This window comes from Dipodomys spectabilis, unplaced genomic scaffold (assembly GCF_019054845.1).
Source record: "Dipodomys spectabilis isolate Male_0828 unplaced genomic scaffold, ASM1905484v1 ptg000197l, whole genome shotgun sequence".
Classification (NCBI taxonomy): domain Eukaryota; kingdom Metazoa; phylum Chordata; class Mammalia; order Rodentia; family Heteromyidae; genus Dipodomys; species Dipodomys spectabilis.
In genome coordinates this window covers 6495449-6567537 of record NW_024870874.1, presented here as the reverse complement: position 1 = coordinate 6567537, position 72089 = coordinate 6495449, and the positions used below count along the sequence as shown (strand labels likewise).

At 33.9% G+C, this 72089-nt stretch overlaps 1 protein-coding gene and 1 pseudogene across 5 annotated transcripts; one reads left to right on the top strand and one right to left on the bottom strand.

Annotated features, from left to right (window-relative positions):
* Positions 1-1825: 1825 nt before the first annotated feature.
* LOC122121847 lies at positions 1826-2352 on the bottom strand (annotated as a pseudogene).
* Positions 2353-17946: 15594 nt separating this feature from the next.
* Tfec (transcription factor EC) lies at positions 17947-68176 on the top strand. Of its 5 annotated transcripts, none has more exons than XM_042696079.1 (8): positions 17947-18079; positions 41553-41804; positions 44836-44922; positions 56222-56336; positions 59506-59562; positions 61936-62011; positions 66394-66541; positions 67401-68176. In XM_042696079.1, exons 2-8 carry the CDS (start codon positions 41625-41627, stop codon positions 67779-67781), a joined length of 1044 nt encoding a protein of 347 aa, XP_042552013.1. In that variant the 5' UTR covers positions 17947-18079; positions 41553-41624; the 3' UTR covers positions 67782-68176. The 5 variants fall into 5 exon arrangements, with proteins under 5 accessions (XP_042552013.1, XP_042552012.1, XP_042552017.1 ...); XM_042696078.1 differs by having other exon boundaries at positions 59503-59562; XM_042696083.1 differs by lacking the exon at positions 41553-41804 and having other exon boundaries at positions 17948-18079; positions 59503-59562; positions 67401-68175.
* The last annotated feature ends 3913 nt before the right edge of the window (positions 68177-72089 follow it).

Sequence of the window (72089 nt, the reverse complement as noted above, 5' to 3'; positions counted from 1 at the left end):
ATGTACCTTTTCCAGAATCTCTAAATGCTTGTTTTTAAATTGAACTTAATATAATACTTAATCAATCTGTTTCCAGGCTTGGTAACATCATTGTATTTATTTATCTAGTGGTAGTGAAATCAGGGCCAGGTTTATAGGGAAAAGAAATAATTATCCTGTCACACCACATGGACTTTTTTTCTCTCTTCACTGATCTCAAACATACAGACAAGAAATGACTTCAATCTTATTTGAACCCTTATCTCATTTTGCAACACCTTGTGAAATTCTACCAATTAAAAACTATTTGATATACTATCTTTCCAAAAGCATAAGATTCCCCAATGGTGGATATGTGTATGGATTTATTTTATAAAGTATCTTGGGTTCATTGGAGAGTGAGAGTATGGCTTTTAAGAGGAAAAAATTTGAGAGAAAAGCTTAGCTCAAGATTTTCAGGAAACTTGGGTGTAGGTAATATACAGCATTTCAGATTAGAAATGAATTTGACAGTACCTCCCTTTTCCTGCTCCATCAGAGAATTTAATGAATCTATGAACAATTTGCAAGCTGAATGCTCTATGTTAATGGCTTGACACATTATCAGGTCAAAGAAGCAGAAGTGGGAGAAGGACTTTAGTCATGGATAAAGTCCATTTTGACTAAGGTAGGTTAAGTAGGAGTACGTTTGGAACTAATAGTCTTCATCGGTACATAGTATATTTGGATCAGTAGTTGCTCAACTAATAAATAAATACATGCTTAGAAAGGGTGAAGTGTCAATAGTTGAAGTAAATTGAGACAAGGCAATTTTCTGTGTGACAGAAAATTGGCCAAAGTATGTGGTACAGACAACTCAGAGTAGAAACCAATCATGCTGAAGTGGTTCTGGTTATCGATATACACAATACATGATTAAGTAACTACAGTTTTTCCTGCATTTCTCTTCTTAACTTCATTTGTTATTTCATCTTTATTTTCATAACTGAGAGCCAAGAATTGATTACATACCATTGGAGTTGCCCCTGTGTTTTGCTGGAAGCAGAAGCACTGCAGGTCCTCTCAAACTAATGCTTGAAATCACTGCTGCATTTCTTCCTTATGCATAGAAATTACCTCTGGAAAGTAGGTTTTGCCTGATCACCTGAAATGAGCACATCTGAGAATCCTGAAAAAACAGGCTGGGAAAGATAGAGAGACTTTTCCCAGATCTGCCCTATGTTTTGTGGTCTCATGCTTCTGGTGTATAAAGGCCATTCCAAGGATCAATCTAACTCTCCCCTTCATGAGATGGACCTATCATATGTAAAATCTATGTTAGTAAACAGATTTGGATTTAAATATTCATTAAAATATATGTCATTCTTTTCCCAAAAACTTATTGGAAAAGCTTGTATCGTTTGAGTTATCTCTTTAAATACCATTTCTTAGATAAGCGAAAACAAATGGGTTCCCAGTATTTCATTTGGCCAAGACAAGTTATGGCCATTACATAAACTATACTTTGACTTAATGGGCCATATATTCTCACTGTACAAACTTTGCCTAGGGAATAAGCGAAGTCTTTTATAAATTGCATTATCTTCTGCGGACCACCAGGGTATGATTAGGTTTAGTTTTTTTTTTTTTTTTAACTAAAAGAGCTAACAGTTTTATTTTCACATTTCACAATACAAATGAAATCTGTTCTTTCGGTCCCACTTCTCTCCTCCAAACCTATTCTCTTGATAAAAGGAAGCAAGTCTTCCTTGTCATGCTGTTGGAAAACATCCAGTGTCACCAATGATCTCCTGGTGAAGTTGAGCAAATAATTTACAACTGATAAGGCTCCCTCCACCCTTTACTCTTATCTGTCTGGTCTAGTCATTCCTGGCCTAGTGGCACCATCATGGGACAAGCAGGAGGCCCCGTCATTGGAGGCCCAGGCATCATTGGCATGTGACCTCCCACGGATGGCCTCATTCCAGGAGCAGGTCCCACGGGCATCATCCCAGGAGGAGGTGGGCCCATCATTGGCATCATGGGAGGGTCTCCCATGTGGGGAGCATCATTCCAGGGCGAGGAGGACCCGGGAGACTGGGAGGAGGTGGGAGGATCATTGCCCCGGCAGGAGGAGGAGCAGAGAATGGAGTGGGAGGTATCTTTCCTTGTTGAAATGCAGCCCTTGTCTTGTCAATCAGGCTCTGAGCCTGCTCTTCCATCCATTTCTCATAGTAGTCTTTTACGTTCTCTTTGTGTTTCCTACCACTGCAGTGTGTCTTTCTCACAGACGGAGAGTCATGGGTGAGGTATGTGTCGCAGTAGTCACAATAAAACTTGGGCATGTTGCTGTGTGAGTCATTGCCTCCGTGCTGCGCCGCCGGGACACAACGTAAAAACCCACGATTAGGTTTAGTAAAGTGGCCATCTGCACAGTGGATCTAAACCTATGCTCTATATTCTGGTTCAGAAAAAAAAAAAATTGTAAGTGCACTTTTAAAAAAATCACAGAAAACAATTACAATTTGGTTAAATTGCTTCATCTGAACTAGTTTATACATCCCTAGTGAAGTTCAAAGCTCTAAAGCATTTTCCATGTTTCCCAGACTCATTACAACACAGAGAAAGAAAATTCTTATTCCCAAATGTGCTTTGACATTTAAAAATTAGAAGATATATTGCTCTTCAGGTTTATCTCATGCTCCGATCGCTGACATTTTTGAAAACATGATCTCCTGTTTCATCTCCACTAAGAATTATTACAAACTATAATAAAAATATCTTATTTTCTAGCATATTAAATGTTGATTAATCTCTTAAGGGTGAACTTACATTAACCTAGATCAAAAGAAGCATGTAAATTATATTAATTTCTAGTGAGAAATGCAACTCCCAAGGGCACTACACATTTGTGTCCTCTGATAAATGCATTTGATCTTTATAGGTCAACTTGGTGATGGCCTGGAATAAGAGTTGAGAAGGGAGATGGCTAAGTGACTGAAATGTCTAATGGAAGCAGGTAATGACATTTGGGTGAATTTGTGTCCTCAATTGGGAAAGAATGACACTGCGGCTGTGAAGCTGTAAGCAGAGCATATTTGTTCTTGGGCAGGTGTTGAATGGACAGTGTCTCTATTTGCTGGTTTCCTTTCTAACACAGGCTTTACCAGTTTGATGCATTCTTCTTGTTAGATAAGTTTCAGTAGGTGGAAGTCTAACCTTACTAGGGAGGGAAGTGAAGAAAGACTTGTAGGAAAAACAGTAGCCACTACCCTCTCCAGGCCGCCTCCCTCATTCTCCCTACTTCAGGGACAATTCTGCTCACAGCTGATAGATCCTGCTTTTGAAATTCTTTTGGGATTACCAACTTTTTATTGAGTTGAATTATCATTCCACATGCTGATAAATTATCCTTCTTGCCATTTACCCTCATAATTCATTATCCCACTATTTTCAGTATTATTATATTAGTTGCTTAGATCAGTATCATGTGTTACATGATACAGCACCCAGGCCCAGAGTTCAAGCCCCATGACCGAAAAAAAAAATTTTTTATTGTTTTCCAAGATGTCTTTCTTTTTTTTTTTTGTCAGTTGTGCAGCTTGAACGATTGATCTCGACCTGGGTGTTGTCCCTTGGCTCTTCAGCTCAAGGCTAGCGCTCTACCACTTGAGTCACAGCGCCACTTCCAGTTTTCTGGTGGTTAATTGGAGATAAGAGTCTCATGGACGTTCCTGCCTGTGCTGGCTTTGAACCGTGATCCTCAGATTTCAGCCTCCTAGTAGCTAGGACTACAGGCATGAGCCACTGACACCCAGCTCCTAAGCTTTTTAATATGGCAGACTACACTCACTGTTAGTTAAATGGTGCACTGACTTTGTGTTTGTAAAATGGACTCTAATTCATTTATCATGATATTTTTTCATTTGATGTAGATCCAGTCATATTTGCATAATATTTGTTTAATGTTCAAGCATTTACATTCATAATAGGGTTCTTTTGTTTGTTTTTTTAGTTTTCATGTTTTTAACATCTGGCTTTGTTTCAGGATAATACTAGTCTTACAGAGTGATTGGGAAAGTATTTAATAGTTTTTTTTTTTGTTTTCTGAAAGAATGTATCGCCTTTATTTTTAAAAGATACCATTGTTCAATATAGAAATCAAGGCCCATGTTTTTATTTTTCAGTATCATAATGTTGTTTTATTACCCTTAGTGAAGGAAATTGGGTGGTGCTATTATCTTTATTTCTCTGAGTGTAGTTTCTATTTCTTTCTTCCCTTCCTTCCTTCCTTTCCTCCTTTCTTTCTTTTTTTTTTTTTTTTTTGACGGTCATGGGGCTTGAAGTCTGGGTCTGGGCACTGTCCCTTAGCACTTCAGCTCAAGACTAGCACTCTACCTGTAGTTTCTATTTTTTCTTTGGCTATTTTTACTCTTTATCTCTGGCTTTGAACAATTCAGTGATAAAGTGTGTTTTTTTTTTTTTTTCAGTCCTGGGGCTTGAACTCTGGGCCTGGGTGCTGTCCCTTAGCTTTTTAGCTCAAGGTGAATGCTCGATCACAGGGCCATTTCTGGTTTTCTGGTGGTTAATTGGAACTAAGAGTCTCAAGGATTTTCCTGCCTGGGCTGGCTTTGAACCATGATCCTTGGATCTCAGCCTCCTGGTGCCCAGCCTGGTTAAAGATTTTTAAATCTATGGATTTATATATTTTTATTGTTGTTTGGTTTTTTTTTGTTTTTTAAACTGTATTTTTTTGTCTTTTCTTTTTTGGTACTGGGGATCGAACCCAGGACGTTGCACTTGCTAGGCAAGCGCTTTGCAACTGAGCTACATCCCAGCCCTGGATTTATATATTTTTATATCTGAAACATTTCTAGCCATCATTTCTTCCAAATTTAATTTTTGTTTGCTTTTTCGAACACAGGTACTATAATTACATACGTTTTAGGGTACTAGACTGGTTCTGTGGTTAACTGCCCTATTAATTTTTGTTGTTGTTATTCTTGCTTTACTTTATGTTTTCTTTGGATTATTTCTTTTATGTATCAGGCTCTTAAGAATTTTTGTGTTATTTTGTTTGTGTTTATCAGTCTTGTTAACCCAACAGCCTCCTCTCTCATAGCTTAGCATGCTCTTTCCCTTAGACAACACTAGGCCTGGTTAGTAAGGCAGTAAATGATTCAGCCCTACCCCCTTTACCTGAGAGAGCTTTCCTTTGGGACAGCTATAACCATATAAGGCAGCAAGATCCACTAAACCTCACGAGTCATATGGGTCATTTGAGAAGGTTCTCCTGTGGGGCAGCTATAACCTTATTAGGCAGCTAGATTCCCCAAATCTGGGAGGTTATAAAGGCCACCTGAGACACTTCTCACTTCTCTCTTGTGAGAGAAGTGCTGGTTTCTTTGTTCGCAATAAACTTTTTCTTTGTTCTTTGTACCTGGATGTCTGAGTAGTTTTCTGGCAAAGTTTAATTTACTCTAACAGTTCTCCTTAAGATTAAAGTATTGAATCTGCTGTTGTACTCATCCAGACTATTTTACATCACTTCCTTTTATTTTGAGATGTGCAATTTGAATCTTTTCTGTATTTTTTACTGTTCATAATATTTACTTCAAATATATACAATATGGTTATAATTGTCCATGACCTATTTATAATGTCTCTGCTAATTTGATATTTCTCCTTATTGTGGGTATATTTTCCTTTTTCTTTCTTTGGCTGTCAGACATTGTATATTTTACCTTATTAAATGTTGGGATATTTATGAGTACTATAAGTTGTTTTTGTTACTGGGGAAGAGTTTGGTATTTTAAGCTCATGTTTCTAAGATTCTTTTAAATAGAAGTAGCACTACATCTAGTGTTAAATGTTCTCATAAGCAAGACAAAGTTTTTTTTTCCTGTATCGACTACCCCACAGATCACTAGATTTCTATGGCTTATAGGAAATAGTGTTGCTTTTGGTTCTGTGTGAGTGGTAGACACTGACATTTGAGGTAGTTCATTTTCTTCAGTTCTTTCCTCATATGAATGAATGCTGGTCTGTAGTCTGTAAGCTGATTACTTTGAAAGAGATATCTACAGCTCCAGGGTTATCTCTCCTTCTCCCCCTCCCCTGTCTTTCTCTCTGTCTCTCTCTTTGTCTCTGTCGCTCTCTCTTCCCCCCTCCCCCACAGCTCTTACTTGGTGGGCACACTATCTTGAGAATTCTGGTTTACTTTGTATGCAAATATAATCAGACTTGTTTTCCTCATCTCAGGGAAACTTCCAGTCTCTCTTGGGTTTTCCTTTCTTTGTACCACACCCTGAAAAACTGAAGACTCTAAGCTAGGGCAACCTTTGCCCTCACCTTTGTTTCTTGAGTGTTTTCTTTTTCTTAGGAATCACTTCCTTTGTTGACTAGTAGACTGATATTAGTCAACAAAGAGAAAGCTGGTATTTCAAATATTTTGCCTGTTTTTTTGTTGTTGTTTGAGTTAGGAGGATAAACTTGACCCTTGTTCTTTTTAAGCTACAACAACAACCAAATTTTGTCTGTCTAGCCAATTTTGTTTTATAACTTTAGTAAGTTTGTAAAAATTCATTAGCAATTATAAAAGTGATCTTTAAGAGCACTAAAAGTAAGCACCAAATAGGAGTGGCTGAAGATCTCTTTTATTATACTGATCATAGAAGCAATAACAAAAATATTTATGTTTTCAACTCTTGCATTGGTTAGCTTGAGACTTATGCTTTCTATATTTGGTTTTCTTATATAAAAATAACAACCATTATGATAGTAATATACATTTTCTGTCTTTTCCCATAAAACTGTGACAATCATTGCAACAAATACTTTGAAATATCAACATTATATGCAACTACATGATCTCTTTTTAAAAGTGTTAAAGTTTAATTTTGTAAAATATTTATTACAATTGTTTTAGAAGCATGCAGTGTAGCTATTGTCTATATACTTTCATGTTCCACATGAAACACCAAAGGAGCCTTAATAGATTATGAAATAACCCTATAACTAATATTAAAAATGTTTGTATGTTTAATTAATCTAGAATTTTCCAGATGTCTGTCTTCTTAATATGTATATCTTCCATCTTTTATGGTTTTGTCTACATAATTGAATACATACTAAATTAAAGATGAAATAGCATCAAATAGCATTAGAAAGAGAAAAAAAGCCATATTTAAATGACAGGCATTTTGATGGCATTGATTCCAAATTGTAGGGCCTATTGCTTTTAAAAGCATAACTTCAAACATAATGCTAAATTTGTTTTAAGTGTAACTACGGAATTACTGAGAAAAATCTTTTTCCATTTATATCAAAGATGAAAGATGATTTGTGATAATGCACAGGCTATTTTCCTGTCATCGTAATTGCACTCATTCACTAAACTGAATTAACAGCAGAGAGATGATCAGGCAGCCTACCATTGATATTTTATTATGCTTGTAACTAGTGACAAAAATTTTGGATGGCCATATATGCTGTTTAAACACTTTTTCTTTCATAAAATGCCATATGCATTTATATTTTCATGTGATTATATTATTGTAAGGTCACGGAATACATTTATTCTAATTTATCAAGTTTGGTACAAAATTTTGACTTCTTAAGACTTGTACATCACTTTACTTGCTTAAATTAATGCTAGTGGTAAAGACTTTCAAATTTAGTTTAAGAATTCAGTCTGTAAGGAAGACAACTCTCATTTGAGATGCTGGCTCTATTAGTAGGGTTGTAGATAAAATACAAGATGTTCAGCTACATTTGAAATTCAGATGAACAACAAATAAGTTTTGGTATATGTATACTCTGTTATGCTATGTACTGTTTAAAAGATTGTTATTTTTTCTTTTTTTCTTTTTTTTTCTCCGTTGGTCGTGGGGCTTGAACGCTGGGCCTAGGCCCTATTGCTTAGGTCTTCAGCTCAAGGCTAGCACTCTACCACTTGAGACCCAGCACCACTTCCAGCTTTTTCTGCTTATGTGGTGCTGAGGAATCAAACCCAGGGCCTCATGCATGCAAGGCAAGCACTCTACCACTGAGCCATCTTCCCTGCCCCTAAAAGATTCTTAAGCTAAAAAATATTCATTTTTTAAAAAATCTGAAATCTAACGTATCATGACATCCTGTCATTAAGTCTGGAAAACCTACTGTCATCAATTACTAGTGTCAGCCACCTTCGTTCACTGACCATTTGAGCATTAGTTTTAAATTATTTTCTCCCAACTATTGGTGATTTCAGTGCCTCTACAGAAAATATTTTCAGTGCCTTGTTCTGTTACTATCCTTTATGTCATCTTCTTTAGTGATCTTGGATTCTATTACTATACAAAAAAACTAAAAGCTACACTTTTTCTATTATTTTAATCTAGATATTAGCATTTCAAATATGTACACCTCCTTCATTGTTTTTGATTTCAAGTATTGTCTTACATTTCCAGTTTTTCTAATTTTCTCCTTAAAAAATATTAACTCTTGCAATTTTCCATTCCAGTAGACCTGCAATTCCTTGATTCAACTATCATTTCATCGCCTTCATCCTCATAGTTTTAAATCTTTCTCACTCAGTGGCTACCACAGTTTATCACAGTAGTAGAGAATTGTTGTTACATGAGGTCAAACTACTAGGATCTCAAGAACTTTCCTTGTCTTCCCTGTTTAATGATTGCAATCTTGAGTAAAATACCCAGTAATTCAGTTTCAGTTTAATGTCATCATGACAATTTATTTGTAATGAACAAATAAGTTATGGAAAGTGCTTAAAATAGCTTTTTATGATATATTCAATGAACTATACCTTTTAATATTGTCAATATTGTTACTCTTGCCATCAATATTATTACCATCAATAATGTTCATATGTCCTTCGTATTTTCCTATCACTTCTCAAATATGTTTAAATCCAACTGACCTCTGTACTAACACAGACAAAGAGGAGTTTCAGTTTTAGTTAATAATTATGAAACTCTGGCTGGCTCCTAATGCTACACAAGAATCCAATCTTATACCAAGATTAACTCCCTTTCACATCCTCTTGCTCAAACACCTTTCTAACTCTGACCTATTGTTAGATTCTACTTGACTGAAGAAATAAAGCAGTTGGAAGAGAACTTCCAGTCTTAGTCAGAGGGAGCCTGAAATCTCAGCTTCCTTCCTTTTACCATGGATCTACCCTCCATGCTTGGATCTTGACCATTTCCCTGTTCTGCATTATGACAATTATACAATGGACACACTTCACTGGTAACAAAGGTGCCATGTACGTCAAGGTTAACATGCTCAAAAAACCATACTCCCATTTTCTCCAGCAGAATTTCCACGTCAGGCAGTGGCAGCTTTATCCATGCAAGGTCCTAGGGACAAAGCTCTTAGCTGCAGCTTTCAATTGCACACCTTTTGCATGAAATCCTGAGGATCCCATAAAAAAGTTAATTTTTTCACCTTCAGCAAATAAAAGTACTAAGCAAAAATTTGGGGGAGAAGCAAATCAATAAACCATGAAAATTGCTCATCATAGTGTGTTTGGTGTAAATATTATACGTTAGTAGCTGTTTTTTCCTTTTTACGGTCATTTGGCATCTCTTTTCTTCTTTTCTATGAAATGATGACAAACTATGCTAATGTAGAAACACATAAAAATATAAAATGGATTCCAATATTATCAGAAGTATATTAACACATAAGCATAGTATTTGTTCCAGTTCTGTGGAAGAGCTATTCTTGTCTGTTTCATATGAGGTTTCATTTGAAAGTTACTTAAAGAATTTTTATCACTGCAAGTGGCAAAAGGTAGCACTAAATATTCAAATTATGTCAGCCTTCCAGAAATTGAATTTTTGCCTTCAGTGTGACAGGTGATTCACTTAAGTAAATCTCAAGTTTTCTCAGCCAAAATATGAAGATCATAATACCTGTTCTATAGTACCCTTATTTACTCATAGGATTCTTAAGTTAGTTAATCTCAGCAGTATTTAGTGCATTAACTGACATATAGTAAACACTTGTAACTGTTCACCATTTTTGTCTTTATTATAATAAAGTGGACTTCTCCAAAAAGATCTTAAGGTGTAAATTCAAAGGCTTATATTGTAGGTCACCTTCCTTACACTTGTTATTGTGATTTCATTTGGGAATAATTTTTTATAATTTGAAAAATAAAAAGCACAGCATGATTTTAGCCCATTTTTTAAAATTATTTATGCTTTTCTAAAATGAAAGGGTGATATTAGCTGCAATTAACATGTTGGAAATATAACAAATATTGCGTGCTTGCCACTTTCATTTATTCAATAACTAGTTATTAAACAGTAACCATATACTATAAACTGAGTTTTGTATACAACGATAAAAAAGCAGTAATTCCTGCTTTCCTGGAATTTACTATGAAACAAGTAAGAAATAAATTTCATATATAATATAGCCAGCCATTTTTGTTCTTTATGATATCCATATTGGATTGATGTTCAGACCATTTTTGTAGCACTGTAGCATGCCAACTTCTAGAAGGCAAATAACGCACTGGTAAATAGATTTATATTTTCATATAAATTCCTTTCCTTTTTGCTCCTGTTATATACAGCTGAAAGTATATTTTAATCACTGTTCTTTGGGAATAGTAAGTTGTTTATATTTAACTTGATTTGCTAAATGAAAAAGAATGTTTGGAATTTTGATTTTTTTTGCTTAGTGAGATTTGCAAAATGAGAGTCTTACTTAAATCTCTGCAATATGCTCAGATTTAATGATTCATGTATTAGTACACTATTATCTTGCACAAATTTTCATGTTTGTTATTTATAAGAGCTTTACAATTTATAAGCTTCTCCCAATTTATTATAACTTTCACTTAAAGTAGACTTGATTTTTTTTTTCAGAAACTTTGGTACACTGTTTGTGAGAATGTGAAGCATCTATTATTAATGAAATATAGGTATTTTTTCTGAATTGTCTTGAGAGAATAGTGTTCTCTTACTCAGAAAAGAAGTCCTTTAGAATGGAATATTTTTACAGAAAAATCATTATATCCACATATGTTCATAAGATACACTATTAAACTTAGCAGTCTTGTCACATGTAAGCTTCAGATATTGTTGCTTTAATGCATTCCCTCACTACTTTGATAAAAGCCTTAAGATGTTGCCACTAGTTCTTTGATGATTTCCTCTGATGTTACAGTACCTCTCTTTTTTCTACCCCAAAAATCTGTTTTGCATAAACATGAGAAGTCAAGGCAGTTTGAATTAATGAGTAAAGAGATTTAGCAACAAAAGTACATATATTTGTGATCAATTCTTTCTAACTTTGAACTCATCTCCCTCTCAATGTATAGAAACCTTATTTTAGACATCTAGAAAATAGAGACTATTAGCGAATATGTCATCCAGCTTCATAATTTTGAGTTTTATTAATTAGAGGACTTACTGAATTAACAAGGGTCATTTGTAGGAAAGGTGTCTTATTGACCTAGTCTTATGAATGAATCCAGTATTTTGTTGGCTGAGTGCTTTATTAATTTTGTTTGTTTCCAGTTTCCAGATATTTTTGTAGTGATTGTTTATTAAACAACCATTGTGAATTATTTATTGTGTTCCAATTAAATTTAATAATTTTGTAGGGGTCACCTATCAGCAAATCAGTCACAACTCAAATTTGTCCATTTTATCTGTAAAATTCTGCTTTTCATGAAGCACTTGCTATTCAGGGTTCAATAATACTAGTCAAAGGGCTCTTCACTTATTCCTGTGATGAATTGCTGCTTGTCTTACATTCGTTCTCTGTGTATTGATGTCTGGTCAAAGCCCTCTATATTGTGACTCCATGTGCCTACATAATGCATTTCCTTATTTCCTCTTCATTTAAAATATAGTCCTTAAAATGCACCCCCCCCACACACACACATGTAGTTCAGAATGTGTTTCCATAGATCTATTCTGGCAAAGAATGTTATTCTACCAATTCTCAGTGGTTTCTGTGGTATCGTATTGTGCTAAATGTCATTTTCACTTTGCTATCCATACCCTGTGCATTGATTATATAGACTTCATAACTACGTCTGATATTTTCACCAGTCTTTTTCTTTAAAATAGGGTTACTAGGCATCACTTCCACCATTGTTCCTCTCCTGTCACACCTGTTGTGTTTCTCTAACATCAGATCTGTTGCTTTGTGTCTGAGTGCCGCTGAAGGTGAACAGTTGTAGGTCTGCACATTGTGTATGGAAGAGATGAGACTCTTCTTTGTTTTAGGAACTGGCTTATGCTACAATAGCATTGTCCTGGAGGCATTAAAGCGAGTCACCAAGAGCTGAATTGTTCGCATTACATGTATGCGCTTGTGTTTGTGTTTGCTCTCTTTGTTTCAGATCTGTCATCCAAAACAGAGCATAACATGAATATAAAACCATAAAATCTTGGGGCTTTTCAAAGCTCTGCCTTCTTTTTGTTGAAACCAGACAATGAAGTACGGTTTTCTACGTGATTATCAAGGTCTAGACACAGAAGAAAAGAATCATTTCTGAGCACACAGCATTCCTTGTCATAGATATTCAGATAAATTGCCAGTCACTTCTATTAATTAGTTCCTATTTAAAATGAATTTTTTTCATGATGTTGAATGTTCATTTTTTCTCAAATTATTCTCAGAATAATTTCTAAAGTTTATTAACAGATTTCTTATTTAGATTTTCAAATTATTAACACATGCAAGTGAAAGCTGACACTGAATATATATGCACCAAAGCATTTGAAATTCAAGTTGAAGAGTTATTAAAGGTTTTGCTTATGTTCTGTGATGCTTGGCTTTCTCACACATTTTTATGAGGATAAAAGTAAATATTTTAATTCATTTATTGTTTCTTTCTAATCCTTTCTTTTTCCCATTGGTTGTCATAACCAAAATGAAAGAAAACATTATCACACGTAGCGTGCATAGGTGGTATTCAACAGATAGGGCATTCAAAGACTCAATACGCAGTATAATTAGTATGTGTATTAGTGGCAACACAGGTACACTCATTTGTTTACATTTTAAGAATTCTTTTAGTTAGCAAATTTTTGTCTCAGTATTAGGGAAGGATCTAGATACTGGAGATACGTAAACTAAAGATCCTGGGAAATTAAAATTAACATTCTCTTGGTGGAAAACTTCACCTAATAAAAAAGAGCTCCATTTTAAATTTCCCAAGCCATAGAAGTATGTCTAATTTATTTTGCACTTCAACACTGTCAAAATCAAAGTGAATATTTCCATGATAATTCTTTCCATTCTGACACAAGGTTGGCAATATTTGCAAGTGTAGAGGCTATGTATAGAGTGAGGAAATTCAAGGCTAAACCACATCCAATGAGTTCTAAATGGTAGTGTAGGGAAGGATAAAAAAATTGGGTTTGGGAAAATTAATCTGACTTTATATTTGCCCTGGCCAGGTACTCTGTCAGATCCAGACTCTCTCCTGATTTATTTTGGGATCTTTAGAGTGCAAAGATTATATTTTATGTGATTAAAAATAGAAAATACTACTATATCATCTATTATCTATTACCTCTCTATCTTAACTTTTTGAATTAGGAAATAAGAATAATTTTTGTTGGCTTCTTCCAAATGTTCTAGCAATAAGAGAATAAAAACCTATTGCTGTCACTGCAATTGTTTTCTTGGAATTTATTGATAAGCTCAATTAATGTGTTGTGAGCATTTTATTTTCTTTGTTTCATTCTTGCACAATGACCACTTACTGAGACAAAAGTTTCTCTCTCTTTCTTTATTTTTTGGCCAATCCTGGGGCTTGAACTCAAGGCCTGGGCGTTTTTTGCTCAACGCTAGCACTCTATCACTCGAGCCACAGTGCCACTTCTGGCTTTTTCTGTTTATGTGGTCCTGAGGAATTGAAACCAGGACATCATGCATGCTAGGCAAATACTCTACCCTTCAGCCACATTCCCAGTCCTGAGACAAAAGTTTCTAGATCCCATTCCCACCATTCCCACCATGTGTATGAGTTATCCTTAAGAAAGTATTTTTTTTTAATTTAGTTTTATTCTAGTCTTTGTTCTGGTCATATCTAGATTTTTAAAAATGTAACTGCAAATCATCTTTCTTTAACTTGAGAAAAAAGAGAATCTTTCCTGGTTCTTAAGCTTATTGTAATATGTTTACGCAAAATTATAAAGTGAAAATGAGAATTGTAAGGGCATTTTAACCTCTAAAAGAAATTGGGAAATGCAAAATGAGAAAAATATTTCTTCTACTGCTCACATATTATTACCGTTTCCAGATTTTTTTCCTTCATAAATAATAACAATGTTATAATTATCATAGTTTATTTGAGAAAATATTGCTTTTCTTGTAGCAAAAATTAAATTTGTAGTGACTCACTTTATTCTTTTTTTTTTTTTTTTTTTTTTGTGGGTCCGGTCGTGGGGCCTGAACTCTGGGCCTGGGCGCTGTCCCTCAGCTGTTCAGCTCGAGGCTAGCGCTCTACCACTTGAGCCACAGTGCCATTTCCGGCTTTTTCTGCTTGTGTGGTGCTGAGGACTCGAACCCAGGACCTCGTGCATGCAAGGCAAGCGCTCCACCACTAAGCCACCTTCCCAACCCTATTTTTGTTTTATTCTGAAGAAAACACTATCTTGTTTTTGGACAGGATTTTGAAAGGATTCTTGAAATCTTAAAACAAACATCAGGCCGGCCGCCAGTGGCTTATGCCTGTAATCCTAGCTACTCAGGAGGCTGAGATCTGAGGATCGCGGTTCAAAGCCAACCCGGGCATGAAAGTCCGTGAGACTCTTATCTCCAATAAACACCACTAGAAAACCAGAAGTGGTGCTGTGGCTCAAGCGGTAGAGAGCTCGCCTTTAGCTGAAAAGCACAGGGACAATGCCCAAGCCCAGAGGTCAAGCCCCACGACCAACAACAACAAAAAGAACAAACATCAGATAAATACACACATACATATGTACATATATATATATATATATATATATATATATATATTAGATATTAGTTTTACTGGTAATTCATATCATCAAATTTTTATCATTTTAACCTTTTTCTATCTGCTTCCTCCATTCTTCCTATAACTTTTTCTAATCGTATTTTTTGGTAGTTTTTTTAAAATCTTTATTTACAGTAAAATAGTAAAGAATAAAGATAGTTGCTTATTTGATGACCAAACTTATATGTTGTATGACAGTGCTTCCCTGAACAAAGTTGATATTTTAAAGAATGTTAACAACCTAACAACAGTCCAATAACAACCTAACAGCAGCCTAATAACAAATAGTCTTAATAACAAATAATTCAACTTTGTCTTAGCATGTGCTAGCATTTCATGTTAGTGTCCTTTGAAGTAGGCATAATTATTGACTGCCTTGGCCAATAAACAATGAGTAGAAGTGATGAATATTTATTTCATCAGAAGCTAGAAGAACTTTTTTGTTTTTGGTTTCTGAATCCAAAGGTACAGAAAACTTGTTTTTGAGATGGAACCTCTCTCATCCTGGGTCCTTGAGTAATTATATGGAACAGAGTTTATTCACTATCCCATACTGGACATGTAAAGTATGAAACAAAGCTTTAATTTTTTGACACTATTTGTTATGACAGCATATACCATCCTACCCTTTCTGACAGAGCACAGCTGTACAATTGCAGCAGACTCTACAAGATTTGTCATTTTTTCTAATCTCTAGGGAGCTGTAGTGTCAATCACGAGAGATGCTATCTCAGTTAGAACAGCCGAATGTTACAAAGAAAGAAGTTTGCTTTTATTTATTATATAGATAATACGTTGCCATGTCTGAATATAACATGTTCAGCTAAGGTGGAAAATCCATGACATATTTTTGATTTCTGGAATTTTATGTGTAATCATTCTCTCCCAATTTTAACAGTTTTCTTTCTTCACTTAAGTGTTCTATTACTTTCCAAATATAAATGCCTTTGGGAGGGAGAATATTTTAAGTCTTATCAATCATTTATACCTTAGCGAATGAAGTATGTAATGAATTAATTACAATGTTTTCTAAAAATAGTGTCTGATAGTGGCAAAAAAATGTGAAGATGATAAAGGACCATACACCTGCCTAGAAGAGGGAAAAGAACATGGAAACTGCATATTAAAGTTAATTTACCTACTTCAAAATCTTTAGATGGACTTGTTCTCTGTTTAAGATTTTAGAATATGTCAAAGTATTTCTACAAGATAGAGAAATTTTGAAGTCCTTTGTGTGAACAATAATTAAGTTATATTAATAGTTTAAAGGTTTCTAGAGACGTTGTACTTCGAAGTGGAAGTGGAGTTATTGTGGGACACAAAAGTTAAGGAAGTAATTTGGCTACTTTGAATGATTTTATTTGCTTTTCAAGGAACAACAAAATGCTGAAAATGGAGCTGTGACTCAAGTGGTAGAGTGCTAGCTTTGAGCACAAAAGCTTGTCAGTGCCCATGCACTGACTCCAAGATCTGGCATAAGGAAAAAGAATCTTTACCATTTTATTTGTCTCATAATTAACTGAAATATTTCTTTAAGGAGTCCATAAACATTAACCAGTTGATAACAAAAGATTGAACCTAAGCTAGGAAAACTTGTGTGTAAGATCGCCCTTATTTTTGTCACAGGGAAGCAAATAACCACTATTACAAGGTAGTGTCTAGAGATAACCACTATTAACTTGTAGATGCCTGGTCATTTAGATGTATGTGACCTTAAGCATACGCCTAACTTTAGAAACACCAAAGGTATGTCATATAGTAATATAGCTTTAATTACCTTCTGAGCCTTACAAATATATATAATAAATTATTCCAGACATTCAATGCAATTTTTAACATAAATTAAAATCTTTAATGTTTATTTCCTAACAATGTTTCTAATGTGATTTAATACTGCTTACTACTTTCTAACACTTCAGAAGATTTAAATGTATTTAAGCAGAAATTATGAAGTAACACAAAAAACTTTTCTGTTGATAATATCAGAAGTTTATAAAAATATATCTGAAGTTCTTAAAGCTAGATGTGAAAAGCTAAACTATTTTCATATGATCTCCACTTTTAACAAACAATATACATTTGATTATGTAATCGCAAAAATCAAAAGCAAGAAAAATGTGACTGTAGCCTTTACACGGAACTTCAGTACTTTTATTTGAATATATTTGTTTGTATCTTTTAATAATATAGGCAAAAATAAGCAAATAGTGTGACTATTACAAAATGAGCAAAGAGTTACAAAGCAAAAATTGCCAGATGAGAATAAAGTTCTATCTCTTGATTTTAATTTCTTAAAGATAACTAGTACATAAACTGAAACTTTATCAGTTTCATTAATACAGATAGTGGGTAACTAATGCTCCTATCTATCAAGAATAAAATTCAAACTAGTATATAAACAACACTACTTAAAAATAAGAAATCTCTAAAGCTCAGTTGTATATCTTCAATATACATGGAAAGATAAAAAATTCTTGGCAGGACTAAACTTATTCTAGACTCATTTTGAGAGCAAAAGGAGATACAAGAAAACTTTCGTTATGGGAAATTCAAATAGCCTTTGAACAAAAACTCAAAATTGATATTCTAAACTAAAGTGTAGTTGTTGAGAACTGAAATGTGCAGGTCAGTTTGTTGAAGAACTGTTACTTGTGAAGTACATCATGTTGCAACAAATGTGGTATCTTAGTCCATTTTGATAACCACCATAGAGTACTTGTGTTTATTCTGGGGAAAAATGTTAATTATGGGGCAATAAATGGGCTCAACAGGAGTTTTTACTGTGGTCACACCACTGTGGAGGAGTAGTGTTGTGAGCTGTTTCTCAAATTAGTAGCATATTTCAGATAAAGAAAGGAAGTAGCCTTAACTTGAAACTGCTGTGTCATTTCTTCTTCCTTAACTGAAATTCCAACCAGGGTTCAGGAAATGCCCTCATGAGCTTACTTCTCTTTTTCCTCAACTAAGTGGATTCCAACCAGCCCAAACTATTCATTACTCATGATCAGATCATTTACTTTGGTTGTCTCTTTGGGCATGGAGCTTATGATATGGGAACAGGGACTGTAATCTGGTGCTGTCTGTCGAGGTGATTACACTGAAAGAATCCAATCATTGCTGGTAGGTAACTAATCTAGCAGGTTAATTTTCTGTACTTTAAACAAACTAGGAAGGCAAGTTTAATCAATATCTGTTGTACTTTGGTATACATAGCTTGCTTATAATTATGATTTTGTCTTGTGGGATAACTAGGTATCAGTATGTTAGAGTAGTCAAGCTGTGATTTGCTATAATTTGGATGAAATAAAGCTGAAACTCTATTAATGTCTTATTCTATCCAAGATGTAGAAATCACTGTTTTAGTTCATGATAACCCAAGGAATTTCTTTTTCAGGTTTAATATTCTCAGATATTTACTAAATTGGAACATGATTCAACATTTTATTGCCTCCCATGTTATTTTATGAGTAAATGTTAATGCCTATTTACATTCTAGGAATGTCTATTTTATTAGCTTTTAAAGGCAAGAAAATATAAATTCTGTTCAGAGTAGAAATAACACCAGGCAGGATATTAGCCCATGTTCTTTTCCAGAGTTAAAACATTCTTCATTTTAAGATGTTGTCCTAATAACAACATTTTAAGTAACAATTTTTAGCTTTAATAAGTCTTATCTTTATTTAATTGTAAGAATTCAGAATTAAAATAAGGGCTTAACAATTATTTGAATTTGTACATACATGTGTTAGATACATATATGTAAATATATAATTACCTATATGAATTCTTATTCCATATTGCCAATGTTATCTCAGAATGCTTCATTGAAAGTAGACATTTGAAGAACAAAAATAAACGAGGTAATATTTAATTCAGTTTGGGTAGCTGTAACTTATTTACTGAAACTTGATTTCAGGTTCATACTTTAAAGTAGAATTGATGATTTTTCCTGTTCAGACACTGTGTCAACAAAGCTAATTGAAGCTGGAGTTCATTATCAACATTATCCAGACAATTCTGCTTCAGTGTGTTTTAGGTGAATCTAAGTGCTATTATATAACTCCAATTAGCTTTTAAATCAATATTAATATAAACTTTTACTTTTTGTTGTTGTTGCTGTGATCTACTGTAGGCCACTTTGAAGTTTTGAAGCTTGTGGGTTCTAAAACAAAGACAAACAAACAAAAAAACTCACCTACAAAAAAAATGAAATACAAGTCATGTAAAAGTCTCTCTCTTTTTTTTTTTTTTTTTTGGATGGTCTTGGGGCTTGAACTCTGGGCCTGGGCATTGTCTCTCAGCTCTTCAGCTCAAGGCTAGTGTTCTACAACTTGAGCCACAGCGCTACTTCTTTTATTGGTTTTGATGATTATCTTTTTAGTTAACATTTTTCCAAGCAGTAAAATTGTGCAGTATATCAATTCAATTCACTTAAGTTAAACTCAGAGTTGATGTCAAATGTAAAACATGCTTCTTAAAAGTCAACTTTAATGAATGAAACATAAAAGTTTAAGTTCTAGGTAGCCAAGATAAATATGAGATTTTTACATATATCACATTTTCTAGTGTTAATAAGCTTTCTAGAAAGCTTTTGTTATAATTCACAGAGTAGAAGAATAATTTTTAAAACAATAGTTTGGTGAGTCAAAAATGAGAAATAAAAAAAAGTAGAAACTGAAAGTAACCAAATATTTTACTGGAGGGTTTCAAAGAGAATCATGATGAACACTGAAAAAAATATAACAATTATTGTATATCTGTCAAAAGGTACCTGCCATTCACTATTAAATATTTTTCTAATAAGTGCATTCAAACATATAAAAATATTCTTAGTGTTCTTAATTTTTAAAACATTTGCTTTTACTTTTTTTTGTTAAATAAGTTTTTTTTTTATTGTGAAATGCTGTACAGAGGAGGGTTACAGTTACATCACTGAGGTAATGAGTACATTTCTTTTTTCAAAATTATTTATTTATTATTATTTTTTTGTGGGGGGGTCTGGTCGTGGGGCCTGAACTCTGGGCCTGGGCGCTGTCCCTTAGCTCTTCAGCTCAAAGCTAGCGCTCTACCACTTGAGCCACAGCGCCACTTCCGGCTTTTTCTTTTTGCTTATGTGGTGCTGAGGAATCGAACCCAGTGCCTCAGGCATGCAAGGCAAGTGCTCTACCACTGAGCCACCTTCCCAGCCCTTTTTATCTATCTATCTATCTATCTATCTATCTATCTATCTATCTATCTATCTATCTATCTATCTATCTATCTATCTATCTATCTATCTATCTATTTATTGCCAGTCCTAGTGCTGGAACTTAGGTTCTGGGCACTGTCCCTGAGCTTCATTTGCTCAAGGCTAGCACTCTACCACTTTAGCCACAGTGCCACTTCCATCATTTTCTGTTTATTTGGTACTGAGGAATCGAACCCAGGACTTCATGCATGCTAGGCAAGCACTCTACTACTAGGCTACATTCCCAGCCCCACTGGCTTGCTTTTTAAATAGGGCGCACATTTATACTCAGACCTGCCTAGATTTTGATCTTCCTATTAATACTTCCTACATAGCTGGGATGACTGGTACCATACCACTACAGCTAGTGGTTGGGATGAGGTCTTGTGAACTTTTTGCTAAACTGTAATCCTTCTGATGGCCAGCTCCACAGTTGCTAGGATTACAGATGTATGACACCATACTGGATAAAACTTTCTTTTTATTGCAAACAACCATTTTTTATTAGCCTCTAAAATATTTCTTACAAAAATGTAGTGATATAATGTTTGGAAAGGCCTACCTTTAAACAAGATAGTAGGAACAAGATAGTAGGTGAGTCTTTCTCTTGAGTTAACCAGTAACGAGATCTTTCCAAGTCAAAAGATCATGTCAGGGGCTGGAAGGTGGCTCAGTGGTAGAGCGCTTGCCTTGTATGCCTGAGGTCCTGGGTTCGATTCCTCAGCACCATATAAGCAAAAAGAAAAAAAGCCGGAAGTGACGCTGTGGCTCAAATGGTAGAACGCTAGCCTTGAGCTGAAGAGCTGAAGGACAGCGCCCAGGCCCAGAGTTCAGGTCCCATGATCGGACCCCCCCCCCCAAAAAAAAAAAAAAATCATGTCATTTTGACTTAGTTATTATCTTGGCAAGTTTGGTTAAGTTAAAGATGTATGTGGTAAGTTCTGAGGATGCTAAGAGGCTTATGTTATGGTATTTGCAGCATTTTGATCCTTAATTCTAGAGATAAGTACCATATGAAAAGTACGTATAGGTTCTCTGTGATTGGATTCTAGGGGTATGGGGAGGATTTAAAGAGATCATGGTTGCAGTATATCTTGAAAAACACTAGCTATTCTCCTGGTGGATGGCATTGGACTGAAGGACAGAAATACGCAAAACAAGGTATATCTATAAAGTTTCAATTATAATTTGGAGTCATTGTGTGTGTGAGGGAATAGCATGAGGTAAGAGAAAGGATGGGGCCAGATCATGAAGAGTTATGCTTTTAAGACTTAGATGATTTTAACAAAGGGAGTAGCAAGACCTGATTGCTCTATAGAGGGATCTCTCTGGCTTTAGCCATTTGGAACAAAGAATGGATTGTAAAATTGTCATTAGCTTTAAGCCTTTTTATTTCTAGATTTCTTCTGTACTTGCATTAAGAGAGCAAAGACAAAATGTGCAGTGTCTGAATAAGACCTTGAAAAGAAGGTATGATAGAACTTTGTTCCTGAAAGATCAAAGGCTATCTACAAGGATGTTTTCCACTGTAGAAATAACCACTGAAATGGAACATTTCAATGATATGAAACTGGAGCTTATTTTGCATTTTCCATATGACTTTAAGTTAGTGCTTGTGTGTATATGTGTGCTTTAAGTTGAGTCCACACCTAGAGTGGAGAGTGAGAGTCTGGAGCAGGGTCTGAAGATAAAAGATGAGGAATCTGGAGGTGTATACAGCTCAGTCCTGTGTCTGAAGAATAGCTCTGAATTTATTCCTAGTCACCCAAACTTGCATTCACAGAGGAGTTTTGCAGTTGAAAATCTAACTCACAGAAAGGGACTCCTGCCCTTGCTATGAGGCCTCAATCCCTCATTTCTGTCAGATTTTCTAAGCTCCAAAGGAGCTAATGAGCTATTGTCTCCTATCAGACATCCGCCTCCCCCCACTCCCCATCTCCAGTTAATGTTATCACTTACCAAACCAGTCTTAGAGAACTCTGCCTCAGGATAGCTTTGAGAGCAAAATTAAATACAGAAGGAAACATTACTTTGCATTATTTGGGAAAGTAATGCTTAATTTATGTTTTCTTTATAAGACATTTCACTCTTCCATGTTTTCCCAAATGAATTGTTGGTTCATTTGCATTGGTTTGCATCTGAAACACCAGTTGCAAAATCACTTGGAATTTGTTCTCCCAATGAGAAGTATGACAAAGCTTCTGCAATTACTTTAGGAGTATACATGTAATGATGAAAATTAAACACAATAAGGACAGTATACATGAAAAGATGAACATTAAACACAGTAAGAACAAAAATAGCAAGCAAAATGTGCTAAGAGACAGACATAATTTATAAAATAAATAGATGAGCTAACCATTAGTGTCTGAGAAGCTTTAGTGGATATCAAATATATGTGTTGTGAAGTTTTCTCCCTCTCTCCCTTACCTTTCCCTCCTCGCCTCTCCCTTACTGCTTTTCCCCTCCTCTTTCCTCAAACATTAGGAGCAAACACCTAGCCTAAGCTCTCCTGGTAAATCACCTCATTTTCTTCTGTCAATACCCTGGAGGCAAGTGCTGACTTCCCTGTTGTTCAGAAGAGAAAAGGGAAGATTTTTAAAGATAGGTAACTTTCTCAAAATGTCCCTAATTGAAGTGATAGAGCAGGGACTGGGATCAAGGTCCATATGGTACCTAGACTGAAATAACTTATATAATCTTTCCTTGTATACTTAAAATTAAACTTTATATTTGTTGTTCTCTTTCATTCATTTTGAGCAAGGTCCCATCTTTGAGAGAGAAAAGAAGCAGTTGAAGGGGAAAAGGTAGAGAGACATTCGAGATCATGATTCTGCTAAAAAAAAAAAAATGTTTCCTCGGGTTACACAGGAAAGCTTTTGACTGTACTTTATTTGCAAAAGGAGCAGATGCAGAGGTAACAAGGGACCAGAAGAGATGGCTCTATTTCATAAAAGAAAGGGGTGAAGTGAAAAGACTCATTAATGTCAGAACTGTAGATGGATAACCAGTGACAAATATCAAGTAGATTTGTTTCGGTTTGGGCTGAGAAAGGTCATTGATTATTTTTGGTTAAACTGGTTCACAGAGGCCAGGTCCCCACTAAAAAAAGGAATTAATTGCTTCCATTTCCCACTAATTGCCTCAACATTTCCCTGTGCTTTGTCATTGGAGATTTGGTCAGAGGCGAAAAGTCAAAAGTCAGAGTTTGATGGAATCTACATAAAAAGGGAATCTGAGGAGACCAAATTATGGCATTTGGTGTAATAATGATAATGATATTTAGCATTTTTCCCTGGGAGTGCTGTAGATTTTTAGAGCCCTTTTCAATCTTTAATCAGACCATAGGGCACATTTAAAAGAGTTCACTGTTTTTATTTCCATCTAGAGGATAAGGCATCACAGAGAGATGAACTGACCCAGGGCAAGTCTCCTGAGATGTTAATCCTGTATGTGAGATTACACCCTCCAATGTTGAGTGTTAACTGGAAGCTTCAGCTCTTCCCAGTGGAACCACTCATACTTGTTCCTTCAGAGTCTTTAGGATTTTTTACATGTTACTGTCTAAGATTACTATCAGATTCCACTGAAAAAATTATCACCCTAAAATGAAATAATTTGCTTTCAAAAAGTTCTTAATTCATTTGGCTCCTGATTGATGCTTGAATTGCCTTTATAAAACAAGACACTGTGCTGTGTTTGCATTATATTAAGCAGTCTTGGTAATCCTGTATCATTCCAAGGTCTTTGGAATATGTGAGATATATATATATATATATATATATATATATATATATGTATGTATGTGAGACAATTACTGTATAATTGTTTTGGAACCCTAAGTGACAATTTTAAAGGAGAATTAAAGGATTTAGGATATGATAGACCAGTGGTGAATCATTGACTCCTATGATTACCTCATAATATTTTCCTTCAGAGACCCAAGAGATGAGTATTTATTTTTTTCTCAAGAAGTTCTAATTTAGCAATGTCAATGCTTAGCTAGCATAAGCAGAAATGCAAGTTACCGTTAACTATTTTCCATTATGAGTTCTTAGAAACCTGATGTATTAGAATGAATGTAACTTTTTTTAAAGCAAGATGGATATGTTTCAAAACTGAGTGTAGAACAATCAGTAATTTGATCCCAGACAGTTTATGTAATTTGACTGTAATTTAATTTCTCTGACTATAAACTTGATCTTCCTCCTTAGATTTTCATGTTTATTAAAGTTTGATATTTCGCAAAACACTTTATTTGAACATTTTTCTCATTTGAGAAAATGAGAAAATTCATTTGAGCCGGACTCTCTTCACCTGGTCCATGTAAGCATTCCTTTCTACTCCCTCATAAGGTGATTGCCCATATTCGGTCATTTACTAATTAGAACAACCTTGGGAACTCTGAAGGGTTCTTGCATCCATTGTACAGTTAGTGGGGTTCGCATCCTGGTAGGGAAGTAGCTGGCCAACAGGCGCAGGGATTGTCAGTGTGGAGCTGATGTTAAAGTCTAACGGATTGATTTTCAAAATTCACAATCTTAACTGCACATCAACATTGACATTTGTGCAACTTAACAAGTTAAGTTACTTTGACCGGTACCCCCAATTGTGTGAAGGAGATTTTTGAAGCCTATCTTCTTTCTGCCAACATGGCGACGTATACTAAAAATAACAAACCACTATTATTGGTGGCATCCATGTCATCAGACCTCGATTCTTTCTCATTTTTTTTTTTTTTTAAATCTAATTTCAGAATGAGTGAAGAGCCCATTTTCTCCTGCAGGCTCAGCTAGGTAGGCAGTGTTCATAAGCAGTTTGGAATGAGGTTGACTGCCCCCATCTCCCACCATTCTTAGACAGGACCACAGCCTTTTCCCCCCAGTGATAAAGCTAAGGATTAACTCTGAGAGGAGCCTTAGTTGTCAAACTAGTTACTCATAACTTTTGGACTTGTTTTTCTTAAGCAATGTAACGTCATAAAACTCCTATTAAATATATAAACAGGACACCCCTGCTGAAATAGAATGTCTGAGGCTGTATACATGGGGAACTTGGATTGACTGTTTTGATTAATTTGACTGCTCGAGTCAGTCAAAAAGTAATCACCAGTGAAGCTAACCATTCTGACAGATTTTTGGCCCACTAACTGCTTATTTGACTGCCTTGCCTGTCAGGTTGAAGTGGTCAGATTGATTGGAGACAGTGTAATAGAAAAATTTAACTTGGGAGAACGTGGGTGTCTGTAAACCAGAATCTACTTTAAATAACTTTATTTGAAATCTGTACTTATTTTCTTGGGACTGGGGAGAAGTTTGAAAATGACACATTGCAGTATTTGACTTTTCTAGAGTGAGATGTCTTGCTGCTTGTTAGAGTTGGTGATATATTTATAGGCTACAACGTAATCTTATTTTCCCTATGCATGTGTAGATTTCAATAACATTGAAACTTTACCCTAACTTAGAAAGCATTCTAATAAGACCTCATATTCTCATACTTTTCTGAAGGTTTGATGATAGACACATGACAGCAAATGACTTCTCAAATGATGGGTTACCAATTCAGTTGTTAGCCACTTTTGGTAAGCAGAATGACCTTGTCATTCATATTAGTCCTTCTGAAAAAGGAACAAATTATGTGAGAAAACAGAAACAAAATACCAAATAAAATCTTTGGTACTACATATGAGAATTTGGCTGACATGAACTCAGCTGTTTGTGAAACAACTTTATATTTAACAATCATACTGCTCCTTTAGAAATGTTGTTTTGTAATAAGCTCCAAGATTTGGGCAAGACCAAAATAATATCACACAGAAAGATGAAAAGCATGATTTAGGAGAGATGGAAAGAATGATTTATGCTTATGTAACAGTCTTGGATTTTATAGGGAGAATATAACCATATTATTATTTGCTGTAAACATAGCTTTATATAGTCTGGTGTATGTTTGTTGAATACCCTAATGTATTTACATTGAACATTTGAAATATTCTGTTATTGTTGGAAAGATTTAGTCATCTGATGGTCCTTAATTTTCTCAAAATACTAACTTCCCCTGCAAAATATTTTGTAAGTATTCAGGACTTATATTTTATCACACATATCTTTAAAAATAAATGCAATGGAAAGATTTGATGGAAATAAGTGGTAGTATGTCAATAATGACTCTAAAATAATGACATATTTCTTTAAATAGCTCTGAGTTAAAGTCATTTTATGTCCCATTTTATTTTTTTAAAATTATTATTAGTAGAAGGGAAAAAGTTTATTTTAGTGCTTTTCAACTTTATGCTTTCTAGTTATGAGTGTTCTTAGCAACAGAGCTTTTGACCTGAGTGAAATCATTATATCAAATACTTTGAAGAATGCTATAAGAAAACCATCAGAGTATTTATTTAAGTTGAATATGTTCTTTATATTATGGTATCATTAATCATAATATTTGAACGATCATCTTGATCTTTCAATTTTTTTTTTCCATTTAAGACTATGAAAATGTATTGTACAAATTTACCTCTTAGGCAGTGTCTTATTCAGATGCCTGAGCAGTAGGTAGTCTCATTAAAAATGCTATCTTGAAAGATAAAACTTTGTTTTAATGATTGCTAATGACTGAGTGCAAAGATTCAGGGAAGAAACCAGTGTGAATTGGAATTCATGCTTTGTTCCAGAGCTCCTTACACTAGTCTCTCACTGTAATGTCTAAAGTGTTGTGCAGAGCATAGAAGATAGGGCTTCACAAATCGCTGGCTTGATGTGAAGACTTTGAGAGACAAGGTAGATGGAACTTCCAAGCAAGGTGCCTGATTCAAAGCAAGCTTTCCTAACAATTGATGCTATTATCATTAAGTTGTTCATTTAATTTTTAACTTTGAACAGAACATCAGGATAATGGTGAAGTTAGGTTGGTTTGATTTTTAACTCCATGTACTAACATACGTTCTCAAAGCCTGAAGTGGTTAATCAAAAAAATGAAATAAATAAGGGAACAAAATAATAAGATCAAGAAAAGGACCATAAAAGGGATTACAAAGGTCAGTGGATATAAAAGTGCTCTGTAAGTAGCAAAATACTATAGAAGTGTATTGTTCATTTTATTTGTTTCTTTGAATTCACCGCCATCTGTCTGCTTTTCCTAGAACCTTCTGGCTATATATTTGTATTTTTTTGTTTCAAACAAATTTAGTTTCAGTGCTAAAAAAACTCTCACATAATTTGTATCACTGACAGGGAAAATTATTAAATTTTGGAAAGATTCAGAAACTGAACTATTTGTGTAATATGTCACAGATTTTCTGTTCAGCCTGAAGGAAAGTTGTCAGGCTTAAACTTAAGAAAATGGCTATTATTTTGTTCTTGTAAATTCTCTTTAACTAGTAAGAAGATTAATACTAGGCTGGTTGTTGGTGACTCATGCCTGTAATTGTAGCTACTTAGGAGGCTGAGATCTGAGGATCTTGGTCCAAAGCCAAAGGGGAAAGGAAAAGTCCATGAGATTCTTATTTCCAATTAACAACCAGAAAACTGTAAAAATCACTGTGGTTCAAAGTTGTAGAGTTCTAGCCTTGAGTAGAACTTGACCAAAAAAAAAAAAAAAAAAAAAAAGGAAAGATTAACACTGACATTGAAACTTTTGGTGATGATTTTCCATTAAGAAAAGGAAGCATGCTGGTTGAGCTAGCTTTACTAATAAATCTTTTATGTTAGCTTTATTTTCCCTGACCAAAGCAAGTGATCAATGCTAACAAGCATGAGCACTTATTGCAATGTTGAGTGGTTTCCTTAAATGAGTAAGCAATTAAAAGGAGACATGAAACTGACATAGAAGTTCATGAAGGAAGATGAGGAACATCATGTTACTTAGGAGCTTTCAGACAATATCCTAGATTGCTAGATTGTACACAGCTTATCCTAGGTTGTACACAGCTTGTAAGTTTTCAGCTATCTCTTGTTCTATATATTTGCTTTGTTCTGATAGAGTCTTCTCATCCTTTGGCTCCTCCACTTTCTCTCACTTTTTGGTCTGGTTGTTTCTACCTTCCATGGCCAGCCTTTAGTCCTCATCCTGAAGATTCAGTTCTCACAGTCATGTGACTTGTCTATAGCTCCTCTATTATATCTGATCATCCATTTTACACACACACACACACACACACACACACACACACACACACACAACAGGTGCTTTATGTGTGTGTGTGTATGTAGTGGAGAAAATACAACTATGGGATTTACATTTTGTTAGCATATAAATCAAATTTATATCTCTGGATATGGTTTTCCTGGCATAGAAAGTAAATAGAAGAGAAGGTATCTGGTGTTGAATCTGGCACCTGCAATTCATTTCTCAAATCATTGCATTCTAGTTTCTCCTTCAGACAGAGATTTGGCACAGAAATGCAAATTCAGGGCTCATTAGCATGTAACTGGCATTTCAAATCATAGGAACAGATGAGCTTTTCATTCCGACCTGTGGAGAAGAGAGGGACAGAGAAGATGCTTTATCTTGCCCTGAGGTATTCTCACTCCCAATTCACAAAGTCCCTCTAGTTCCTGCAGGATGACTTCCATTCTCCATACTTCTTGAAAAGTATTCTCCGGAGAATTTCCAGTGACCCATTTATTTTCCAGTCTCTGGCAGTGTCTTCTGCTCTTTCTCTTCTTTCATCTCTGAGGAAGTTGACTTTGATAAGCACTTTTTTTTTCTTGAAACTCTGTCCTACATTGGTATTGTGATGCTGCACTGTCCTCCTTTTCCTGGTATGTTTTTTTTTTTTTTTTTGAGATTCTTTCAGTTTCTTCCATCCTTAGATGCTGATTGTTCTCAGAATTCTTCACTCAACCTACTCTTCTTCCAATTTCAATTCATCATTCTGAAAAACTGTCTCTAAGATCCAGGTTCAGTGCACTGTCTACACTGGCCACCAAGTCCATGATTCTACCTTCACACATTTAGGTGTAGTAGGTCTCCTTCTGGGATGTTTCAGAGGCAGTTTCCTTGACACTGTAAATCAGTAATGAATCCATCATTTTTCTTTGAAAACTTTTGCTTCTAGTTTTATTCCTTGTTTTGTGAATCTACCTTCTCTACCACTTCCTATTTCATGCCATAGCACTGTCTATGAAACTTCCTTCCTCTTTATTGTATAACTCAGTTACAGGTACTAATATTTTTTCTATTAATTCCTTTCTATTATTGGTAACATTTGCCTATTTATTTGTCTAAATGCTGTTGCTTTAGCTAGGGCTCTTTGTATCTCTCCCAGAATATGATTCAAATCCCTATTTATCCTTCTTGTCTCTAATATAATCTTCCAATAACTCAGTCTCCATGTCATTGCCTGGGGATATTTCTGAATGTTAATTGATCATATTGATATCCTACTAAAGGCCTTATTAGGGATTTAAGAACAAAACATAGGGTAATAAATTTATCTGCTTATGAGCTGTCTTCTGCTTAATTTTACATTTTTATTTCTTTGCACTACAATTCCTTGAGATCAAACTGAAAAGGAGAAAGGAAATACTGCCCTTTGTAACTTCTATTGGAACATTTTAGTAACACTGAAAGATTAAGTTAAAGAATTTGGGGAAGTGATCTTTGCTAGCATTTTCCTCAAGTAATTTCAGCTGTGATTGAGAAATCCCTTATTACCAGCATTTCTAGGCAGGCTGTTTCTTAGAAGTCATCAGCAAAATTCACAATGCTACAAGAAGTAGAAACCCAAACAGAATTAAAGCCTGTATTAGCTTCCTTTCTATTGCTGTTGTAACAAATTTACCAAAAACTTTGTTTTAAATCCCCAAGGAGTAAAATTTCTCACTGTATGACTCTATAGTTCTAATATATTAAAGTGTGTTGCTCTGAGCTAGAATCAAAATGTTGCCCATGCTTAGTCCTTATCTGGAAGCTCCAAGAGAGTCATCTGCTTCCTGTCTTTTCCAGCTCAAAGTTCCGTATCACATCGACATCTGCTTTCATTAGTAAATCTTCTGTCTCTGTCTGTTCTGTTTCCCTCTTACAAGGACTCTTGAGATTACATTGGATCTACCCAGATAATCCAGAATAATAGCTCCATCTTAAGATCCTTAATTAAACACACCAACACATTCCTTTGTGCAATGTAAAGCTAGACAGAGGTTCTAAGACATCTTTGATGACAAAGACATTAATTTACCTATACAAAGTCACGATATAAACAATTGGAAAAAATTTTAAGAAGGTTAAAACGATATGTTTTCAAATAGAGTTTTTGTGTTTTCCTTTTAGTTTTCATTGAAAAACATGTTTTCTCCCATTTTTTAAAAAGTCATTTGTGTCCTCAAACAAATATGGAAAAGAGCTAGTAAAATAATTATAGTAAAATAATTTTGTATATTTCAAAACTATGATAATTACTTTTAAAAATTTTCAGAGAATATATTTATCCACTATAAGTTATTTTGGCAACTTCTCATATCCATTTGTTTATGGCTAATATTTATTCCCAAGTGAATGAAATTTAAGGAGACTGAAGTATAATGATCATAGTATTTACTTAGAATAAACCAGGCTGAAACTAAAATTATTTTCATGCTTCCTCGTTTCCCTCCCTTCCACTTGCCCTTGGTGTCTTGTAAAACGGAGTAATATCAGCAAAGCATTAAAAAAAAAAAAAAAAAACAGAAAAAAAAAGCTAAGATTTTTTTCCTGGAGGGAGTGATGGGTCCCAAACACTGTGCTTTTATGATACAGTTTTAGAAACTAACGTGGATTAAAAACAACTTAAAGAATGCGAAGAGTTACTATGTTGTAGTGGCAGATTTTAATTTCAGCATGGTTGCCTCTGTGTGAAAAGAAAACAAATCTTGCAGCATGTGGTGGCTATAAGACAGATAATGCGAAACAGGAAATAAACAAAAGCCTAATCATGAATGAAACAAGTTCCATTAATATGGAGAAAGCAGCTCCAACAGCTTTTCTGTAAGAGAGAAGAAGCATAGGTAACTCATATTTCCATGTATCTATAGGTCATGCTTTTTATCTTATAAAACAAGCAACAAAACTTGCAGTTGATAAAATTCCTACTCACAACCAGAAGATGAGAAATTAAGTATATATGTTGCTTGTATGTTTATGAGCAGGCCTAATAACCTGCATGTATGTCAGTTTCTTATCTTTGAAGAAAGCATAAGGGAAGTGTATAGGCAAGCCGCTTGAACACTTTTATTCAGCTTCTGAATACGACTACTATTATTTTGCATTCTGGAGCTTTCATCTATCCCATAATGTCCTGAATTAATGTTTCAAAAAATTTTATAGCCATAAAAAATTTAAAGCAGAAGTACATTTCTTTGATTCTAAAGAATTGTTCTTCAGTTACCAGGGGAAGATAAAACTATGACAACTATGTCACAGAGGTCTTTCTCTTTTGAAATTCCTAAGGAATTTGATGAATGTAGATACTGTAATGACAGGTATACTTAAAATATGGAAAGGCAAAATCAATTATGTTTAGAAGTTAAGTAAAACAAAGACAGGATCAGTTTTATGCTTTTCTCAGAAATACCAGTGAGGTCTACAAGAATTGAGTGATAGAAATGTGCTTTTGAAACGAAGCCATTTTCTGCAGTTTGTCAATCAAAATGAATAATCTTGAAGTCTCACTTTCAATTAGATTATTTTAATATTTAACTACCTAAAATGCCCCAATCATATTCTGTAGAAAATGGTTAGACTAGAATACTGCAGTTCTAATGATGACATGTTATTATGATAGAAATGACTTCATTAATTGATGATCATATATCAACCCATAAAGGAAGTAGATAAAAGATAATAAAAGTTTTCAAGTCAAAGAAGGTATACTGTTTGGGAATTTTTCAAGGATAAATCTTTGAAATCTTTTTTTATTACTATAAATATATGTAACTTTCTTTGTTAAATATCCTTTATAAGATCTGACCAGGCTGTAACCATACTGATATTATCCCAAATCCAAACATTAGGAAAATGATAACTATTTGTAATAGAAAAATATCAAAAACTGAAAACATAATAGGGTTTGAATATTTATCACAGTTCCTATTTTTGTGGCTTTATGTCTGTTTTGGAACATGCAGACTTAAAGAAAATTACACTGGTAACTTCCTAAGATATTTGAAATCTGATGTTTTACTGAAGTCAGTCTTGTTTCTCTTTTCTTCTTCATATAATTCATACAGTATCAAGATGGTATACTGAGACAATATGCAAGAATTCTGTATTAACTTTCAAGTTAAACAGTATGGTTTAAACCATTACCTAAGCACATTAGTTGATTTAAGAAGCAAAATATCTTTTAGCTTTATAAATCTTAAAAAAAACTGTTGGTGTTAAAGATCCAATGCAATCAGATAAATCATTTGAATTGACCATTTTTAACACCTTACTAAGTCTAGCTTAAGTAACTAACTTGTGTATTTCCAAGTTAATTTAATTCTAAATACAGCTGTTGTTAATAACATTAAAATAAAATGTTGTTATACCTGAATGATATATTAAAAAAATGAAGAACATGTTTTTTCTTTGTGCAATGTATTTGTCCAATGGGGAAGGATAATTTTTCATTTCATTATATATCCAAGAGATTTGAAGTTTGCTTTGTGATATCATATATTTCATAAAATAGTAATTAACTCCCATTGTACTGAAGTCTATCAGAAGTATTTATTCATTTACTCTCTTTTAAGAGGTAGGGCCTTACTATGTTGCACAGGATGGCCTGGATCTCCTGGGCTTGGATGATTCTGCTCCAACTTTTCTAGTGCTGAGACTACAGGTCTGGGATGCAAATCTTTACTTGTGCTGAAGTATTAAAAAGTAATTGTGTAGATTCATTGAAGTTTTTATTACCTTGTGAGGTTTTTATGGTATCATGAGGTTAAGTAAGATAACACATATGAAGCATAGTTCTCATCCCACATTTCGCTCAGTCAAAAAGTAATGACAAAAAATGCTATCCAGAAGCCTCGGGTTAAGTGTTTTTCATAACTCTCAGTGTTTCAGGTTCATATAATCTGTATGTTTTGATATCCCCGGGGATTTCAAGACAGCACTCTACAGTCCAAAACATTAATACAGCTACAGCAAAGTCTATGGGCATTTATTCTAAAAATAAATGGTATTAGTTGCCTCACTTCATTTCATACATGATGTTTGTTAGTAAGTGGGATCACACTGACTTGTTTATTTTATTATTTTATTTTATTTTTTACAACTTTTTGGGTTTTGAAATAGTAGATAACGTGTTAAAGACTGGTAACACGAGAGCTGTAATATAGGTGAACTAAGATAATCAGTTTGTAATTATGCCAAAGCCTTGAATGCAGAATTTTGGAAACAGAGAAAACATATTTATTTCCTAGGGGGCCTTACCTTAGGGTGTAAGGCATGAAAAATTCAAATAAACATTCAAATAAAATGTGCAAAGAAAAATGTGCAAAGAAGTGTACTAAATGTATTATAATAGATTTTTCCATTATGTAATTAGAAGATGGGTGTCTAGCATGTTCAGTTCTAAGCCGTTTCATCTTCTGATCATGTTCTCATCATCCTTGTATGTTCATCTCATCAGTCATCACCTTTTTGAATGTAATGGAAACTATATCCTTTACATAGCCAAGCTCAGAAATTATAGTTAGGTTCACAACTTCTATATTTACCTATTTCACATCCCCTCCTAGATGCTTTCAAAGTATCAATTCACAAGTTTGTGATTCTCTGTCCTATCACAACCTTATCATCACAATGAAACTACTGTCGTTCCTTAATCCATTTCTAAGCATCTCTTCAACTCTTTTGTCTACATGATCATGTCACCCTAATCACATGGCTTTTTTTGAACAACTCTCTTGATGAAGATTAATTTACCTCTCAAAAATTCATTTGACTGAACTTCTATTGGTCCTCCCTGTGATAAAGCAAATAAGAAACATTTAAATACTGAGAATGTTGCTGATGTTGTTTCTACTGGCCTCTGGAGTCTCAAATCTCTCTCCTCTGTTCTATTATCTCCTTTCAGTGTATTTTTCTTACTTTGCTTCCTCCCATGCCACGATTTCTGCACATGATGCCACATCTCTCTGACCATCTTTCTCCTACTCTTCTTTTCATTACTTTATATTTATTAGCAGATCTAGTTCTCTCATCTTCCTCAGGGAACTCTTCCTTCATTTCTGCCTAAATGCTTTCCTATTCCAACATGTTATGTTTATGTTCCTTTCTTATCACTATAAAGACTTGAAGGTACATATATATATATATATATATATATATATATATATATACATATATATAAATCATTTGTATGATTGCTTGATCAAAACTTATATTTTCTACCTGCCATAAACTACATGACCATACTTGACTTGGTACCCATTGTAACCCATTACATGCCTATCATACATAGTCAAAGTCGCATTTGTTGAAAAGGACAAATCAGCAAAATTGATAGCAGAAAGTCACATTTATTAGAATGTTCTGTTCATATTTTATCTAGGTCATTCTGCTTGACTTTATGAAACATTTTACTTTCATAAGACTTGTCACATTGTATTATAATTATATGTTTAAATATTGATTATCCCCTAATAGGCTGTGAACTCTGAAGAATGTGTTATGTGTGTTGTGTTATCATTATATCCCCAAAGCCTACTATAGTAGCATAAAACCTGATGTTGTGTAGCCATACAAGTTATCTACATACTTGACAGGGAAAGTTGCTGAGTGATAGAGCATTTGTCTAGAAAATATGTAGGAAACCCTGGATTCTATTCCCCACACTCAAAAAATATATAGAGAATTACATAGTCTTTCAAATATATACCACATATATTTCAAAGAAGCATGACTTAAATGTTCTGAATGTTTTTTCAGTTATTGATGTGGCCAGTTGACTATAATGTAAATGAATACAAGATGTGATTCTTTCTGTTACTATCTAAAAAATTCGAATACACAGACTTTAAAATGAAGTTGGACTAAAAACACATTGGTTGCTAATATTTGTTCTCTTTCTTTTCCATGATGCACAGTGGTATCAAGAAACTAATATAAACAAAATGAATAAGCACATATGATTGGAGCTAAAAGAGTTGTAAGAGAGACACTATATTTTATAGACTAAAAGCAACTCCTCATCAAATGCAATGATTTTTACCAGTAGAGCAGAACTGAATTAGGAAAACTATGCTTAATAATATCCATGTCTTTCTAAAGTATTTTAAGTGTGGACCTCTCTTTAAAGACACACCACTGGAATTATCCAAACTCAAATGATTGGGACTGAAGAAATATGTTACAATCACATTTTATATCATTATCTCTTAAATAGCTTTAGATTATATAATACTCAACTGAAATACGCTGACAGTTATTCAGAAATCTAAGTAAAACTTTTGATGAACTGAGTCCTACTTTAGTTCAGCAGTTATATCTCAATCAGACAAGCTCGACTGTATAATTTTAGGTTTAGTCAAGATGAGATTTATGGGTATATCATATCCACCGACTTCTGTGAGGAAAGTAAGATTTGAAGAAATGAGTTATTAATCTTTACTGCATAATATTACAAATGTCATGTGGCTTTTATGAGTTGGTACGTAGGAGGGAGTAGATTCATAACCCCCCCAAAATAGATTTCCTTTTATATACCTCTGGTATCAAGAACATAATTAATGGTTACCTATTACTCACTTGTGAAGCTCAATTCTTTTCTTCATTTATTAATTTCAAGTTTAGTATAAAATTAACAAAATTAAATAAGGGCTGTCACACTGGAGTGAACAGAATTGGCTATTATGCTTTCTGATATGTGTGAAGACACACATGCATGTGTGTGCTTATGTGGTTTATTTACTATCATCAAGTAATATATTTGTTGTATTTATTAAATATGTGGCTGAAGGTATTGTGTTCATTTTCCTACTGATGTCTAAGGAGGTCTTTTCCTACTGATGATCGAGACAATTACTTGTGTAATGTTTGCTATGATTTTTAGCATTGAGTGTCTAAAGACCAGTTCCAAGCAGTTGATTCATCTCCTCCCAGCTTCTTTGCCCTCAGTTTAGATAAGTGGTCTCTGGGTGGATAGTGACACATGGGTTACAACCTTGCTTTCTGGAGAGGAATAACTTTCCCTTGGGACTGACTTTATCGAAAAGAAAGCTCTCATTAAACGTTTGCTGAGTGAATGTTGAAAGAATTAGCTGAAAGCTGTTATATCAGGATTTTTCTATTAAAAAAGATAACATTTTTTAAAAAGCTCTAATAAATATATTTACATGTGAATTATATTTTAAAACACATATGTATAGAACTATTTGAAGTATGATACAAGTAGACAGAGTCATTGAACTGGTTGGTGGAGTCCTTCAATGTTTTTTTTTTTTTAACAGCTACTCCTTTTTCTCTTAATCCCTTATAACATGTATTTTCCTTGCTATCCACATAATATGCTATAAAACTCATTTAAGGTCTGCATCATATAGAACATTGAAGAGTAAATTGAAGGAACGAATGTATTTATCTTGGAGAATAATTTGAATACTACTGTATAAAAATACACATCTTTTCATGTGAGGACAGAGGGAACACTTCCAGCCTGTATTTCTTGTCTGCTCTGCATTGATCTATAGCTCTTTGCTAACCAAGGGATTTTGTGTCCAAATACAAATACTGTATGTAACTAGGTAGTATTTATTTGATTTTTAATTACTTTCTAACTAAATGTTTTGTGAATCGTATTATCACCCTCAAAGAGTAATCTAGACTCTAGAATTTAAAACCCATACACCCTAAGAATCATTTTTAGTGCCACTTCAACTGCTATTATCAGAAATCATTTATGACTTCCTCCCATGCACAGGCTCTCAAGAATTCCTGTGTTGATTACTCTCAAAACAGAAATAGAAAAATGGAAAAGAAATTGAAATCTCAGATGCATGTATTTGTAGTCCAGGGGATATTCTCTAAAGTTGCCTTTAAATTGGAGATGCCTTTTTACTTCTGCCTGATAAAATTTCCCTGTAACTTGTTGGACTTAAAGGAATCCCTGTGATTCTAGTTATTCTTAGGTACTTTGGTTTGCTCAGTAAGCATATTACCTCTGGTTCTCCTAATGGATCTAAGCATCTTTTTTTCCCCCCAAAGATATTGGTAAATGTGTTTAAGAAATCTGCCTGCAGTGGTACTGTAATTGAACATCCAGAATATGGAAACAGAATTCAGCTTCAAATTGTCCTGCCTCTACTGGGTAGAGACAGGACTGCTAGGGATGATCAGCTTTAAGTTCTGTGGCTTATGAAAGCTTAAGTGAGGATTTGCTTTCAACAAGTACAGCTTCTCTTCTGCCCCTTGTCACGAGTTTAAAAAAGCTCATACCTTGTATAATGTAACTATAGGGTTCCACTTTTTACTGAAGGTAATGTAACTCCTTCATGCAACAGATAGAAAGGAGTCAGGAAAGATTTTGCAAAACTAGCTTCCAAAATGGCTCTATGGTTTTCCATTACTACCAACTATGAATAAAAATCTCCATTGCTATGAATACTTGTTAATGTTTCAGATTTTGGCATTCTGACAATAGTATCCTCTTGCTTTAATGTTCGTTTTCATGATGACATATGATTTGGAGCATCTTTTTGTGTGCTTATTTGTCAACTGGATATATTTCCTGATCTGATATCTGTAAGGTCTTTGTCTAATTTTTCAGTGATGTTATTTTCTTTGTATTGTTGAACGTCACTTTCTTTTTAATAGGTTGGATATTTCATTACTCTGTATGTCTTTTGCAAATATTTTTGTCTGATGTGACTTCTTATTGTCTTCATAGTACCAGGCAGGAAAATTTAATTTTAAAGAAATCCAGCTTATCACATTTTTTTTGTATCTAGGAAATTGGCAGCATGAATGAACTCATCTAGATATTCTCCTATGTTAATTTCTAGGAGGTTTTATATTTTTCATATAAGTCTGTGATGCATTTTGAGTTAATTTTTGTGAAGGTTGTAAAGTATGTAACTGGGCTCATTTTTGACAACTTCTATCAAATCACTGTTAAGTAACATTATTTTGATTTATAATGCAAATGCCTTTTAATAACAAAATAATCCCAAATTCTTCCTCTTGTTCCTGTATCAAATTGCTTACATTTACTTATTCATAGGCATACACAAGCTTATATATATGTGTGTGTGTGTGTGTACATATATGTATGTGTATACACATAAGCTTATGTATACATATTATATATAGATAAGCATAAATTTATGTATGCCTATATAAACAATAATAATTACTATCATATTGTTATGGTTCTAAAACAAAATGTTATGCTGTATCAATTAAAACAGAAAAATTTAAAAAGTTATTTTACTTTCTCTTATTCATTCTTTAATGCTTTTCTTTATGTAGGTCTGAGTTTTTTAAAATCAGTATGTACTATTACGTTAAAGAACTTCTTTGAACATTTATTTGCATGGTGAGTTGAGTGATAAAAATACTTAAAACATTAAAAACATTAAAAAATATCCTAATAGTTCAAAAATTTTTACAGAGTAAATGAAGGTCGTTTTTACTTCTTCAGATTTTTAAGCATTTCATTCCATTTCCTTCCTAGTTGCATGTTTTCTGAGAAAAAGTCAGAATTCTTATCTTGGCTCTTTTGCAGGTGAAATGAAAGTTTTCTTTGACTTTTTGTAGTTTGAATATGATTATCACTGGGCATGGATATTTGCTTCTTTCTTAATTTCTTTTTTTGTTTCTTTTCCTTTCCTCCCCTTTCTTTTTATATTTTTTTGAGGTTTCTAGATCCATGGTTTGATGTCTGATAATTGTTTTGAAAAATTGTAATTAGTATTTCAAATGTTACTTTTTTTCTTGCTTTGTAATCCTCTGGTATTTTCATTATGTAAATGTGAACTTTTTGTAGCTATTCCGCAGTACTTGAATATTCTTGGCATAATAATCTTTTATTTTTCCTTGTATATTTTTTAACCTTTCTATTAAGGAGTCTTTCGACTCAGGTAGTCATTCCTTAGTCCTGTCTACTAATAAATATGAAAGAAGTTCCTCATTGCTGTAGCAATAATTTGATTTCTAGTACATCTTGTTTTTATTCTTAAATGTTTCTATTGCCCTTCTGTTCTTTTATATGAGCTACTCATATATTCATACACACCCGTGGCATAGTAACTACAGTTGTTTTAATCCAGTCTGATAAGTCTAAATTTGCCTGCCATAAATGGATTCTGATTGTGATTCTGTCTGTGTCTTCAGATTGTGCTTTATCTTTTAAATAAGCTGTTTAAAATTTTTTGATGACCATATATGATGTCCTATGCTTAAAGATTAAACAAAAAGGCATATGCAAATTTGTCATAATTCATACTGTTGTGGTTGCCTGTATTGCTAGAGTGATTGATAGTAATACTATGTAATAGGTTATAAACTCTTAGAACTCAGGGATCATATCTCTAACTTCTCTTGAACTCTTGATATAACACTAGAGTAAATGCTCTAATAATAGATGCTTATAGAAGTTAATGGATGAAGAGTGAAAAATGAATTAGATATGAATGTTATAAATTCTGATTCAGCATGCTTTCTTTCAGACCTGAGATTATTTTGTTTGTCAGTATACATTGTTCTTTAGTGCAGAGTTTCATACTGCAAGATCACTACACTTGTGAAATTGAAAATGGTATTTATAATGTATGTTTTGTAAATGTACACAGATTTAGAGGGATTAACTTAAAACTGTAGGATAATCTAAGTAGCTACCCTTAAAAAATTACCAGCAGCAATTTAATGAAACGTTATTTTACAACTTTAAAGCTCACAGCAATATAATTAGTAATATGTGTAATCTTTATTACCAATCTTAATCTTTTTTATATGACTGAAAAATTATTTTATGGTAGTACAATTAAAATAATGCTGAAAATGTCAGCGTAACAGAATTAAACTAAAGTAACTACTACAATATTGTACCCTAAACCAGCTAATTTAAATGCAAAATACTTTGTAAGGGCTATTTATCTGAGCTAATGTATGTTAAGGGATTTAAGGAGTAGTTTGTGTAACTGAAATAAAAAGAAAAATAAGCACTGTACAGCAATCTTTGCTATTGTTTAACATGAGGGAAATATTAAGTAGGTTTATATATGGGCCACTTGAGGAAAATGTATTAGAAGCTACATCACAACTTAGTAAATAAAAAGTCAACTGGCAGGCAATACTGGATTCATAAGTTTTTAAAGGGAAAGCTTGAGATGCTGAACATTGCCCTTTTACAAATAATGGGTTAACAATAACCATGATAGCTAGAATTTAAGGGTATGTTTTGTTGAAGATATTCACAGCTGTTTACTTGTCAATGCCAGAGGAATTTCTTCTGAATATTTCCATCTGTCAATCCACAATAAAAAAACTCCACGACGTCTTATATATAAGTTTATCTGATTTGGGGAAGGGAAGGGGAGACACAGAAAGGGTGGGACAAAGGGTGAACCAGTTCAGCAGTAAACTATTCAACTTGGGGGGAAGGAAGGGAAGTCGGGAGGGGAAAAACTGGGAAAGAAGGAGGGAATGGGCGACACTGTTCAAAAAGAATGTACTCTTTACCTGACTTAGGTAACTAACTTGTTTGTATATCACCTTTACAATAAAAATCTCAAACATAAACCAATTTATAGCTACAATGCATACTATAGGGAAGAGTAAAATAACCTTTTTACAATATGAAACTGGACTTAGTATGGAAATTTGGGAAAATACTGAAAAGTTGAAAAAAAAAACTTGCTAGATTTGTCATACCACACTGTCACTCATAGTACATCAGAGTTAACATCTAGTATATAATCTTTATAATATATTATATTATTTGTACATGATATATTTATATAATATGCTATAATCCTTACATATAATAGTATATAATAGTAATTTTTAATATTCTTGATAAGTTTTATTATGTTCCACAGAATATTTACATGTAATTTAAGGGAACCTAAGGAATAGATATGATATCAATCGCACTCAAATTATTGATTTCACTACATTTTCCTTGTTTGAAGCTTTCCTTTTCTAGGACTCTCAAGATAGTGTTGTTGCTTATATATTATTTTCTAATTTTGCTCTTACAAGCTGGATAAAATCAAAGATTTAATAGCCTTTTTCTTCCTAAAACTATAATCCATTAAAATTTTATATAACAACAGAAACATAGATATTAATGTGAAAAAATGTAGACATTACTATGTGGTTATGGAGGTAATTCAAGTTCTGGAAGGAGAATGATAGAGTCGATGATTCTTCAATTTGCTGGTTCTGATTTTGTAGGTCCCAGCACTCTTGGAAAGTTCCACAAAACCTCAACTGCAGAAGACCCAGCTACGGCAAGGACCACCCTTTATGACCCTTGACCACCCGATCATCAGCCAGACTCTCAGACGGTCCCACTCTCCATCAACAAGCTGTGTGCTTTGGACACAGTATGGACACCCCAGCCCAGATAGAGACGCTGGCCTCACAGGAACCCCGCTCACCAAATTACTAACTCTGGGGAAAGACAATGGCAGTGTGGAATGGCATGTATGTCTAATTGCTGGTTCTAAAGCTCTAGCTTTAAAACAAAACAGAACACACCCCAAAATGGAAGTCAATGTTCACTGTAAAACCGTTTTACAGTGATCATCTCAAATATATATTAACAAAAGGAATATGTTTTAACAAATTAATCTATAATTGTTAACCATGTCATCTTGTTATGAATAATACATTATAATTCATTCTTCAATACACTCTTCAATTAAGTATCAGTGACAATCAAAATAAGCACTAACAGCGGTGTGCTAGTGGATCATGCCTATAATCCCACTTACTTAGGAAGCCAAGAGTGGAAGAAGCATGGTTCTAGGCGAGCCTGCAGAAAAGTTCCTGAAGTCTTATCTTCAAACTAATCAGCATAAAATTGGGCTGGAAGTGTAGCTCATGGGATAGACTGCCAGCCAAGCAAGCAAGGTCAAATCACAGTACTATCAAACAGTACTGCACTAACAGTAATATCTGCTTACAAATTTAAATTCTAATTGTACAGGTTTTCTGAGTAACTTTGGTAATTGGAGAACTTGCCCAGAAATTATTTAAATAACAACACTTTTGTGTTCTAAAATATTCATTAGAATAAAATGAGCCATCTTATTAATGTTTCATGAATTTTTTTCAGAATCTTTTTTTTTAGTGTTTGATTTCATTTCATTAATTTATTTTGACCATGGTGGGGCTGAAATTCAGGGCCTTGTCTATGTTAGGGAAATCATGAGCTATATTCCTGGGTCTTTATATGTATTGATTTTTATCTTCAAACTCTTACCTATGATCTAGTAAACCACAGGCAATTAATGAACAGAGAATACTAAATAAGTTAGAAAATTGATATTTACTTAGTTTATTTTTATTGTGACTTATATTTCAGTAAACCTTCAAAAAATACCGATGTATTAATAGTGCTACGAAACAACAAGAATCTGGAAAAAGATGTGATATTCCAGTTTAGACAAACTATACTTTCTCTATTTTCCATTTGAGTAGTGTTCAGAATCCCATTATTTGAAACCAAATGATAGAAGAAAATTTTGTAGAAACAAATTTTATAATTATCTGGAAAACAAAAAAAGTAACTGCCTTATAGGTGTTTAATAAAAAATAAAACAATCATACAGTAGGACTCTCAGAAATCTAAACAAAATGTAGATTTCTATTTGTATATTTACTTAAACTTTTCAATAGTAGATATAAAGATCTTTCAAAAACTGGGATATAGAACCAGCATTTCTATTCACTCAGTGAGGAGCATAAAAGATATGTAGGATGAAAATCATCTCCACAGTAAATATTAGAATTATACCCAATATGATTCATAACCAACACTTTCAAAGTTCATTTTCTTGTTTGGAAGATCAATTTTTAAGGGAAAAATTCTGAATCTCAAAGCATATGACTATACCAATCAATTTAGATAAAATCCAGAAAATGACCTTATCACAAAGTTTTTTTAACATGGATAAACGATATATATATACACACACACATATATATATTAATTTAGCCCCTAAACTATTTTCCCTTATGACTGAATTAAATGATAATTTCTGAGATTTATATCAGTACTTATATCACATTGATAACAGACATATAATGACATTTTCATGGCATATGTTACATTTCAAATGTTGAATTAAATAAGTTTTTTTTTTTTGCTCTTTAGCTTGTTAATTACTCGATGAAAACACTGTACCTTATTCCTATCTATATATCTAGATTTTCATATTAACTTCTGGACAATAATATAATCAGTGTGTATATTTGGTGAATATGGAAGTCATAAGTTCTATGAGCCTTGTCCTTGGGTTCTACTGTCTGTGGTCTATTTCCTCAGTAGAATTTGAGCTTCATGAGGGCAGGAATTTATATTAGTAGCATTTTGATTTATGTACAAATCATCTTTGGGATTTTTTTTTTTTGCCTGTCCTGAGGCTTGAACTCTGTGCCTGGGTTGTTGTCTCTGAGCTCTTTATCTCAAGGCAAGCACTCTATCACTTGAGCCACTTCTAGTTTTCTGGTGGTTAATTAGAAATAAGAGTCTCACAGACTTTCTTGCCTGGGGTGGCTTTGAACTGTGATCCTCATTTCTCAGCCTCCTGAGTAGCTAGGATTACAGGCATGAGCCACCAGTACCTAGTGTTGGGAAATGTTTTAGTAGTGGTGTTTCAACATTTGATTTAAGTTGGCCAATGATTTTTCTTAGAAAATAATATTAATGAAATCTCAAGATCTTCTTCAGGGCCTAGAGTGTGTGGTTTAAGTGGCACAGTGCTTGCCTAGCAAGTGTGAGGTCCTAAGTTCAAGCCCTGGTACCAGCATAATAAATAAATGAAACTAATAAGCTTTCATAATATTCCCCAGCTTTAAATTTTTGTCAACTATAATCTAACCGATGGCATTTAGATATCTACGTGTAAGAGTCAATTGAAGGCTGGGAAGGTGGCTCAGTGGTAGAGTGCTTGCCTTGCATGCTTGAGGCCCTGGGTTTGATTCCTCAGCACCACATAAGCAGAAAAAGCCAGAAGTGGTGCTGTGGCTTAAGTGGCAGAGTGCTAGCCTTGAGCTGAAGAGCTGAGGAAGAACTAGCCTTGAGCTGAAGAGCTGAGGAAGAGCGCCCAGGTCCAGAGTTCAGGCTCCCCAACTGATCAAGAAAAAAAAAAGTCAATTGAATTTTTTTTATTATTGATTTTTAAGGAGTCACCCCTCTACATCCTAGATCTGTTGGCTCTGGCATGAAATACTTCCTGGAAAGTTGTGTATTTGTGTAGGTCCCTCTTTCCAAGGGTGTAGCCCAGCTATCTTCTGGAAGCAAATGCAACAAACAGCAACAGAACAGTTTCAAGATGATCTCACTTTTAGTGATGAAATATTCTAGGCTTTGATATACATAACCAAAAAAAAAAGGATTTAAATAGCCAAAACAACTTTTCGAGTTTTCTAGGATTGCCCTTTGTAATCTCAGTCTGAAGCTCCTCTTTAACCATTATTTACAATATTCTAAATATATTATATTTTGTAGGTGGAGGATGTTATTGAGGATATAATCGGCATGGAATCAAATTTTGAAGAGAAAGGAACAAACTCTCCTCTGCTAATGCAAAGAACAGTAAGTGTTTCTACACCCAAGGAAGTCAGTAAACTTAAAACGAATATTAGAATCTGCTGATTAAAATAAAGAAATTTCATTTGATTAGTAAATGGTAATTTATACTGCACTTTTGAAACAGACATGAAATAATAGGTAAATATTGGGAAATGCTTTTTGTTGCTGTCAAAAAATCAAACAGTATTACTAAGAATATTATGATTATTTATCTATATGTATGTGTGTATGTATGCATGCATATGCATGTATGCAGGTATGTGTGTATCATATATATATCAGTCATCTGTCATCTAACTAACTGTCTATCATCTCTCTGTGTCTCTGTCTACTCTTTATGAACATACAACCAATTATATGTCTAATTGTCAATAGTATTTTCTAGGAGCAATTCTGTCTTCTTCATATTCCTATTTATAGCATTGTGTGTATTCAAACAGCTTCATGAAGTTGTGACTCAGCTTCGATGATTTCACCATGATTAGGAGGTACAAAATTCAGAGGCTGTATCTTTGAAGAGCATAGAAATGTTAATAACACTAAACCATATAAATTTATCTCTGAGACAAGAACCAGGGTTTAAGGATGAGTAGAAAGAATTACAACAGGACACATCCTACTTTAAAGGATATGGAAAGTCTTCTGGGTTGAAATGAATACAAATTCCTAGAATACTATTCAATAAAGGAGTGGTATCGTATTTCCTGTTTGATCACTGTTGCTTTCTCATTGTTCACGTGTTGACCAAAGAAAATATTCTTAAAAGGCGTACATCTTCTTTGCACATATTACATGGTTAGCGTTGGCTTGTTTGTGGGGTGAAGACCTTATGAAGAACATAAACCTATGAAATATGTGAATTGAATTGCTTCTTTAAGTTTGTATTTAAGGAAAGACTTTATTTTAAATATTTGAGATAAATGGGTTCATTAGTTCATAGTTGGCTAGACTGTACTAAGATGAATGCCTTAAATTTAATGCCCTCAGTTCTGGTGAGGGATGTGGGTAGCAGCAGGAAGGGGGAAGAAAAAACGAGTATGAATATGATCTAAGTAGTTGATTTGCATGTGAGAAAAATCAAATAATGAAACTTGAAATTGTTTTACAACTGAGTGATAGAAGAGTAAGTTTGATGAAGGCACATTATAAGTATATGTCAAAGTGTTACAATGAACCTTCTCCTGCTCTCTCCTTCCCCTATGGTTTGTATGACTAATATAAGAATGAGGTGGTAACTCTTTCTTCCCTTTCGTCTTCTTCTAATTTCAAATGGCATAGTTACATAAAAAGCAATTCTCTACATTAATATTTTATCAACGCTAATTTCTTCTTGTCTAATATCACAGCGTGAAGATAATATTTTCTTCACTAGTATTTAACTCCTATGTTTGAGGGAATGATATTAATTTCCTGCCATCTTGTCTTCCTTGCATGTGGTACTTACTTCATTGAAATGATATATTGAAACAGTCTTTGTCTAATTGAAATATTAACATTATTTGTCAAATTTTATCTACTTTTTGTGTGTGTGTGTGTGTGTGTGTGTGTGTGTGTGTGTTGTGTGTGTGTGCGTGCGCACGCACGTACATGCATGCCAGTACTGTGGTTTTAAATTAGGCACTTTTGGTTGCTAATCAAGTACTCTACCACTTGAGCTATGCCTTCAGACCTTTTGCTTTGTCAGGTCGTGTCTTGCTTTTGCCCCAAATCATCCTCAAATGTTAATCCTCCCACTTCTGCTGTCCACATAGCTGAGATCACAAGCTTGAACCAACAGGCCCTGCTTGTTTGTTGTGGTGGAGTCTCCTTACATTTTTCTTTTTTTTTTTTTTTTTTGGCCTATGTTGGTCTGAAACCCTAATCCTTGGGATCTCCAGCTCCTGACTAACTGGAATTATGAGCATTTGTCACCACTCCTTGCTACCTTACTTATTTGTTAAAGGCTTTGTAGAAAAGCCTACTCAGTACAAATACATGGCAATGACTCTGGGGAAATTTGTTTTTATAGAAGGTCCTTTTATAAAATATACACTATGAGCAAATCTGTATTAATGGTCATTTGAGTGAGACAGGACATTACTTTTGGAAAACTTTAGAAGTAGGGAGGGAGACGGTATGGGTGTGGGTATTAGGGTCAAGTCTAAACCTAGCAAATCATCTAACTGGTTTTGTTTCTTATTTCTGCATGACAAGAGCAATTAAAATGCTGATCAGTGAGATGGTTTAAATTTATATGCTAGAAGGCTAATGTACATATTTTAAGCATATATTTTAAATGTTAGAGAGTTGTTTTGGAGCTCATATTAAGGAGAAATCATGTTAAATTGAAAATTGGAGGATATGTTTAGGAAGAGAATGTTTCAAATCTCATCATGAAATATTGTCAAGATTACAGCAAGTGAAGGGAACAATACAAGTAAGTCAAGAAGTGAGAAAAAAGAATGTATAAGAAGAGCTGGAAAAATAGGAATAGGAAACAGAGGATTTTTATAGCTCATGGAGGCAAAAATAAACACTTGTTTGATTCAGAGGAATGATTTTAGTAAGTGTCCTAGCTAGTGAACTTTGGTTCATTGGTGGTACAACCTAATTAATCAGGTAAGGAATTTATTGGCTCATACCATCTAAAAACCCTAAGAAATATGATATGTGATAATCCTTTCACAATTTTCCTCCTTTTCCTTCTGTACTGCCTTTATTTATTTCAAAACTTGTATACACATATATGTATACACACACACACATACACATTCGTTTCTGGATAACTTAGTTTTTCATTTTAGACTTGCTTATAAGAAAGCAAAATAAAAGTTTTTAAGTTCATTACTCTAATGATTAGTGCGTTACTTGATTACTGGTTTGGCATTTTTGTTCTCTACCATTTAAATTACGCCTCCAGCCCTGTTTTTGCTGACTGTGTTTGATATACAGTCTTGTACACATTTCTGCCTGGATTGGCCTCAAACCTTGACTCTCTCATTCTCAGCCTTCTAGGTAGCTAGAATAACAAGTATGAGCCACCATCACCCAGCCTAAAAGGGCTTTTAAAACCAATCAGTTCAAACACCACTAGTAAATTCTCCATCCTCATTTGACTTGGCTTTTCAGTGGCATTTGATGTGGGTGATTACTCCTTTCTTGAAATATTACCTGAGATGTTGCGCAGGTATCATATTATCTTTTATTTTCCCACTCATCCCACTCAATTTTTTCTCCTTTAACAGATGTCTAAATGCTATGTGTTCCAATGTTCAGTCTTCAGCTAGTTTTTTCATATGTCTGCACATATTTTATGGGTGATAATCAACCCATCTTCAGGCTCAGATCTACTTCCTGGGTGTTACATTCATATATTTTACTGCTTGCAATACAAGTCAGACTTCACATGCCTATAGAAGCTTTAGTTCCTTTTGAAAATCTGCTTTTGGTTGATCATGAACTACAACAAATATAAAACCTTTATCTCCAAATTCAAGGTTTCCACCTGTCTCAGGATTACTCCGATGCCCACATCTACTGTTTGCCTTAATCAGAATCAGAGATTTCCAGAATCGTATATTTTTTTCTTGGTCACCATGTCCTGTCCTAAAGCAGTGACTTGTTGATTATTTTACTCAGCATCTAACACAGTGTCTCGTATAACCAAAGTGCTCAGCACATTAAATGAATTATTGTAAAATGTGCCCATGATACAGTAATCATTGTTCCCATGAAAAATTCTACTTAGGAATTCATTTGATAGATAAAAGACAGCAGCTACAAGAACAACAATAATGCCTACTCTGTATTCGATACTAACATAGTAAGGTTTTTACAAAGCACTTTTTCTGAAACATTGCATGTAAACTTCACAGGAAACTTTTTTACAAATGAGGAAAGAGGCTTAGAAAAAATTTTAGTTACTTGTTGAGGTTTATATATTAAGTGAATAGCGGACTCAGAGCTTGAATCCAATCCTGTAAGAGAGCAAATACAATGGTCCTACCCTATCTGACATGTCAGCATATGCAAAAACATATCTATTACATGGAAATGTAGACTTGGGGGATATGAAGGGACAGTAGACAGGTCTGATCTTCTTTCAGGCTGCAGCTGAATGATTGTTTAGCTTCTAAGTTTAGATCTGTCTCTATAATTCCCACCCATTGGTCTTAGTCTAACCCTTTATTTCAGAGATGAGTTCGTGTATAATAATTCATTTCTTTCGACATATATTGGTATTTTTCAATCAGGTATCTGTAAATACTGGTGGCATTTGGTAATCTAAGTAAACTCTTATAGTTCAAGACCATTCCAGAGATGAGGACTGAGTAAATATTAACAACCCCTGGTTCTTAGCTAGAACTTGAAAAGACTGAATAACATCAGTGAGCAAGCTTTTGTCAATCACAATCTAGACCAGATTAGTCTTAAAGTCCAAGGAAGAGCCAAAGTTCACTTTAGGACACACCTCTCCGGTTATTGTTTGCAAGTTAAAGGAAAAGAAAACGATGAAGGAGAAAGAGAAAACCATTGCTATTGTGAAGGTTGTAGACCCTTCAAAGTTAAAACTGGTGAGCAAGTATATTTTGGAATTCTTTCCATGTTTGGAGATGAAACCAGCTTAAATACTGAATTTAATCTTTATAAATTAATAGTCAATAAAATAAGGTATGTGGAAATTGAGTTTTGAAATTTGTAAAGTATAATTTACTGTATTGACAAGCTTATTTATCTATGAGTTGCTTTTAATAAGTGGTCTGGGCCACAATAAAAATGATTATAGCTGGCTTAAGAAAGGATTGTTAAAATGAATGTTTTATTGTGTTTTTTTTACCTAAAAGGATAAAGGTTTCACTAATTGTTTTAATGTTTATATTGCTGAGGTTTTTTTTTATTAATTTAGTACTAAATGGATAATATGCATATAAAATATATGATATGAAAGTTCTTGCTATTCTCCTCTTTTATATGTTACCTTTTTGTGTATGTATTAAAAGCCAACTTTGTCAAACATAAGGTTGTTTCTCCTATTCCAGCCCCACTCATTATTTTTATTCACTTATATTAGAGGAAAAATAATAATAACAAAATAACACAGTGGGATTTCTCTGGTCAGTGTTTGTCATTCAGGCCTCATAGTGATGCTTTAACAAATAAAATAAAGTTAAAGGTAAATCAGTGGTGTGTGTCTTAGGACTGGGAAAATCTGGTTTACTGACTCTAAATGAATAAACACCCAAAAGGAAGAAAGATATTCTTTCAAGTGTACGTTTTTCATGTATGCATACATTGTAAAATGCATGCCTCCCTGTGGTGTTCTTCTTTAGACCCGAAGTTTATTTTCCTTTTATGTCTACAGTTATTCTGTTTAATAGTCTCCTGATCATTTTTAACCATTTTAGGTTCACAGTGAATGCCTTCACTAAAAAGAAAAACAGAGGATCTAAACAACTTCAAACTTGCTGTCAGTTTCCCTTGAAACTCACACTATGTGACATATCACACGTACACTCCCACAGACTGATTAGGATTTTTTTCCTTTTGTTATATATAAACATCAGCAAATCATTTGAAAATTATATATATATATATATATATAACTACATATAGACATTCTGTTTTGTATTTGTAAGGAAATTATCTAGTTGGTCACGTATCCGTATATACACATGTGTATTTCCAGAAAAGCCTTGGGATTTCCATACGTAATCCAATTTCAGAACATGATGAGTGTATGCTATGGTGCTCTTTCTCTTTCTAGGTTAATACAAAAGAAGAGTATAGAAGCCGTAACTTGTAATTAAAGTAGAAGATTTCTAGCAGAGTTTTTCAGTCTTATTGTATTTTAATATAAATCAGATTTCTAAATGAGGGAGAGTATTCGGGACAGCTAGAACACTCAGCAGAGCATGAGAATGCAATTTTATTCTTGGTATTTATTGATGGGAAAAGGTATAGGGAAATCTCAGTAGAAAAGAATGAAACTAAGAAAACAGTCCAATAATTTCCTATTGTTCCAAACATTTGAGATTAAATGTACTAAAGGCAAGAGTCATTGTAAGAGAGGGAATAAAGAATCCATTCTTTGTATTTATCAGACAAGCTTGGATTTGAAGCTAAGCCTTTTAGTTGCTTACAAAGCTATATCGTCTTGAGATAATTATTTAATTGATACATAATTGTTTCATTTTCAAAGTTGTAATTATGCTTTTTATTATAAGTATAATTATACTTATTATGCAATTTGATTTGGTTAATATTTGGCAGAGAATACTCAACTATGAGTTAGCATGAATGTTATGATAAAGTTTGTGTTTCATTATCTTTTAAGAGATTCCCCATCTATGAGTTCACATTTAAATTTTTGAGAAAATGTTTCCCATAATGGTTGTACATTTCCTTCAGCAATGCTTCAGGATTCTGACTTTTCCCTCCTTGTTTCCTTTTAATACTCACTGGCACAGTGGGTGGGAGGTGGCATCAGAGCTGTTTTGATTTTCATGTTCCCCATTACCAACAATGGTGGACATCTTCTTATGTGCTTACTAGGTATGTATATATTCTTGGGGAAAATGTCTATTTATGGCTCTTGCTCAATTTGAAAGTTGGTTTCTTAATTTATTTTGTTCCTGGTAGTTGCAGAAGAATATATGGATATGTGGATATGTATGTGTGTGTGTGTGTGTGTTTGTGTATACATAGAAAGAGATAGAAGAGAGACAACTGACATGATTTCAAGTTCTTAGCCTCTATATGACTTTCAGGTAGTTTATCTTATTATGTCATTGTCTTTTCTCATACTTGTTGGTGACATTTGATGTACAAAGTTTTAAATTTTACTTGTCTCTCCTTTTTTTTCTCTATTGCTGAGATTTTCATATTATATTTAAAAAGATCACAACCACGTCAACTGTCATAAAATTTTTGCTGTTTTTTTCTAAGACTTTTTTTATTGCTTTTTAAAAACAGTTTTATCTTATGTTTCATTCTTTAACCCATTTTGAGTTAATTTTTAAATATGTTGTGAGATAAAGACCCAACTTCATTCTTTTCTGTGGCTATTCAGTGTACCCTGCACCATTTCTTGGAAAGAATTATCTGTAGATAACCTTGGCACCCATGTTAAAAAAAACGTTTGACCAGATATTACAAGTTTTATTTCTATCCTCATCAATATCCTTAATAGGTATGTATATCTCTTTTTATGCCAGAACAACACTATGTACTTTACTATAGCATTGTAGTAAGCTTTGAGAACTGACACTTGTTCTTTTTTATTATTAATAAGTTTTTTATTGTGAAAATACTGTATAGAGGTGTTACATTTACATGAGCAAGGTAATGAGTACATTTCTTATCAAGCATTGTTGCCTCCTCCTTTGTTTCCCCTTCCTATCCCTGTGCTCCCCTCCCTACCTTCCCTGACACCTTGTTTATTTACAAAACTGTTTTAGATCTTCAAGGTATGCCATATGCATTTTAGTATGTAATGTTCTGTTTCTTTAAAATGTAGCTAGTATTTGATAGGAGTGACATTTAATCTGCAGATTGTATTTAGTAATATTCTCATCATTAAAAAAATGTTGGGCCTTCCCATCCATAAACATGAACTATCTCGATTTATTTTTTATTTCTATTTTTTGTTGTCAGTTGTGAGGGCTGAACTCTGGATCTGGGCACTTTCCCTCAGCTTTTCAGCTCAAGGCTAGCACTCTAGTGCTTGAGCCATAGCACCACTTCTGGCTTTTTCTGCTTATATGGTGCTGAGGAATCGAACCCAGGACCTCATGCATGTGAGGCAAGCACTCTACCACTGAGCCACCTTCCCAGCCCCTCTTCATTTGTTTAAGTCTTCTTTAATTTCCCTCAGCCATATGTTTTAGTTGTCAGTGTGCTAGTTTTTCTTTGAGTTGTTTATTCCTAAGTATTTCATTCTTTTTTGATACATTTTAAACAGAAATGAGAGGAAATTGATATTTGTGATGTGCAATTTGGTCAAACTCATTTATTAATTCAAATATAGGTGTTTGGGGTAGAATCTTAGGACTTTATAACTTTAAGTCATGGGCCATGTCATCTGTGAACAGAAATCACTTCACATACTCTTTTCCAATTTGTGTAACAGTTGTTTCTTTTACTTATCTGATTATTCTGATTATAGCATCCAATATCTATTGAAGAGAAATGGTACGAACAATCAGTTCTTCCCTTAGATCATACAGGAAAACTTCACCTTTAAATCTCAACCTGTACTACATCTTCCAGTTTATTTAGTTTTCTTTCATTTTAATTAGTCTTACTACAATCATGTAAAACGTGTTATTCTTTTCACCAAAGGAGAAAACCTTTGTTTTGTAAACCAATCTCATATTAATTGTTTTTACTTCTTTCTATTCTTATTTTATTGTTTATTTTACGTTTTGCGTTTTTAGTGGGGAGGATTGGTACTTACTTTATTTAAATAATTCCAAAAATGGATCTACTTTCCTCATATTGTTAGAGCACAAATTTCATTTAAGGCATTTAAAAATGGTAGACATTAATTTATGTGCATTTGCATTAATTTTAAATTCATTTAAAATTTTTTAGTGTAAGTTGTTTTTTTGGTTGGTCATGAGGCTTGAACTAGGTGATGTCCCTCAGCTCTTCAGCTCAAGGACAGTGCTCTACCACTTGAGCTACAGTGGTTATTTGGAAATAAGAGTCTCATTGACTTTCCTGCCCGGGCTGGCTTTGAACTGCAATCCTCAGATCTCAGCCTCAGAGTAGCTAGGATTACAGGCATGAGCCACTGGCACCCAGCTCAATTTAATCTTTTGTGTGCTTTTCAGTGTGATTCTTTGTCATGCTCTTTTTTGTGTGTTCTTAATCATTAGACCAAAAAAAAAAATGATACTCTTTTTTCCTTCCTTGCTTGCTTCTTTCTTTCTTTCTCTTTCTCTTTTTTCTTTTCTTTCTTTTTTCCTTCCTTCCTTTCTTTCTTTTTCTTTCTTTCTTTCCTTCTTTCTCTTTCCTTCACTCTCTTTCTTCCTTTCCTTCTTTCTTTCTTTCCTTCTTCCTTTTTTCTTTCTTTTGCTCCCTTCCTTCCTTCCTTTCCTTCTTTCTCTTTCCTTCACTCTCTTTCTTCCTTTCCTTCTTTCTTTCTTTCCTTCTTCCTTTTTTCTTTCTTTTGCTCCCTTCCTTCCTTCCTTCCTTCCTCCCTTCCTTCCTTCCTTCCTTCCTTCCTCCCTTCCTTCCTTCCTTCCTTCCTTCCGTCTGTTTGTCTCCCTCTTTGCTTCTTTCTGTGTGCCAGGACCTGGAGCTTGAACTCAGGGCCTGAACTCTTGTACCAAAGCTGGCACTCTATTACTTCATCCATGGTTCTAGTTTCAGCTTTTTGCTGGTTAATTGGAGATAAGAATCTCATGGACTTTCCTGCCCAGACTGGGTTTTATTTATTTTTTATTATGAAAATACCATACAGAGGAGTTACAATCACATGGGCAAGATAGCCAGACTGGTTTTGAACTGAGATCCTCAAATTTCAGCCCTCTGATTAATTAGGATACAGTTATGAGCCACTGGTGCCAGGTCAGTTCTTAGTGTTTTGTTCAATATATCCATTATGTTTCTCAAAGTAGCAATGAAAATGTTCAGATCAGGTGGGTGATGCTTAAGCTTTTCAAATATGATCTTGGAAAATTCTATTTAAAAAATATCATAAAATGGCTTTCAACTTAAGAAAAATATATGCCTTTTGGATTTCCTCCCAGTTAGTTGTATTTGGTTGAAACATATAGAATATCTCAAATTCAGCCAACTAACTTTATCCTTATTTTGTAGTACTGGAAATTGAATGGAGTAAGTACTTGACCTACTTGATCCTTCTTCCTGGGATCTATAATGAAAAGAACATTAAAAATGAGTTTATTGTACGGGGGTAATTTGGTGGTAGAGATGATGGTGATCATGTGAGAATTGATCATCATGTGAGAATTTCTAAATTAACGTATCAGCACTAAAAATTAACATGAAGGAATAAGTAAAATAATGCCTGTGAACAACATAAAGAGAAGAGTTTTACTGTAGTTAATGATAAAGATACTATTTCAATGTATATCAGAATACCATATGCAGGCTAGAGAGTCTTATTGAAATGAACATAATTAATATAGTAGATGATTTTAACTGGATTCAAAGTTTATTTTCCCTGGAAATACACAATATTTACCACATATATAATAGCAGTTTATTACTCCAGAAACTAATTTGGTCTTAGTAAAACCCTCATATTTATTCCCATTCTGATTTTATAATATAAAAAATTTCTCTCAGGATGAATTGGAGTTCTGCAAATACATAAAACTATAGTGTTAGATGTCCTATAATAATCTTGTTAAACTATTTTTGATTATACTTATTGTTTTTAGTCATTTGGGAAAGGAAAAAGTTACTTTTTATTCAGTTTTGGCTAACTGCCCAGAAATGGAATAAAGATGGTTCTAATGGAAATATTCATATCCTATGTTGTTAATGCAGCTTTTCCTGGAAAAAATAGCTAATAACTTGAAATATGAATAATTTTAAATTTAGTTTTCTTGAGCAATCAAATCAACAAGTTTGAATAAAGAGGCATTGCAACTTAAGTTGTGAATAATAAAAAACTTTAACTTTCTGCACAATTGTTTCCACGAAATACTTTAACAACTGCACTGTGTTTAATTGGATGTGCTCTGTATTCACTAGAGGCAAAAGTAGGTTTAGGATATTTGTGGTTGGGGTCTTTTTTAATTATCTAGATCATTAAGTGTACAGTAAGAAAAAATACCCCTTCCAGAATGGAGAGTTTCTCACTTAATGAACAGTATGAAATAGCTTAGAATGTGTGTTGTCTGTATCATTGATGTCATTAAGAAACTCCTGATATTCAACAATTAAACCTCATTTGTGGTATTCAAGGAACTTTCCAGCTTTGTTAGATATTGATTTTTTTATACGAAATGATATTTTTAATTTCATTCATTTATAACTATGTCATATGCTGGCTCAAACCTACATAACTTTGTAAATATTAATCAGAATTTTTTCATGCATGAACTCATTTCTCATCTGTTTAAATATAAATAGCTTTTTTTTTTACAGTATCTTATACATAAACAGCTCATGCATATTTCAAATTAGTCAATGCACACTCTTGTTTAAAATTAAAATGTGATGTAGTATAGTCCCATCATTAGTAACAAGGTGACAAATTTAAAATGAGGAATTTAAAGTTCACAACTAAATATATCCAAGTACATGAAAAGCTAATTTATATTATTTTTCTTTTTTTTCTCTACAGTTATCTGGAAGTATTTTGGATGTGTATAGTGGTAAGAAGGGGATTTCACCAATTAATATGGGTCTTACAAGTGCTTCCTGTCCAAGTAATCTACCAATGAAAAAAGAAATTATAGGTAATGTCGGTTTTATAGTTTTACACTTTAAATTTTTATCAACTACATAAGATATAAATGACATCAATTATCATGTTAAATAGAATTTTAATGTGAGCAAAATAGTTAAAAGGGAGAAATTTAAATGGTAATTTTCAATGTGTGTATTTATGTATGTATATACATAAAATATATAAAATTGTATATATATCTATATCATCTGTCTATAGAGAAAGAGAGCATGAGGAGTCTAGCATATTTACAGATTTATTCCACACATTTTTGATCAAGTACAGAAAAAAATAAAAATTAAAAATTAAAAAATTCAAACTCTGTAATTTTAAAGTTCTTTAAAGTACCTCTGCTCACATTACATTATTTAGTTGGTTTGGAGAAGCTCTCAATCAGTTTTGGTAATGTTAGTTGTGTTTAAATCACTACATGATTTGCTGGTTTTCTACTTTTTTAATTTTGTAAAAATATATCTTCTCAAATGCAATAGTGTCCAAATTAGCAAAGTAAAAGTTATGGTAAAGCTACCAAGTAAAAAATGCACAAAAATGTGCTTAAATGCTAAAGTTGGAAGGGGGCATGTCTTCAGCAAAAGTGCTGATCTCTGTGCATCCTGAATATTTGTGGGTTTTCCTTAGTGGTAGTCTTTTCATAAGATAGATACAGATAAAAGGGTCTACTGCAAACAAATACATACATATGCATTGTATGTGTATTTATGTATGTATGTGTGTAATCTTATACCTATCATATGTTTATTTGTGTGTATATGTGTATATGTAATAATTTTGACCTAGGTTCATTTGCTATTGAATAAATGAAACTATTAACATGATTGCAAAATAAAATAATATATTAAATTAGGGAAATAATTTTTGTAAGTATCAAGAAAAGCTTAGTTAAATTTTTGTTTTTAATTTGTGTGTGTGTGTGTGTGTGTGTGTGTGTGTGTTTGTCTTGGAGCTTGACATCATGGTCTGGGCACTGTCCATAAGCTTTTGTGCTTCAGGCTAGCACTCTATCCCTTGGGACATAGACACTTCCAGCACTTTTTGGGGCTGACTTCCAGCTACTATCCTTAGATCTCAGTTTCTGGAGTAGCTTGGATTACATGTGCGACTCGCAACATGGATGAACCACTGTTGCCCAGCCGTTTTAAACTTTTTTTTTAAATAATGGATTTCATGATGACTTGTATCTAACTTTCTCATTTGAGTAAACAAAAAATTCCATTTTCATAGTTCATTTCAAAATTATTTCAGTTGAAAGAAATTATAGTCAAATACTTCCAAATATATAAATGAAGGAAGCAAGGGAAGAGTTATTTTCTCAACTATAACATTGTTTAGAAGAAGAAATGGACAAGTGCAAGGATTTCCTTACTGACAAATCCAGTGTTAGAACTATAAAGAGTAATATAAAATTCACTTGAATTTTTTTGTAACAAGTGATTAATCAACTAAAAAATTTCTAGGCTTAATTCATTCAGACAATATTAATGACTTTAAATAGAACTATTTTTTTGGTCTGTCATGGGCCTGAACTCAGCCTGGGCGCTGTCCCTCAGCTCTTTAGCTAAAGGCTAGCGCTCTATCACTTAAGCCACAGCACCACTTCTGGCTTTTTCTGCTTATGTGGTGCTGAGGAATCGAACCTCATGCATGCAAGGTAAGCATTCTACCAACCAGTGAGCCACCTTCCCAGCCCAGAACATATTGTTTTATTACCTTTGTGTGTGTGTGTGTGTGTGTGTGTGTGTGTATCTGTGTGTTTTGTGTGTGTGAGAGAGAGACAGAGACAGAGACAGACAGAGACAGAGAGAGACAGTGACACAAAGAGAGAGAGAGAGAGAGAGAGAGAGAGAGAGAGAGAGAGAGAGAGAGAGAGAGAGAGAGAGAGAGAGCACTGATCCTGGAGTTTGAACGCAGTGCCTGGATGCTGTCCCTGAGCTTTTGTACTCAAAGCTATCACTTTAGTATGTGAGCAACTGCTCCACCTCTAGTGTTTTGCTGCTTGATTAGAGGTAAGAATTGTGTGGATTTGCATTCCCAGATTGGCTTCCATTAACAATCCTCAGATCTCAATCTCCTTAGTAGTTATGATGTCAGACATGAGCCACCAGCACCCAGCTTGTTTTACTACCTTTTTAAAAAAGCATAACAATTCTGAGAACAATGTAACATCTAATTTTATGTAGTCATGAGTTTCCCCTAACTTATAACTTTAAACAACTATTTACAATTTGATGTAGTCTATGAGGAACAGGAATCCAGGAGAAGCTTACAAACTGATTCTGACTCAGTCTTTTGTAGAGCTGTAATCCAGACATCAGCTAGAAGTACTCAATTGGACACTTGAATAGGATTGGTAGATGCACTCCCATTTCTAGGTCTTGCAAAGTAATGCTGCTTATTGACAAATAATCTGGTTCACTGTTGCTTGGGTGCCCTCATGATACCATGACTGGTGGTCTCAGTGGAAGCTGACATCTTCTATGATCTAGCCTTGAAGCCACACTGGACATTTCTATAAAATTATGTTGGTTTCATAGGTAAGCTCAATTCAGGGCAGGAGAAATTACAAAAAGTGTGAATATTAGAAAGTAAGAACCATTGTAAGCCATTTTAAAGGGCAATACCCACAGCCACAACCACATAATCCACAGAGCGTAGTGACATTTATTTGAAAGATAGCATAGAGTTGTGTGTATACTGGAGGAATGCAGTTCCAAGTCTTTGGGCATAGAAATTTTATGTATGAAGGATTTAGGTTGGAATAATTTCTATATCACAAGGTTCAGAAGATAGTAAAAGAAATGGTAGACAGTTTAATACTTTTGTATACTATACTTCTCTCACAGTCATCATGGTAATAATCAGGTGAATTATTCATATTACTGATGAAGAGCCTGAAGACAAGGAATTTTGGTGTTTGATCACATAATTACTAAATGGAAAACCAGAAAAATAGTAGTCCAAGTTTTACTACTCCAAATCTTGATGGCTTTACTATTGACTTCACTTGAGAATTCTAAATTTCTCAATATTTGTATAAAATATTATTTTTATCATTTTGGATCAAGCGATATACATTTCATGTAGTATTTCTAAGGTATGTTCCCTAAAAAGGTTTGAAAGTATTAACTAAGCAGTGTTTCAACTTTGTTCCTTTTCAGTAGAAACTGACCCACGAGCTTTGACAAAAGAGAGACAAAAAAAAGACAATCATAATCTCAGTGAGTATAATTTCCTATTTGTGAAATAAAATTAATGTAAGAAGAAATGCATGGATATTAAATTGTATGGTCTTTTATTGATGTCCTGTAAGTACTTGAAGTCAGAGGATCAAAATTAATTTGTACATGCTCTGAATCCTGAGCTACTTTGGGAAATGCAAAATCTGAACAAATTGTTTAAATAGGGATACAGGTGGACTCATTGCAACAATGAGATGTATAAGTCGTTATGTCAAAAAACGAACTTTACAACTTTGCGGGGGGGAGGGGGGGGGAGGGGAGGGGTATGGGAAGGGATGGGAAGGGGAAACAAAGGAGGCAACAATGAAGAAGAAATGTACTCGTTATCTTGCCCATGTAATTGTAACCCTTTTGTACGGTATTTTCACAATAAAAAAAAAGAGAAAATTTACAAAGCTATGTATTTTCATGTTGAATTCTCTCCCTTGATTGATATCATTCTCAAGTAGGTACCTCAGATAAGTACATTTGCTTACATGTGCCCTGTGTTGTGACTTTTTGATCCAAAGACTTAAGAAATAAAGTGGCTACAGAAAATGTATAGCATTTAACTGTCAGAAACTTAAGTCCAGCATCTCATTTTTCTGTATTTATTCTTTTCTTCCTAGTTATTTGTCATCTCAAAGGCATTGCTTATGTTGTAATGCTGAATTTCCCAGGCTTCCTTGAGGTTAATTTGCCTCTGATAAGGGGTCACAGGAGACAAAGAATGTGAGCTTTAGAGTGCTTAGTCTTGTCACAAGTGCTTAAGTATTTCAAGTGGGCTTTTGGCTAATTGAGTGAGAATCTTTTCGTTCTAGGAGCTAACTCAAAAAAGGAGAAAAAATAAAACAGAATAAAAATAAATGGTAACAAAGCTCTGATGTGAATAAGTAATTTCCTTATAAGTGATTGGCTGGATTTGATTCTGGTATGAATCTGTGTATCTGAACTCCTGTCAAATGTACCTTCCGTATCATAGTGGTGACAGCTGACTGTAGGCAGAAAGAGCTGACTAGTGGTTTTAAGAGTTCTGAGAAAAATGATGGCATTCCCAGAACCCTTAAGGATACACCAGATAACTTTGGCTCAGATTATGAGACATAAAAGAGTGGGGAGGGTTGATGGCTGGTGGAAGCAACTAATATAGACTGAGAAACTATAGAGTTTTCTCTTAGTACATCTGTAAATGAGTACTGCCCTTGTTCTTCCTCTATTGATAGCTGCAGTTTATCAACAGGTCACTTAATGTAGTGTATTGTAGGTGTCTGCTGGGTGCCTTATCCAAGTGTTTTCTAATCTGGATCTAGAACAACCCATAAAACTATAAAATTTGTGAGAGCATAGCAAAAGTACAAGGAAGGTTTCTCTTCCTCCACGTCTAAAAATGTAAGAGGTATAGGTCAAGTTAGTAAGTGCTAAATAAAGTGCATTTCATTCTTCCTAATGACTAGAAGACCATGAGTGAATTTGACATTCCCAGTCATCATTGTTTGGCCTGGGAATATTGTGATAATGCCAGGACTCAGCTTGCTGCCCACCTACTTCTCTCCCCACCTCTATTCCATTCTGTGCTTGGGATGGCTTCAAACTGAAGTCCTATGGATTTCAGCCTCTCAGCTGTCTAGAATTAAAAGTCTGAGCCACTGGATTTGCTTCTATAGCTCTTGATTGAAAATATTAGGTACATAAAATTGACTGCTCTTAGAATAAATATTGGGCACACGTCTGACCATATATTTGACATTTATTGAGTAGTTACTATATATATATATATATATATACACATATATGAAGTTGCCACGTGTTATGACTGTATGTAAATGCCAACAAAGAAAATTGTCTTAAAATCTATATTAGTAGTTCTTAAAATATGAGAAGTTTGAAAATCACCAACATATATATTACTAGAAAAATAAATTAATAGGTATTTGCACACTGTAATGTGCTAAAAACTCAGGAAAATATATGAATAAGTAAGCATGTTACCTGGCCTCAGAAGATTACAACCTCGATGGACCAACATTTGTGTGAAATAACAAAATAAACATATACATACACATATATGTTGAGACAACATGTATTTATGTATGTGAGTAAATATTATAGCAATTTAAAGAACAAAAATACTCTTTTAGAAAAAGAGGATTAAATAATTTAAAATCATATATTCACATTTCTAATGTTATAAATTGTATTTTCTGATAAGATATATTTGAATTTTGATTTTGTTATTAAGCAGTACTCACTTTTGACTAAATTTTAAATAATTTTTCTCACTATTTTTCAAGTGATTTAATAAGAAAATTTACAGCTGACCAAAAGTGAACTGTGCCTTAATGAGAATAATCAATAATATTTCTCCTTTAATAGTTGAAAGAAGAAGAAGGTATAATATTAATTACCGAATCAAGGAGCTTGGCACTCTTATTCCAAAGTCTAATGATCCGTGAGTTCAAAATAATTTCTGTAATAATGTTGTGATTTCAATGCCCCCAAAAATGGGTGGGAGGAAAGAGGGAGGATAGATTCAATGATGAGGAAACTAAGCATCTCAACATCAAAGGTAAGGCTATCGCTGGGCTCATGTTAGAATATTCCAGGATGCTCAAGCATCAAGGTTGTTCACAGCGCTGCCATCTGAACATAGAAAATACATTTGTTTCTAAATTCATAGCTGTTCTTCTTGTATAATAACAATAGCAGCAATTTCACTGATGATGTCAAAGATATTTGTGATCATTGGGATATTGTTTATGGGGTTAAAATGTATTCCAATTTACAATAAAATAAAAAAATGGAATTGTCACATTTTTAAATTCTAGAGACTCTCAAGTTATAAATGGAATTGAAAATTCTATCAATGCTGGGTGACAGTGGCTCAGCCTTGTAATCCTAGCTATTCAGGAGGCTGAGATTCTAGAATCACAGTTGGAAGCCAACTCAGGCAGACAAATCTAAGAAACTCTTAGATCTAATTAACCAGCAAATCACTAGAAGTAGATTTGTGGTTTTATTGACAGAGCACCAGCCATGAGCAAAAAAAAATAAGAAAATAAATAAGAGAAGTGAGAGTACCAGACTCCAATATTGGCATAAAAATCAAAAGAAAATGAAGCAAAAACCCGTTGATTGATACCAATCAGATTTTATTGGCAGAGTCCAATATTAACTTTGAGACTATAAATGAAGAAATAGCTAATCAAAGTGTCAATATAGAATGTTGAATGATTATATAAAAACATACTAATATGGATCTTTAATAACCATTTGGAAATAATCTCTAAATATTAGCTAGATTTTAGTTGGAACTTAACAAATTTTAGATTAATTGAGTATGACTAAGAATGTTTTTTAAAGAAAATAAGCAAATACTCATTACTTATAAAACCATGTTAGGAAGTTTGGGAAATTGTAACCCTTAACTGGTAGCAGGAAAGGAACCACTGAAGCAGTATAGGCTTTTTTGATAAAGAAACTATTAAAGTATTATACATTGTACATAAAAAGGATATAAATACCCCATGAAAAGTTCATGACAGTTTTAGGGGCTAAGAATGCCTCAATTTAGAGATATCTCTCAGATTTATTTGCACATTTATCATCACAAATAGCTTTGACATCATCAGTGAAATTGCTGCTATTGTTATTATACAAGACCTCATCTGAACCTTAATGCACCTCCTGATTAAAATTAATTTTACCATAGGAAATCAAAACAAATACATAAGACCAAATTCAGTAGTTACTGTTTTTATGTTAATAGACATTTGGAAAAGTGTATTTCTTTGCAGGTCAAAATAGTGGAGGTAGGAAGGAAAGAATTTACTTTTGTTTGAGAAAATCACAAATCCAACATTCATTATGATGTTTGCATTTTTTATTATTAATAAGTTTTTTATTGTGAAAATACCATACAGAGGGGTTACAATTACATGAGCAAGGAAATGAGTACATTTCTTATCAAGCATTGTTGCCTCCTCCTTTGTTTCCCCTTACCATTCTTAATTAAAACATTTTATTTGTTTCAAGTGGATGTGAATGCCTAAAAGACAAAAAACTTCTCATAGTTTTATCTGATTCATTTCTACTGCAATTTATACATTGGTGTTTCCTGCTTTGGTCCTAAATCTATTCAAGCTTTTCACCAGCCCCCCTTTAAAGTTCCAAGTTTTTGGGTTTTTTTTGTCAGTCATGGGGCCTGAGATCTGGGCCTGGGCGCTGTCCCTCAGCTCTTCAGCTCAAGGCTAGCGCTCTACCACTTGAGCCACAGCGCCACTTCTGGCTCTTTCTGCTTATGTGGTGCTGAGGAACTGAACCCAGGGCCTCATGCATGTGAGGCAAGCACTCTACCACTGAGGCACCTTCCCAGCTCCAAGTCTTAAGCTTGTTTATTTTTTTTTTTTTAACAAAAATTGTTTTATGAGAAAGGAAGGGCCATTATCAATATTCTCTTTTTTAAGTACTAAAAGTAAAAATTACATGAGGAATAAATACCTTTTATTGAATGCACAATAACAATAACTCTTGAAAACTTAACAAATATAAACTAGATATAATCCATGATGATGACAGAAGATTGGCATGTATCTCCTGAGGGAATGAAAAGGTTAACAATTTTATGCAAGTTGTTTGAAAATGATTATGACTATAAAGAACATTTATAGACATTTTGTTAAAGTAAATGTACATCAATAGTAAAGTAATATAATATCCATGAAATAAATGGCACTTGTTCTGGAAAAAAAGAGAATCATAATGTGTAAGTGAAATTAAAGGCTCTACAATCTGAGGCCAATAGGAAGATTATAATAACTGACAAATTTAATTCAGTAACACATTAAGCACAATTATTCAAAAGCTATATGAAACTGTGCTCATAAATGGACATGTTAAATATAATGTAATGTACAACTACTTAAAGATAATAAAAAAGCTACCTAAAAATCAAGAACTAGGAAATAACCAATGTGTTACTGTTCAACCAAATTACAAATACATTTGTGTTTATTTCTAAATCCAACACAGTTCTAAATCAAAATATAAAACACCTCATTTGCTGATGTAAAGACCATACACATTAATGTTGAGATTTTCCTTTTCTAAACAAATGAAATCTCAGTTTAACTCACTGAGTATGTTATTCTTATTGAGTTGTTCCAACATTCTTTCTTTAGCTATGCTTTTATGTTTAGTATATGTAGGGTACTTACATATTTTTTAAATTTAAAATCATTTTAATTCTAATTTGCTTGAAATTATCATGGAAGAGAGGCAGAATTCCTAGAAAAAGTTAAACAATTTAATAATAACTTTTATTTATTCCGATGCTTTCAAATAGCATGAAAGAGTCCTTTTGAAAATAGCACACTCTAGGTACAAATCGAAAAAAGACATTGTGTTTTTTCTACTATTATTTTGAAAATTAATCTCAGATCTAGATAAACAGGTCTTTGAATTTGGAAGTTTGCTAGCAATACACTTCACCAATAACCTTAATCTTTTTTCCCTATGAAATGAAACAAGACTCTTGGTACTACTTAAAATTTTAGTTCAGGAGGCTACAAATAGTTCTATTTAAGACACTATTGCTTCCATGACAAAAGTAGCTAGTCTTTTTATATTATCCTATCATGCAATAAATTCTTACAAGTAGCTATTGTCTCAATAGCTATCAGTACAAGATAGATCACCTAGACCCAAACATGCGTTTCCACTTGGTGGTAGAAAAATGGATCTTCCTTTAATTTGTAACTGCTAATGACATAGTCAACTAACTTGAATTTCCAGTGAGACACATTAAACTCATAGCCTTCATAACTGCGTTTTCCCACTTCAGATGGGAATAAATACAAATTAAAGTCAACACGTAGGACTATGTAAACAAAAAATACATTTAGAATAATATTACATTTCCCCGCATAGTTACTTTATGCTGTATTTACAACATCTTATGTTATTAATCTGAAACAAAGTATTTTCAGCAATTAGTTTGGACTTATTCTCTGCGCATTATCAATGCTCATAAAATATTACTATCCCTGATTTATATTCTCAGGCATTAAAATCAGTAGCTTGTTCCACATTTCCATATCGAAAATTTCTCTAATATGAAAAATAAATTGTATAAAATATTTCCTATATTAAAGACAAAAGCTTACCTAGTAACATTTCGTTGTATTTATTTACCTTAAGCTTATTTAAAAATAGGCAACCATATCTAGCATTTTTAGCTACTCAGCTGTTTGTGCAGAAAAAATTTTTTCAAATGGTGCAAAATGTTTGCTCTTTTGCATAAAGTAATATTGTCAAAGTCTGGTATGTTTCAGAATCAATCAGGATTACCATTCAGTAGAGTTTTTATTTTTTTTCTTACAAACAAAAGCAACCTTATTAGGAAATAAGTTAAAAGATTGGTACATTTGAAATGATCTTAAAATTTTTAGGCTTAAGTCGCTAGTAATGTACATTTCCTAGTTCATTAATGCAGAAATACTGAACATAGATTTTAATCTTGGAGTTAATAATAAAAGCAATTTTCACTAAAAATATAAAAACTGTAATGGTAGAATCATGATATTGCATTTAGTTCTCCCACAAAAAAGTCACTTTATTACTTTCCTTTGACACTTATTTTCATTCTGGGATTAATTTTACTATATAAGGGCTTCTTAACTATTCTATTAAAATTTCTATTCAGAAGCAATAATATCTAAGAGTGAATAATAGTCATGTAAATCATTATTTCATATTAATGTAAAAGATTTTGTAAGTTCTTATGAATTCTGCTGACATGCACAATTGTGAAAAGGTTATCTCTCCGCTCTACAGTGATATGCGCTGGAACAAAGGAACCATTCTGAAAGCATCAGTGGAGTACATCAAGTGGCTACAAAAAGAACAACAGAAGGCTCGAGAGTTAGAACATAGACAGAAGAAATTAGAGCAGGCGAACAAGCGACTTCTCCTCCGGATTCAGGTTTTTATAAGACTGTTACCATGAACTGCATAGCTAACATGGCATACTGTGTCATACGTTTTATCTGTTTTATTCATTGGTCTCATTGACTTTCTTATGAACAGTTTTTCTTGTGAGAGTTAATTTGATAATCTTTGATGGCCCTTTAAGTGTTTATCAGTTACTTTTTAATTTTTTTTTTGTAAAATTTGGCTTCAATTTGAAATCCAGGATTGAGGTGAATATGCATGCATACATATATCTATATATATTTAGCAAATGCAGAAAAATGAAATTTGTTTCATAAATATATGTATTATCCCAGCCCCAAACATAATACTAAGTAGAACATTTGTTTCTATAGATAATATTGGATACTAAATTCTTCCCTTCTGTTTAATTTCTTTGGCAACATTGCTATGAATTTTATTGCCTCAAGCCACATTACACTAGTTTATATTAAGCCACTTCTCATTGTTCATGTGACATGAAGTATCAAAATATGGGTTTTTATAACCTTCTCTTTTTCTTTTTAATGCATACATTTACTCTATTTCCATGAAATGGCCCAGAATTATGGAGAGAAATTAATCAGTAAGAGTAAATGGGAGATAGTCTACTATTTCCATATGGCTATTTTGTAGTGTGAGCCACTAAGGGGCCATCATATAACATGAATAACTTTGGAGATCATTGAGAGGAGAATTTTTCAAAACCTGGGTGATTTTCTTGGGGTTACTTTGCAGGCAACAGAAATGCACTGAATTTCTTTCTTTGTGAAGAAAACTCTTCATTATTTTGGTTCTAATTTCTGGTTTATTCTCTAGAGTTATGTCTTTTTTGCAAGCCATTATATAATGATTCTTGTTTGAAATTTCAGGAACTAGAAATACAGGCTCGTGCCCATGGGTTGCCAGCCTTGACTTCACTTGGCATGGTTGGTTTAGAGGCTCACCTTACCAAACAGCAGAGTCACCCTGAACAGAACTCAGTAGACTATTGCCAACAACTGAACCTATTTCAGAGAACAAGTCCTGAACTCTGTGATCAAGCTATGGCCTTCTCTGATCCTTTGTCACACTTCACAGATTTATCATTTAGTGCTGCTTTGAAAGAGGAACAAAGATTGGACAGCCTGCTACTGGAGGACACAATATCCCCATTTGGAACAGACCCTCTGCTATCTGCCACTTCCCCTGCGGTTTCCAAAGCAAGCAGTAGGAGAAGTAGCTTTAGCTCAGAGGATGGGGACGAGTTATAAGAAATGAAAGCTCAGTCTATCAACTAGTAAACAATTTCATGTCAGTGCTATGGTCTATGTTTCATACATTGCTTTTGTTCCATTTTTCTGAAAGAAATGTGTTGTTCATGAAAAACTGACTAGAAACAACAGAAGGACTTACAGAAAGACAAATCCCGATACTACATAGTCCAAATCTACCTAAATTTTGTTTTCCCAGTAGGCAATAAGCCTATATTGATGTCTTAAAAACTTTAGTGTTAACAAGGTATTAACAGACTGTGAAGAGAAATTGACTAAAAGATACAACCCTTATTTTAGTCCTTCTCTTTAATACTCTACAATTCACTCTTAGACTTGTTCTTAAGAATCAACAAATGGGGCTGGGAAGGTGGATCAGTGGTAGAGTGCTTGTCTTGCATGCATGAGGCCCTGGGTTCGATTCCTCAGCACCACATAAGCAGAAAAAGAAAAAAACTGGAAGTGGCTCTGTGGCTCAAGTGGTAGAGCGCTAGCCTTGAGCTGAAGAGCTGAGGGACAGTGCTCAGGCCCAGAGTTCAGGCCCCACGGCCGGACCCCCCCCCCCCAAAAAAAAAGAATTAACAAATCCAGTGATATTGCCTCTTTTTTCTGTGGGTCTCCTGTCCAGACATCAAGCCTGATGAGGAAATATTTACAGATTTCTTTGTCATGTAATTGAAAAGTGAATCTATAATCAACATGAGAATTTATTAAAATAAAGAGAATTTATTTTAAATTTTGTTACAAAAATAATCCCAATGCTTTTGGTTGGCTCAATTCCATTGGTTCTAACAGTGTTCTGACACATTTATGTCCCTGTGTTCTATTTAGAGTAAGAGAAAAAAACGGATAATTTTCTTCAGCACATAATTAAGAATTTCATCATTTCCCAGAAACATCTACACAGTTTGGATAGGGCATATTATTTTATTTTTTCTTCTTTCTTCTGATTTCTCATTAGTAACAGAAATCACATCACAAATTCTCCTTTCTTCTTCAAGAGATATCAGACAATCAATTTCAGCAAGTAAAATGTAAAATGGTCTCTTACTAAGAAATTGTTTCAGGTATTCAAACATTTTCATTATGCCCATAGTTGGATGGCATTCAATGAAGTTTTCTCCAAATTGACTAATAAAAGTTACATAGACAATACAAATAATTAGTAAACGCAAGACCTATGTTACATTCAATTCTGAATCTAGTATAAAGTTGTTTTCCCCCAAGAACTCAGAGTGCCCGGTACTCTTTGATGACTTTGTTACCATTTCACAAACATATCGGCAATGTCTCACCCTGATTTTTATTTCTTGAGTTTGCTTTAGGTTTGGGAATTGGGTTACCAAAGATGTTGCTGTGTATTATGTTCCACATCTGAGAGGTATGGTGATCACCTAGTCAGACAGTATTTATGAAGGATTATTTAGAATTTCAGTGAGTTTTTGTTCTGTAAAAACATTGAGCAGACAAAGATATGGTGGTTGGGGGGAGGAAGCTGGAGTAATAATACTATGTGAATTAATAGAATTAAAATAAAAGCTTAAACTGTAAAATAGAGATGTTTAGAGAAAATGAAAATGTTTAAGAAAACTGCAAAATTCAATATCAGAAATTCTATGTGAGGAAGGTATCTTTTTGAAACAGTCAGCACAAAGATCTGCGCGACCTCTGAAGATGCTCATTGAATAGTCATGTCATAGAGGATGAAATGGGGTAGTAGGAAAAAACTTGTTAGCATCAGGAAGAAAGCTAAAAATGAAAAGCAAAGTATCTATTACCAACTTGAATGAGGTGTAATATCGTGGATTATTGATCATTGAAATACTGATATGTGAAAACTGTTCACATGGAAAATCGGTCACCATAAAATTTTGGATTCTACTGTTGGAGAAAGTGAAAAAATAATAAATCCTTATGACATGATGAATATATCCTTTTTAGTTTCCATTAGTAGCTCGGATTTTGGAGAATTAAATGAATTTTAATTGATTAACATGAAAAACACTAATTTTGAAGACTAAAAAGCTGGAGTTTATCTGTGCACAAGCCTGGTATTTCTTTTTTTGTTTGTTTTTGGCCGGTCATGGGGCCTGACCTCTGGGCCTGGGCACTGTCCCTCAGCTCTTTAGCTCAAGGCTAGTGCTCTAGCACTCGAGTCATAGCGCCATTTCTGGCTTTTTCTGCTTATGTGGTGCTGAGGAATTGAACCCAGGGCCTCATGCATGCAAGGCAAACACTCTACCACTGAGCCACCTTCCCAGCCCAAGCCTGGTATTTCTACCTTGAACAAGATTCATTAAATTATGTCTTGGGAAGAGAATATAGCTCTTCAATAGAATGACAAATGATGTAAGAGTAATGACATCAATGGCGCAAGACTTTTCAGAATGTGGAAAGCGAAAAGCGGATAAAATAAGAAGAGAAACCAGAATCTAGTAAGATGTATGTTTTTCATGGACCTCAAGAATCTCCTTTCTGGGGCTGGGAAGGTGGCTCAGTGGTAGAGCGCTTGCCTTGCATGCATGAGGCCCTGGGTTCGATTCCTCAGCACCACATAAGCAAAAAAAAAAAAAAAGCCAGAAGTGGCACTGTGGCTCAAGTGGTAGAGCGCTAGCCTTGAGCTGAAGAGCTGAGAGACAGTGCCCAGGCCCAGAGTTTAGGCCCCATGATCGGACCCCCCCCCCCTTCCCCCCAAAAAGAATCTCCTTTCTCTGTAATTTGAGAAGTTAAATAAAATTATTTTCAATTCTGATAATAAGGGCAGAATTTTATCATATGGTTAAAAAGCCCATATTTAGTTTTCTGGCACTTGTTTGTAATCCAGGCCCTGAAGAGAGTCAGGAAGATCAAGGACAGTTTATGATATATCTCAAGAAACAAAATCGCTCAGCATAAAATATCCTTTTAAAAATGCTTGTGAACCTGATTTTTACTCTTGTGATTCTGTTAAATATCTCTATCTTACATTCCCCAGCAGTATAAAACAATCAACTCCACGACCTTTGCCTTTGCAACCCCATGCTCTCCTGATCCTATGCTCCCTCTTTATCTTAAAACATATGCATTTTTTTCCCATAGAAGTAACTTTTTTCGGTTTGGTTGTGGGGCTTGAACTCTGTCCCTGAGCCTCTTCATACTTGAGGATAGTGCTCTACCATCTGCACCACAGTGCTACTTCTCGTTTTTGAGTGATTAGAGATAAGAATCTTATGGGAACTTTTCTGCTCAGGCTGGCTTTGAACTGTAATTCCTGGATCTCAGCCTCCTTGAGTAGCTTGGATTACAGGTGTGGGCCACTGGTGCCTGGCTAGAAGTAATTTTTAGTTGTGTTTAATTTTAATCTTGTTATTCATATACAAGGGAAATGCATAAAAGAAAAGGGAGAGTTATTTTCCTGAAAGAATTATGCTATGAGTAAGTTACATATTTTGGAACTGTAAAATATGACTACTATGTTTAAAAGCAAACTAAATTCAAGAATCTTATCTAGCATCAGAGCAGTTACTTATGGCATGCCGGGTTAAAATTAATTCAGCTCTTTAATCTTAATAATAGTAATGTGGTTAAAAATCTTTGACTTTAATAGCATTTTATATATATGAATAGTTGATGTAACATTGCTATAATTTTAATCTAATATTGATTATATCAAGAAAACATTGTTAATATAAGACTGTATAATTTGTAATTATTGCTATTTTTCATTTTAACAACAAAGCAAGGTCTTATTTTCTAAGAAAATGAAGAGCATTGGTATACTTCAATCCATATATGAATTTTTGTACAAGTACTTTTTAAATGCAATAATATTTTCTTTGCATAGCTTAAACAAAAGACTATAACCATTAAATCTTTTGACATATTTTTTTGTTCTGTCTTTGTATATAGAATGCAGTGGAAACAGAGTATGGGTGAATCACCTGAAAAGATACTTAGCAGCCATGAGACTTCATAACTGACAACTGCTTTCCATGTAGCCCATGCTGAAAATGATGCTCCAATATTTCCCCATTATTGAACATAATTGTTACATTTTCTAATATGGTCTCCTGCCATCTGCTTCTCCATGCTGTTATGCCTTTGATTTATGGAAAATATTTATCAGAATGTTGTAAAATTGCTAACAGGCAAATGGCAGCAGTGAGATCACTAAGAAACTGCAGAACCTTTTAATATACAAGATACTCCCCAGACAATCTAGATAAATAGAATACTGTGTTTTAATATGTAAAATGTTTTAAAGCTGCTAATTGGTATTGACTAGATCCATCCCTTGATAATCAAGTTAATAAGAGTTTTGGTGATAGT

What these genes read in the sequence shown, in the direction of transcription:
- Tfec (XM_042696078.1), top strand. Translation starts at nt 41,625, where the DNA reads ATGACCCTTGACCACCCGATCATCAGCCAGACTCTCAGACGGTCCCAC. An exon ending in CTCTGCTAATGCAAAGAACA is followed by an intron (nt 44,923 to 56,221) that starts GTAAGTGTTTCT and finishes TTTTCTCTACAG; the next exon opens with TTATCTGGAAGTATTTTGGA. An exon ending in GACTTCTCCTCCGGATTCAG is followed by an intron (nt 66,542 to 67,400) that starts GTTTTTATAAGA and finishes TTGAAATTTCAG; the next exon opens with GAACTAGAAATACAGGCTCG.